Source organism: Quercus suber, unplaced genomic scaffold, assembly GCF_002906115.3.
Source record: "Quercus suber isolate HL8 unplaced genomic scaffold, Cork oak 2.0 scaffold_451, whole genome shotgun sequence".
NCBI classification, from domain to species: Eukaryota; Viridiplantae; Streptophyta; class Magnoliopsida; order Fagales; family Fagaceae; genus Quercus; species Quercus suber.
In genome coordinates this window covers 183,369-255,457 of record NW_027069902.1, presented here as the reverse complement: position 1 = coordinate 255,457, position 72,089 = coordinate 183,369, and the positions used below count along the sequence as shown (strand labels likewise).

At 36.3% G+C, this 72,089-nt stretch overlaps 5 protein-coding genes across 5 annotated transcripts; 3 read left to right on the top strand and 2 right to left on the bottom strand.

The window, feature by feature from the left end:
* Nucleotides 1-12,552: 12,552 nt before the first annotated feature.
* LOC112018943 (sucrose synthase 3) lies at nt 12,553-20,929 on the top strand. The gene is made up of 15 exons (XM_065762298.1): nt 12,553-12,872; nt 12,982-13,114; nt 13,980-14,131; nt 14,259-14,451; nt 14,747-14,865; nt 15,050-15,266; nt 15,435-15,530; nt 15,645-15,818; nt 17,090-17,206; nt 17,308-17,474; nt 18,816-19,040; nt 19,544-19,865; nt 19,944-20,188; nt 20,266-20,404; nt 20,633-20,929. Exons 1-15 carry the CDS (start codon nt 12,769-12,771, stop codon nt 20,675-20,677), a joined length of 2,448 nt encoding a protein of 815 aa, XP_065618370.1. The 5' UTR covers nt 12,553-12,768; the 3' UTR covers nt 20,678-20,929.
* A 2,612-nt stretch (nt 20,930-23,541) lies between these two features.
* Nucleotides 23,542-24,646, top strand: LOC136062770 (sucrose synthase 3-like). Its single transcript, XM_065762299.1, has 4 exons — nt 23,542-23,582; nt 23,661-23,905; nt 23,983-24,121; nt 24,350-24,646. Exons 2-4 carry the CDS (start codon nt 23,703-23,705, stop codon nt 24,392-24,394), a joined length of 387 nt encoding a protein of 128 aa, XP_065618371.1. The 5' UTR covers nt 23,542-23,582; nt 23,661-23,702; the 3' UTR covers nt 24,395-24,646.
* Nucleotides 24,647-29,981: 5,335 nt separating this feature from the next.
* Nucleotides 29,982-33,034, bottom strand: LOC112018942 (endoglucanase 17). The gene is made up of 8 exons (XM_024051478.2): nt 32,432-33,034; nt 32,125-32,331; nt 31,818-32,018; nt 31,639-31,731; nt 31,388-31,549; nt 31,180-31,291; nt 30,919-31,082; nt 29,982-30,678 (listed from the first exon to the last, which is right to left on the bottom strand). Exons 1-8 carry the CDS (start codon nt 32,687-32,689, stop codon nt 30,346-30,348), a joined length of 1,530 nt encoding a protein of 509 aa, XP_023907246.1. The 5' UTR covers nt 32,690-33,034; the 3' UTR covers nt 29,982-30,345.
* A 9,582-nt stretch (nt 33,035-42,616) lies between these two features.
* Nucleotides 42,617-50,114, bottom strand: LOC112018941 (pectinesterase). The gene is given in 4 exon segments (XM_024051476.2): nt 42,617-43,645; nt 48,492-48,652; nt 49,191-49,393; nt 49,396-50,114. Coding segments are annotated over 4 exon segments (1,701 nt in total). The 5' UTR covers nt 50,038-50,114; the 3' UTR covers nt 42,617-42,950.
* Nucleotides 50,115-68,734: 18,620 nt separating this feature from the next.
* LOC112016386 (probable pectinesterase/pectinesterase inhibitor 7) lies at nt 68,735-70,934 on the top strand. The gene is made up of 2 exons (XM_024048952.2): nt 68,735-69,757; nt 70,017-70,934. The coding sequence occupies exons 1-2, from the start codon at nt 68,767-68,769 to the stop codon at nt 70,709-70,711; spliced, it is 1,686 nt and encodes a 561-aa protein (XP_023904720.1). The 5' UTR covers nt 68,735-68,766; the 3' UTR covers nt 70,712-70,934.
* The last annotated feature ends 1,155 nt before the right edge of the window (nt 70,935-72,089 follow it).

Below are 72,089 nucleotides of genomic sequence, written 5' to 3'. Positions count from 1 at the left end.
TAAGCAATACGAGTGTCCTTCTCGACACCATCTGCTTTGAGTTCTTCAACCTCGTCCTTTAACTTTTTCTCACTTGCTAGCAAACGATTGAAGTCATCAGTCAACCTAATCACCTCCCTCTTTTTCAACAAAATTTCATTGCTCAGCTCCTTAGCCTTCTCTTTCGCCGTCTTGGCCTCCTCAACAAGTTCCTTGGCCTGGCATGTCGCTATGTAAAACTTTGACATAGCCTATGCGTGGACGAAGGAAAGTTAGAAATTCTATTTTTGAAAAACTTATTGAAAACACATAAAGACGAATAAAACTCATACCTTGAAGAGATCATGGATGCCAGAATGTTCAAATTCCTTCACTGACATATTATAACATTCGTTAATTTCATTGTTAGTGATGACCCCTTTGAACGTCTTCCATGCATATCCCTCGTCCAGCACCAGGTTCGAAGGACGATCAGATGGTTCAGACAGATGAGGTTTACGAGGAGTCTTGGCTGGAAGGGGAGTAAGGTCAGTCTGGACGGGATGAACTATCTGGACAGGTTCCACATCCACCTGAGGGTCATCCAGATTAACCGTCGAAGCTATGAATTTGGGAACCTTAGGGAGAGAAGTCTTGCCAGGCTTTTGTTTCTTGGAACCTCGACGACTGGGAAGATCGTCCAGATCCATAGCACTGGATATTGATTTAGATTTCCTCTTCCTTGTTTGGACGGAAGGTTTTTGGACGACAGGTGGTACAGTCACATCCTCATCCCCACTAGCTGCAGCTTTTTCCTTGTTCCCCCTCATTGTAATTATTCCTATGACGAGGAAAATCAGTTAATAAAAAAAAATTAAAAAAAAAAAGGGAAGAAGAAGAGGGATAGACGACACTTACTTCGACGAGTGGTTTCCTCGTGACCTAAATTCTCGGCGGTAGGTTCTGGGCCAAGCCCCCACATGGCTAGACGACTAAGAGTGACTAGATTGTGGAAGGTTCTATCAAGGAAGACATGTACTTGGTCAATCTAATCTAAGAAAAATTTGTCCAAACATGGACGAACAACAGCTGCATCAATAAGAAAAGGGGTTAGACGACCAAGAGTTAGAAAATGTATAAAGAAAAATAAAATAAAAATGGAAGGGAACATACCTTTAGGACGAAGACGACCTAGAGGGCCAGTAAAAGGTGGGAAGGGGGCATTACTCATATCATCTGGGTCCCCAGCCCAATTTCCAGAAATAATGAAAAATTATTTTTTCCATAGCCTATCAGACGAGCTACGGCCCTTAATTAAACTATAATATGATCCTCTAGACGAGAACTGGTAAAAACCAGCAGACTTATTTATTTCTGAGGGCTTATAACAGTAAAGGAATTCGTCCACTGTGATAGGACAATTCCCTTCCAATGCCTCACGCCATGGCACTTGCATGGCAACTATCGTCCTCCATCCATTAGGGTTGAGCTGGTTAGGTCCAATACCCAACCTGTGGAGAAGACCTCTACAAAAAGAATTCAGAGGGAACCTAAGGCCAGCTAAAAGATACGAAGTATATACTCCTAAACCAGAAGAAGGAGAGCAACACCACTCCCCTTCCTTGGGTAGACGAGGGTTAAATTCAACAGGGATCTGGTATCTATCTATGAGAGTTTTCAACTTTAGGGCGTCTAGAGTGGACGTTATCTCGAGAGCACAACTGTAGATGACATTCTCTTCTTCATCCTCGTCTTGAGAAACGCTAGGTGGTTCCCTGGACGAGCTAGTCCCGGCCCTAGATGCCATCCTGCGTTGCATTTCTTGGAATTCCTCCAGAGGAATGCCAGGAACCCCAGACGAGTATTGCTCGTCTGAGGAACTACTATAGCTTGTACTACCTTCACCACTCTCATAGCTTCCAGAGTAAGCATCCTGGTACTCATCTATTTCTCTCTCCAAACTACTAGATGAAGACATGCTTGAAATAAAGATTGAGAGACAAAAAAAAACCTAAGGAAGGAAGAAGAAATACTTGAAAACTAGGATGAAGATCTAGACGAGACTCTTGGACGAGATGGCAGAAGGGAGATTATGATAAAGGTAAAGGGCAGGAAAAAGAATGTACCTATTTATATAAGGCCCAGAAGCAAGTCAACGAAGCGACGCCAACCATTCAGAAAAAGACACGTGGCTATCGCTTTGAAAAATGCAATGGGCATGAAGGGTCAACCAATGAAATCATGACACGTGGCTACATAAAGGCACGAATTAAATCACGATATCTTTAGACGACCCTTGGACAAGGGGGCAACTGATGGGATAGCAAAAAATTACCATCTATGGTTCGTCCGGGGGAATCTTCCATGATCACCAGTTAGCCAAATGGCCAGACCATCTTTGATTCTTCTAGACGTGTTGTCCCTAAATATTGATCAATTGAATAAACCTCAGGCAATTAGGTTGGAAGAGTCGTCCATGTGCAAAGTTCATGGATGACCACACAACATCAATCTATATACAAAGAGTCGTCCATGGGCAAAGCACATGGATGGCCATGTAACACTTGAAAAAATTATGGAGTTCTGGAGTGGTTAATCAACCCGTGTTCATCACCAACAATTTCTCCTAAGTATGTAACTTCTATCAGCGGTTACTACTTCTATAGCCGTTGGGGAAGTTATTTCTGTAATTTTGGACTTCCACGAATCTTAGGGAGGTTAATAAACCAATTAACTGCCCCAAGGTTCCCTATATAAGGACCAGTCTGAATCAGGCAAAGGTATGAGAACATTTTTCTAACATGATTCCTCCAAAACAGTTAGAAGCCCACTTTTGTGGGAGAAGATACTAACTTAGTCATCGGAGGGTCTTAGGCCGGTCCACCCCGGTCTCCTTCTTTGATAGTGTGTTCCTTTTTCAGGCCTTCGATACCACATTCAACCCATCAAAGCCAAATTTATCCAGTCTACTGATTCTGTTCACTATTAGAAGCTACAGGTCAAATGGAAACCAAAATCAATTAGAATTAGGAGACAAAAGTTACCACATAAAATAGAAACCTAATTCAATTGGAATTAGCAGAGACAGCTAGGAACCTTGTATAATATAAAATCTATAATAGTGTTCTGTATTATATGTTAATATTGATAGGCCAAAAACGAATCGACCCATTGTGATAAATTAACCAATTAATTTAGCCAAATGAATTAATTAAGTTAATTAACATGCAAACGCGTGGTAGCATAAACAAATCACCAATAAACTAATAATGCAGCGGAAAATAAATAACACGGTGATTTGTTTACGAATGGGGAAAACCTGACGGTAAAAACCCCACCGGGTGATTTTCAGGTCACCACTCTCGAAATTTCACTATTATCATAACAAGCGATTACAAATAAAGAAATCCCAAGTACCTTACCAACCTACAGTTGAATATTTACCCCAATACCCAATTGGACTTGTTCTGTAGTGACAATTTCCTCTTTTAATGCACGGCTCCCAAGTACGTGACTAACCAATTGTGCGAATCTCAATACTCGACTTTAATCACCAACTAGAAAAAGTTGTTGGCTGCAAAGTTCTTCAGTTCATTCTTAATGAAGATCAAGAAGATGCTTGGTCACAAAACCCAAAGGTGCACATACACAGCAACTTCAAAAGAGATGAACTAGGGCAAAATTTTGTTTCCGATCACAAATTGCTTAAAGAGACTTTGCTCAATGCTTGTGCAACTTGTGTACTCTTTTACGGCCCTTAAAACAATCCTTTTATATGTCTAGGGTTAGGAGAAAAGAAGGCCCAAACACATAAACACGGATCCCAAGAAATCAGATAAAAAATTTTGATTTTTGTAAACCTCAACAGATAGAAGCCGTTGAGCAGCTGTCAAGCACACGGGCTTGAGTAGCTTTCTAAACCTTGACACATACTCGCTGTCGAGCTAGTTGTCGAGCTTTAATAAACTTGCACTTTCAGCTTGTTTTCTTGGACAGACTTGAAGGCTTCAACACTTGATCTTGAAATATGGTTTTTTGAAGTATTTCAACACATCCTAAATCTACCCAAATACAAGTAAAGTGCGTTTTGTCAAAGGATTAGCCAATTACATAAAATCATGACATATGTTCTTAACATATGAACCACATATGTCCTAACAAATATATTTATATTTGGTTTTGAAATTTGTATAATTGTTTGGCTATTCATACTTGATTTTTCATACTAAATTTAATATTATTGTTTTAAGTGTGAATAATAAAGGAAAAAATGTCCCAGATTCAAAAGATACGCTTTAACCCTCTATTCCAAATGTTAGTTTTATTACTTTTACAGTTTTACTTAAACTAAGTGATATTTGAATGTCAGTGGAATTTTCATAGTGAGGTTGTATTTGAAATTGTAACTTTTAAATCAGTATGCTGGATTATGATATTTTTTCAGTTACTAGTATTGTTTAGTTCCTTAGCAAAATAGTTAGAACTTAGAAGCTATATGGGCATGGTCATAAGAATATGTTTGTTCTACTCTCTGTTCTGTACAACACTTCAATATATAACATTGGTTACACCATTTTTGATTGAATATTCACTTTAGGATGTTGATTATAATGAGAAGAATTTTGTGTACAGGTCGCTATCTTTGTACTCTACCATTGGGCCCAAATATTGGAAAAAAATGTTCCTTATAGGACCTTTAATCCTTCCTTAACAATTGTAGCTGCTCTTGCCTGTACTAAAATTTCCAACTTTTAAATCAAATTGTTTTCTTCTAAAAGCCCGTGCTATTACCCAATCCATTAAATATCATTATCTATGTCTAAAAGTTTGTGTTTTGGTAAATTTATATCTTTGTGGTGGGGAGTTTAATGAAAAGTTTTTAAAATCTCATATTCAATAGCTTCCTTGTGCATTGCACGGGTTAGTGACTAGTTGTTACATAAAATTGTTTTTTATAAAACCAAATTTATGGGGTCTTGTTTTATATGAGGACCTTAGTCAATTATCTTAATTGACAAAGAGTAAAGTTAGCCCGAGGTCTAATGGATTTTATAATGAAGGATTTGCACTGCTCCTTTGGATGTAGTCACACCATCAAACCACATAAAATTCTCCATGTTTATTTTCTCCCTTTTTTTCTCTTTATTTTTCACTAAATTGCTTAGATAGACAATTTTGAAGAAGATATTTGGCCATTTCCCTCCCCTTTTTCTCAACACTCCACAATTTAAAAAGAAAAATCTCCCATCATTTTTTTCTATCTCAAATTTCATTATTAATGAAACATTTGCTACCATCCTGTAAAATCCAATTAAATAATCTTTACACAATCAAATAGATTCTTGGCTATTAGAAAATCCAATCACTTGAATAAAGGAAAGGACTCGGCAATAAAATTGAAATAGCTCCTAAGGCTTCGTTTGGGAGGAGGGAATTGAATGGAATGGAATGGCATGAAATGAATATTTTTATAATACTCTTCCCTCCCCTTGTTTGGGAGTTTTAATAAAGAGAATGAAAGGTCTATTCTCTTGTTTAGAAGTTTAAGTGGAAGCGAATGGAATGGTTAGGAGGGAACACTCATTTATCCATTCTCCCTCAAAACCTCAAATTTTTTGTTTCCCAAAAATAGGGAGGAACAGGAGGGAATAGGTTTAGGTTTAATGAAATTTTTGTTAAAACCCCTAAAATATTCCTTTAATATCAGCCCTTTTTTTCTCATTTAGCCGTAAATAATATAGCTATCATTCTTGCATGTTATTGCTTGTTCTCTGCAAAGTGAAGCTGCTGCCGCTGGTCTTTCTTTTTCTTTTGTCTATTGCAATTTTCGGTTACCGCTCACAACAAGTACATCTTTCTTTTTCTTTCTTTTTTGGTCTAGTAGTCATCAGGTGTGTCTTTCAAGTCTAATAAATGATAGCTATAGGTCCACAGATAAAACAATTTCATAAAAATCAACTGTTTGTTAGTCATTCGTGTCTTTCAAGTCTTACGAAAATTATTTGCTAGTCATTCTTTTCTTTTTTTTCTTTTTTTTATGAACATTTTTCTAGTCATTCATGAGAGTGATATATAGTGTTTTTTATATTATTTTGTGTGTAGGTTTTTATATTGGCAAAGCAGTTAGTCTGCCATGAGCTTTGTTTGTCTTTTCTTTCTTTGTGTGTAGTATTTTCTTTCTTGCTTTGTCTGCTACCATGATTTGCGGAAGATTGTGTGTTATACTCATTATTATATATACACTTTATGCCATTTTGTTTGCTGAGATTATTCATTGACATTTTATTTCTTTTGTGAAAGTTTCTTGTTTATATATTTAATTATATGTTAAAATATAAAAAAAAAAAATTTAATTTACAGTTTAAAAGAATGCAAAAGCATATTGTGAAGTTTCCAAATTTTATAATGAATAAAACATTTGCCTATAATTTCTTTAACTAGAACTCCAACTAATACCATAACTTTTTTTTTTATTTTATTTTTTTACTTAGATGGATTTGAATGATGAGGTAGTTAAGACGATAATTTTTTTTGGAATATATGCGGAAACTAGCCTTGGTTCATGCTTCATGCCGTTATATGCGCTACATTATTCATTGAAGGCAACGATTGAAAAGACGTGTTCCCTACATTCCTATACAATCAACTATAGAAAGACAATTAGTTCTTGATGAAATAATGCATCGACTTAGATCTAGTGAAAAATGCCATGATGTAATACGCATGGGTCCACAAACTTCTCAAGGTTTGTGTGACATTTTGTGAAGAGACGGTGATCTTCAAGACACACAACGTGCCATGGTTGAAGAGCAAGTTGCTAAGTTTCTTCACACTCTATCACATAATGTGAAGACTCATACAATATCCTTCTTTTTTTATCGTTCCAATGAGACCATTAGTCGTCATTTTTATAATGTGTTAAGATCAATAATTATGTTAGAGGATCAGTTCCTTTGACAACCTAATGGAACCCAAGTTCCAGTTGAAATACTATAGTGTAATAGGCTCAATCCATATTTTAAGGTAAATATATCATGTATATATTATATATTTGATAGTAGTTTAGTATAAGTATATTTTAAGGTAAATGTCTTTGAGAGATATTATGAATTTCAAGATTGTATTGGGGCACTTAATGGAACACATATTCGTGTCAAAGTGTCAAATAAGGATGCACCAAGATATCGGGGTAAGAAGGGTTACCTAACACAAAATGTGTTGGCATGCTCATTTGATTTGAAATTCACATACGTTTACCGGGTTAGGAAGGAACTACTTTAGATTCGAGAATAATAAAGAGTGTTTTAACTAGAAATGATAATTTGAAAATTCCACAAAGTAAATTGAATTCAAATACGTATTAGGATGTATTCTTTATAATTAAAAATTTTTACAGTATATAATTAACAATTGTTATTGTTTATTAGGTAAATTTTATCTCGTTGATGTGGAATACATGAATAGAAATCGTCTGATTGCACCTTATAGGGGAGTGCGTTATCATTTAAAAGTGTACTCTGTTCGTCCTTCTGAAAATGCTAAAGAATTATTTAATTTAGGACATGCATCATTTCACAATGCTATTGAAAAAGTATTTGGTGTACTTAAAAAAAAAAAAATATATATATATATATATATATATTTCCTATCATAGCAAGTACTAGATAGCCTAGTTATTGTGTTGACACAAAATGAAATCATTTTATCATGTTGCATACTTTATAATTATTTAATGGGTGTTGATCCTGATGAAAGTCTTATTGCCGAAGTTGATGAAGAGGTTTTACATTCTCATCGTGAACGTGCAGCCCCTACTCTAAGAGAAGATGATGAGAATGCTAAGCAATTAGATATTATAAGAGATTCTATAGCATTAGCCATGTGGCAAAACTACATCCAAATGTGATAGCTTTTGGGTTTATTGTTGTCATGTTGTTTAAGACTATGTTATGTTTTAATTACATAGACCAAAATGTTATGCAAATTTCTCTTTTCATTTTGATATTGCTCTCTATCTTTTGATAATTAATATTAATATTTACACAATATTTTATCTGTGTTTTTTGTCCTATTAATTATAGCATGGGTAAGATATCAAAGAAGAATGGTGGAGATCCAAGCAAAGAAGTACAATGGAGTAGTATTATGGATGATGCTTTAGTAGATGCTTTTTTGCATCAGGTGATCATAGGTGGTAGAGTTAATGGAACTTTTACCTCTAAGGCATATGATGACATAGTGAAAGAGTTGGTTGAAAAATTTCACATGGAGAATAACAAGGATAAAGGTGAAAATTTGACAAAAGACATTGAAGAAGAATTTTCATAAATGCTATAACATATTTAAAGATGAATTGAGTGGTTTTGGATGGAATGATTCTTTAAATATATGGACAGCTGAACCAAAAGTTTGGGAGCCACTCATAACGGTAAATTACCCTTTTTTTTGTGAGTTTAATTTGTATTACATAATTATATCTGTTGTATAACCATTTTTCTTGGTTTGTAACAATATAAACCTACGGCCAAGAAGTGGTTGACAACACCTATGCCCAACTATTTTAAGATGACACAACTTTGGGCTAAAGATAGAGCAAAAGGTGATCATGCTGAAATTGCAAAGGAGAAACGTAATAAGTATGCTGCATCGAACACTACTGATGAAATTGATAATTTGGTATCTCAAAATGAAGTTTCTTTGGAGAATTTTGAAGTGGAAGATGATCAGAGGTCACTAGAAATTACTGTTGTACATTCTTGAGTGTCATCACAAGATTCAATGTCTTCTAAAAGCAAGAAAAGGCGACTGGCAAAAGATGATGAACTTGGGAATGTAATTTTCAAGTTATTTGATAATATATCAATGGCAATTGATAGGGTGACTAAGATTATGGCAAAATGCTTTTCAAAGTCATATGGAGAAGAAGTGCACGCAGCTTTGGGCGTATTGAACTTGGATCCAATATCAAAACAAAGAGTAAACTTGGGTGCTAAACTGCTAATTTGTTTTTAGTGCAGCTAATAATGCTGTGTATGGCTGAATAGAAATATAAAAATAAAATAAAAAACCATGCAAACTGAGGGCTTTGTTAGAAAAGTATTCTTGCCTTTTAGAGCTTTCAGCAATCCTCACTGTACTAACAAAACAGGCATCTTAATATGCCACAAAAAACCAATTAAGTAATATACAACCAAATAGATTTGGTACTTTTAGAAAAATCAGTTGCTTGAACAAAGAACCCAAAACCCAAAAGAAGAACTGAAACAGTCCCTAAATCCAAACAAAGAGCCCATGCTTTGATACCCTTTGTTGAGATAAAGGAAAACTTTGATGCCCATTCGTTGCAAGTACAGTTAACAATTGTAGGCTTCTGCGAAATAGATTTAGGAGAATAAAATAAACAATAGAAAGTGGGAAACACACAAATTTATGTGGCATAGGCCTATATCCAAGAGTGACATCAAGAAAAAAACTTCACTACGAAAATAAGGAGATTACAAATGTGATTTAGCCCAAGCCTATTTCTTCTAATTAAGTGTCGCTCCTATTTTAGACTTTAGAACTTTAGAACTTTAGAACAAGATGAGATTTTCCTTTGATCTTGGCCAAAAGGTCAAGAAGAAAGTTATTAGATGAGCCTGTCTCAAATTTAGCAAGGGATGATCCCAAATTTTCTTCTTTTAATCTTTTTTATTCTCACAAATTGATGAATTGATTTTTATTTTTATTTTGTTTAAGTCAATTCAGAAATCAGCAGGCGTTTGACGGTTTACAATGGTGGACCCATTTAATTCTTTTTTTTTTTTTTTGGTTGAGAAAGTTGGATCCGTTTAATTCTATTGCAAACAAAGGCATAAATTATTGTCCCGAAGTTTGGTCTAAAATACAACGATAATTACATGACCCAATATTTGTCCGGATTCAATTATAGTATACTAATTATATGACACTGAGTCTCCAAAAAAGAAAAAGAAAAGCATATGACACTTATCTTACAAGTTGAAAGAACCATGGGCTGCGGAAAACAACTCGGGAGTAAAACAAGAGAATCCTAAGTAACTAGTAATTAATAATATATGTTCTTTCATTTGTTTATGAATTATGTTAGTACCACATAATTGGGCACAATTTTGTGCCACAATTCATCATATGGCGAGTTGTAATTGGTAAATGTGTGTTCTCATATGGTCCACCGACATATTTTTGTCAATCACAACTCGCCATGTAGCGAGTTGTAGCACAAAATTGTGTCCAATTATGCGGTACTAGCACAACTCTTTGTTTATTCTTGTTGGTGGTACTGGTAGCTAGGGAATAGAATATTGCTAGAGAACAACAAAAAAGGCAATCTTAAAGGAGAGGTTGGAATATCATAAATTATCTCCAGAGGTTTGGGCAAAGTTTATACAGTCATGCTGGTGTCGGTGAGATTTAAATATGCTAAAACTATTTTATATTACAAATGTTATTGTAACTTAATCAAAATTCAATTTTTCCTAAATGCAATTACAAAGAGATTTTGAGATATATATATATATATATAGGGTTGGGTTCAAGTTGTACTTGGTGTAACTCTAAGAAATGTTACACCATCCAATAACTTGTTATAAAATTCATATTTTGAAAATCTCATCGTTGAATTACATGTTCTATATGTTCTTAACAATTATGCCAAATTTCATGTCAATTAGATGTTATTTACCATTTGATCTATAAACTCATCTTTTAGACATTATTTTAAATAATAAAAACTTGAATTTAAAAAATTGATTGATGACATGGCTATTAATCTTTGATCACCTTGAAATTTTGCGAGCATGAAGAATATATGAAGATAATGTAATCTAATGGTAGATTTGTCAAAATTTGCATCCAATTAAAAAATATTGAGTGGTGTAACATTGTTTAGAGTTATACCAAGTATAACTTGAACCCAACCCATATATATATATATATATATTCAATAGTTACAACAACTAGAGATTGAGGACATGAGTCCTGATTCTCCTATTAAAGGAGATGGGTCTTTATCATTGAACTAATAAGGCTCTTGGCAAAAATAAAATTGTATTATACTCACATATATGAGTTAATCAAATAATTCATGAACAATGAGAAAGTAAACCAAGAACGCAGAGAAAAAAGTAACACAACGATGCCACTAATTGCTTTCAATAACTATGGTTTGTAATTATCATGTAACGTACCGTTCATTATCCATTACCAAATCCAAATCTAATTCCATTTATGTTGTCACCCTTGACAGTCTCTCAAAGTGTGAGTGATAGTATTTTGTTGTTCTCTAGTTTATGTTGATGCATTCCTTTTCTACCAAAATTAAAAGAAGATATAATTAATGGATTCATCCCTCAGATTATAAGATTTAGAGCTCTTAACTAGAATCTCAAAACCACCCCTCAGGTATTCTTATTTGTAACCATTTGGTGTGTGAGAAGTCAAGATTACAAATGTTCATGGAATAGTCAAATGCTCAAACAGTTATGAATGCACACGGTAGAAAATGAATGAATAAAAGTAATACTATAGACAACAAATGAGTTGACGAGTTTTACCAATTCCTATCTGTTTTCCTGTAAACATCGCTTTTCTATTTATTAATAACAATTTGTCATTATTTTGTTGTAATTTTCTTTTTTTAGCTTTGAACAATGCGGGGAAACAAAAATGATGGAGAAGGACATGGACGAAAAAGTAAGAGCATTTATATCAGTTTATATAAAAATTTATGTCTATTTTAGTATAAGAACGTACTTTTTTTCTATTTTACATTCTCATTTTTCAAAACACCCGCAAAAAATTATATATTTAACACTACATTTTATTAAAATATCAATTTTGTTTTAATTTTTAAAATTATTTATTTTTCTTTCTAACAATATCTATCATCTACTCTTTTGCTTTAATTTTACTCAATTTTAACTTCGTGGAAAGTTTTTGAACCAAAATATGTAAATTTGAGGTTAAAAAAAAAAAAAAAAAAAAGTCATCATGTGAGTGCTCACGGTCTCACAATGACCATATTTTGTAATCATCATTTAACGAACCATTCGTTATCCATTTACCAAACCCAATACAGTTCCATTTTGTCACGCTTACCATATAGTCCAAATCCACGTGTCAATACAATATGGCAAAACCGGACAAATAAGACTATCAAAACAACAGCACCACCTCCCCTTGGTTTTCCGCAATAGTAATGTAACGTTGCAAACTACAATTTGATGCACAATTCACCGCATCGCGAGTTCTAATCGATAAAATGTAAACCCATAGAGATCTCCCCTTGGTTTTCCACAATAGTAATGCAAAGTTGTAAACTACAACTTGATGCATAATTTGCCCTGTCTCAAGTTATAATCAGTGAAAATATAAACCCATATGAACCTACAAAATTTTCTCAATTGCTAATAACTCGAAATATAAAAGTTGGGATAAAAATTGTGCAATAAATTGCGGTTTTAGTATTTTTCTTTCCACAAAAAACAAAATTCCCACACTGTCAGTCTGTCACCTGTCTCTCTCTCTCAACTCACCACTCAAGTATTACCACCAGTTTTAGTTTTTGCTTTTCAACTTTCGCTTCAAAACCGCCTCAAAATTCAAACACCGCTTCTCTTCCATCCATTTCACTATCAATACTCTACTATATATAGCACTCAGACCCTGATACACTTTTTCTTCACACACCCTCTGATTCTAAAACCACAACCTTTTCTCTTCACTCTTTACTTTCTCACCACCATCATCATCATCATCACTGTAAACGCAGAAAGGAGAAATTTTGATATCATGTCTAAGTCTAACCCTAAGTTGGCTCGAATTCCCAGCATGAGAGAGAGAGTTGAAGACACTCTCTCTGCTCATCGAAACGAACTCGTTTCCCTTCTCTCCAGGTTTCCTTTTACTACTTTTCTTTCCTTGTCTCTCTGTCTCTGTTTTTTTTTTTTTTTTTTGTGGTTGAAAAGTCCATGATTAATTGAATGATGGGTTTGGTTTGAAAAGGTACGTGTCTCAAGGGAAAGGGATTTTGCAGCCGCACACGTTGATCGACGAGCTTGACAGTGTAATCGGCGATGACCCATCTCGCTTGAAACTCAAGGATGGTCCTTTTGGCGAGATCCTCAAATCTGCGCAGGTCTTTCTCTTTTCTCTATTCTCAGTTCTGTTTGTCTTTAACCTGCTGTGATTATTAGTAGCCGATTCATTTTATTTTTATCTTTGATCTTCATTATGAGATTTAAAGCCTTGGTTTTGATGCTGTGAAAACAGAGTCTTAGGTCTAAGGGTCTGTATAAACTAAAGTCTTTTGTTTTGGGGATTCATTTGTTTATTTATTTTGGGTATTAAAAAAGTGAAGTGAAAATTAAAGATTACAAAGGCGTGCGAGCAATGCTAGAGGCACAATAAATTTCACAATTTATGTTGCCTTTAGTACAACATAGTTTTCACGAGGACCCACTTCGCACATTACCATCAAGCACAACATGCCAACTCAACTGTTGTGTAAACTTTTATTTTTATTTTATTTTGTGTTACAAGACATGTTAGCTGCCAGCGTATTTGCTTGAGGCTGAGACCAGAAAAAAAGAGAGGAGAAGATTTTAGCAATTAAGCTAAAGCCAAATAGATCAAGCTTGTAAGTTGATTGTGTACAATGTTGTAAAATTTTGTGTCACAAGACTTATTGTAAGTTAAGCCATCAAACTTGTAGTGTTCACAAGCTCCAGATTTCATTTTTGTTCCTTGAATTGTAAACTTTTTGCCTCACAATGTGTACGGGTGCGCTGCCCTCTGTAATTGAGAAGGGCCTATATCCATCTCCTCTTTTCCTTCTTGGGTGGTAAATCCTGAAGTTGGAGATGTTTTGGAGCCGTCCCCTGTTTTTCCTTAGTACATTCTTATTCATAAAAATTTTTAAAATAATAATAATAGTGAAAGGTATACAGAACTTTGTATTCTTGGGAATGAAATTGTAACTTTGTAGTTGATTTTGGTGACAGGAAGCCATAATTCTGCCTCCATTTGTGGCTATAGCAATTCGCCCAAGACCTGGTGTTTGGGAATATGTTCGTGTCAATGTCTATGAACTCAGTGTGGAGCAACTGGATGTTTCTGAATATCTTCACTTCAAAGAAACACTTGTAGATGGGCCGTAAGCAATTTTCATGCTTTAGAAATTTAACTTTTACAAAGATGATAGATTATATTTATCTTTGCTTATTATAACCCTATGAATGTGTATTTATAACATACTGTTTTTGGTATTTATCATTTTTTAGGTCTGATGGCCGATATGTCCTTGAGCTCGATTTTGAGCCATTCAATGCAAATTTTCCTCGCCCCAATAGGTCTTCATCCATTGGCAATGGCGTTCAGTTCCTCAATCGTCACCTTTCTTCAAGTATGTTCCATAATAAAGATTCGTTGGCACCATTACTAGATTTCCTCCGAGCACACAAAATTAAAGGACATGTAAGTTTGCTAAGCAAGAGGCTTTCTCCAAATGTGGTTTTCATTTGCAGTGATGTGAGCTAAATTATAACTTTTATTATCTGTTCTATTCTTGGAAGTGTATTACAGTTGCAAGTTTACTGTTGTTTCTTGTTTTGCTTTAGTGTTGTTGCTTAATATTATTTTTTACGTGCTCTGGTTTGATTTTCTTTGGTATTAATACTGTGGAATAGAACATTTAGAAGAATTATTTGAAATCTTTCTTGGTATGAGAACTTTGAAGAGGTAAAATGATTTAATTGAGGATTATGTGCAGGGTTTGATGTTAAATGATCGGATACACAGCATATCACATCTTCAGTCTGCGCTGACTAAAGCTGAGGAATATATTTCTAAGCTTCCATCTGACACACCCTATTCTGACTTTGAACATGCGTAAGTTCTATAATTCTCTCACTTTCTATCTCCAAATGTATGGATGTATGAATGTATTTATAATTTTATATGTTTATCTGTTTGCACATCTTTCTCTCAGCATGTAGATAATTATGGGGAGACACCTCTAGAAAGATTTGATATGGTCCTGATATTTCTGGCTTTACTTGTCACTTGCATGCAGATTACAGGGAATGGGTTTTGAGAGAGGTTGGGGTGATACAGCAGAACGAGTAACGGAGATGATGCATCTTCTTTTGGACATCCTTCATGCTCCTGACCCATCTACATTAGAAACATTCCTTGGGAGAATACCTATGGTGTTTAATGTTGTTATTTTATCTCCACATGGTTACTTTGGGCAAGCAAATGTTTTAGGTTTACCAGACACTGGTGGCCAGGTATTCATAATTTTTTCTTTCTTCTTCCCATTACATAGATGGCAAATACTTTTTTGTATTTGCTGAGTGCATAGATTGGAAACACTTATCATACAATAGTGTTATTATGGTTATTGGCAAAAAATGCTGGAAATGCTTTTTTATATATTTATTTTTTAATGTGTGAAGGTTGTGTACATACTAGATCAAGTTCGTGCACTGGAGAATGAAATGCTTCTTAGAATACGGAGGCAAGGACTAGATATCACCCCTAGAATTCTTATTGTAAGTGTATTTATGCTTAGCTCTGGTCAGTAGACTTATTTTGCAGACCACCCCCCCCCCCCTTTTTTTTCCTGTGATTTAAATGTAATACTTTTTTGATGCTATTTCTCCAAGGTGACTAGGTTAATACCTGATGCAAAAGGAACCACATGCAACCAGCGGCTGGAACGAGTCAGTGGAACAGAACATGCACATATTTTGCGAGTTCCTTTTAGATCGGAGAAAGGAATTCTTCGTAAGTGGATCTCAAGATTTGATGTCTGGCCTTATCTGGAGACCTTTGCAGAGGTAAACTATTTTACATTTAGAGTGATTTACTCTTTTCATTAAGTTTTGTTTTAAATTGATGCTTCAACAACCAAGGTTGGTAATGCATATTTAAGCTACATCTTGGAATCATTTACATACTAGGTTTGTGCTCCATGCGAGAGAGAAAATGGTGTTCATAAATCACACTGAATTACCTTCTATAAAAAGAAGCACAAATTTAGGTAATACTTCTTTTGGGGGGGGGGGGGGGGGGGGTCCCCCCCCCCCCCCCCCCCTTTTTTTCTGTGATTTAAATGTAATACTTTTTTTATGCTATTTCTCCAAGGTGACTAGGTTAATACCTGATGCAAAAGGAACCACATGCAACCAGCGGCTGGAACGAGTCAGTGGAACGGAACATGCACATATTTTGCGAGTTCCTTTTAGATCGGAGAAAGGAATTCTTCGTAAGTGGATCTCAACATTTGATGTCTGGCCTTATCTGGAGACCTTTGCAGAGGTAAACTATTTTACATTTAGAGTGATTCACTCTTTTCATTAAGTTTTGTTTTAAATTGATGCTTCAACAACCAAGGTTGGTAATGCATATTTAAGCTACATCTTGGAATCATTTACATACTAGGTTTGTGCTCCATGTGAGAGAGAAAATGGTGTTCATAAATCACACTGAATTACCTTCTATAAAAAGAAGCACAAATTTAGGTAATACTTCTTTTGGGGGGGAAAGAAGTGAAAGCAAAAATTAGACCAGATAAATTTTTGATCTTGTTTGCCCAATCAGCTTTGCTTACAAACATTAAGTTGAATTAATAAAACCTAATGCACCTATTACCACTTCGCAGTTAGTGATGTCGCCTATTCTGATTCCACCACCCTAGATCAAAACCAACATGACACCACCACTACCGTCATTTCATCAATATGCTTTCAACAAAATTATCTTGACCACTCCATTAACTCCTGCATGTCTTATCATTACTTTGATTTTGATTACCACCCTGTCAATCTGCTGCTGTGATTCCGCTGTTCTCATTGGACCAGCTCTACTCATGTTACTATATTCATAACTATGTGGTGCCACCAAGCCATGCCATGCCACTGTGGCCTGAGTACCATTTCTGCCACCATCACCACCTCCTTTGTTTTGCAATCTGTCAGACACTCATCTATTTGTACAGGCTTATAGAAAGCTGAAATATCTTTTAATTAAATTTTTGCTTATTTTATTGTTTACATGCTTTCTCATAATTTGTTGTGTCATATACATTCCTGCTTATGTATTTGATCAGGATGCAGCTAGCGAACTTGTTGCTGAGTTACAGGGCTTACCAGATTTTATTATAGGAAACTACAGTGATGGGAATCTTGTTTCATCCCTGTTAGCTCATAAAATGGGAGTCACACAGGTTAGTAACGACTTTCTGGTATTCTGATAATGCAAATGGGACGTTCAAATTATTATCTTCTTAGAATGCAATCTAATTGTTATAAGCTTTGATATGTGTAGTGTACAATTGCACATGCATTGGAGAAAACAAAATACCCAGATTCGGATATCTATTGGAAGAAGTTTGAGGGTAAATACCATTTCTCATGTCAATTCACTGCTGATCTAATAGCCATGACCAATGCTGATTTTATCATCACCAGTACATACCAGGAGATTGCAGGAACGTAAGTCTCTTCCTTATGCTGTAGGGTATTGATCTTCATATGTTGGTGTACTATTTAGTTTGAATTTTTATGTTTGAATTCAAAAAATCTAGTTTTATTTTTGCTTGGTTGAAGCTTATGACTAATTGAATCTGTAGATAAAATAAATTGCATAATTACTCATACATGTAACATAGAACAAATGTGCTTGCACATGGCATGTGTCACCCACTTCTTTTTATTTTTAATTGGTGTGTCTCTTGTCTTAGATGTGGCTACACTCTTTTTAGCTGAATGGAAAAACACAAAACAAACAGTGCTTTAGTCCCCAGACAGAATAAAAGAGGGAATAGGCTCAGAGAAGTCATTTACCAATGCCCATCTACAGCGCCTATGAGCTAAAGAACTACATTTCTGGTTTGAGAGGATACTAATACAGGAATCTTTGCAGAGATGCAACTGTATAATATAACCAGTGTTTGAGAGAATACTGATTCGGGAATCTTTCATATATTGGTTTGGGAGGACTGATTGACATCTTTTAAGACATTATTAATCAATAATTATTCCATGTGTGGCATAGTAGGGTTCTTAGTTACATTGGTAAAGCTCAATTTTAAGAGCATATTAAGGAGAATCTATACACTTTAATAGCTCCTCAGGCCATCTAGTTTAGGAGATTCCAAAGTCTTGCTTTGAGGAGCCAAAAAAAATTAGAGAACTGTGCTGGAAGCAGTATGTTTACATGTGGAAAAATAAGGGTGGAGCTTGTGTCCAGTGGCCAATGCCATTGGACACGTTGCGATGCGGACACGTGGAGCCGGACCTGAAAAATAAAATAGAGGGGAGAAAAGAGAAAACAGGGAAGGGGGGGGGGGGGGGTCCTTAGTTAACAGGTAACTTTCTTTCTTTAAGGTAGCTGCTAGATCTTACTCAGTAAAATTTGTGTAAAAATGCACTGATATCGTTATATTGTTATTCAGGATGTTCTTCTGCCCAAAATAGATTTCCTTAATCCAGTTCCAATTATTGGCTCAATGATGATTACTTTATTTTATTAGGCAAATACACACAAATCACAAATGTTCAGGATTGGATGCATGTCCTCACCCTCCATCTCTTGTTTATTGGGGGAGATATGCCATTTGGTCCAACGAATGCTGGCATTTACTTATGTTTATTTCCAGTATCAGACTTGTCAACTAAATTTGCCTGCCTTTGCTATCATAGAAAAGGCTTACTTAAGCATCAACTCTGCATTAAGAAACTGAAAATTTTGTTTATGCAACTGAGTGATGCCTCCTTAATACTTTAGTAATGCTAGTCAAATCAGATGCTTAACTTGTATGCACTTTGTTTCAGAAAAAATACTGTTGGCCAGTATGAGAGCCACACAGCTTTCACTCTTCCAGGGCTGTACCGAGTTGTTCATGGCATTGATGTTTTCGACCCAAAGTTCAATATTGTCTCTCCTGGGGCAGATATGTGCATATATTTCCCATATTCTGAAAAGGAAAAACGACTTACAGCTCTACATGATTCAATTGAAAAGTTGTTATATGATCCTGAGCAAAATGATGAGCACATGTGAGTCTTTTTCATTCTAAACTTTTCTACAGTTTACATAAATTTCTTTTATGGCATAGATAATCAATGAATAATTCACCTGATCAATAGTTCATAAGTATTCTGTATCTAGGATTCACAGTGGTTGCGGATTACAGAAGGAACAGAGCAGGATAATTGTCTCTTTTAAACATAGAATGGAAGAAAAACAGGAAAATGTGTCTATTATTTTCTGTTTTAGTTTTTAGTACTCTTAATCATTTGCACTTCTCAGTTTTTGGTGCCAATACTTCTGCAAATTATGACCAACTAAATTATAAAAGAGGTACAAATGTGTACATGTACTTGTCAAAAGTTCCATGCTTATTTCTACTCATTCTTATCATCCTAGTTAATGAATAGTCAAAAAGGTTAAGGTTAAGTTATGAAGCCTACTATTTTGACTGATGATAGAGTTCTCTTTATAGAACTTCATATTAGAAATGGTGGGTAATAAACAGCTAATCTTTTATTTGTATTGTCAGTGGTACATTGAGTGATCGATCAAAGCCCATAATTTTTACCATGGCAAGGCTGGACCATGTGAAAAACATAACAGGGTTGGTTGAATTGTATGGTAAGAGCACCAAATTGAGGGAACTGGTAAATCTTGTGGTGGTTGGGGGCTATTTTGATGTAAATAGGTCCAAAGACAGAGAAGAAATTGAAGAAATTGAGAAGATGCATCTTCTTATGAAGGAATATAAGTTAGATGGTCAAATTCGATGGATATCAGCCCAAATGAATCGAGCACGTAATGGTGAGCTATATCGCTACATAGCAGATACAAAAGGTGCTTTTGTTCAGGTATATAATGTAGTGTTCTTTCTTGGATTTGCAAGTCCTAAGGCATTAGTCTAAAGTTTCCTTTTTTATGATTTGCAGCCTGCATTTTATGAAGCATTTGGACTTACAGTCGTGGAGGCAATGACTTGTGGCCTTCCCACATTTGCCACTTGCCATGGTGGTCCTGCTGAGATTATTGAGCATGGTATATCAGGGTTTCACATTGATCCGTATCACCCTGACCAAGCTGCTGCACTTATGGCAGATTTCTTTCAAAAATGCAAGGAAGATCCAAGTTATTGGGAAAAAATTTCTGATGGGGGACTCCAAAGAATTTATGAGAGGTTGTCTTTCTTGATGAAATTGGTTATTTACTGCAATGTATTATGTGTGGCTTACTGTGAAAATTATAAAATCATAGGTATACGTGGAAGATTTATTCTGAAAGGCTAATGACGTTAGCTGGAGTTTATGGCTTCTGGAAGTATGTTTCAAAACTAGAGCGGCGTGAGACTCGTCGATACCTTGAGATGTTCTACATTCTTAAGTGCCGTGATTTGGTGAGTGCTTCAAAATTTGCTTCCTACAAATACAATACATGGCTAATATTGTAGAGAAATTTAGGGAAGGCATGTGCTTATCATTATTACTCCAAAAATCTCCATTGACTTGGATAAAGCAGTAACAGCAGTATTCTAATTTTCATTATCATGGATTAGATGTTTATTTATATTTAAGTTCTAAACTCATTAAATGTATAGAATTTCATCATGATTTCTTTGTTTCAGGTGAAAACTGTTCCTCTGGCAAGCGATGCCGATGACCCAAATTAAGCTGTGATTACTCATGCGAATCTGTACTCTGCAAACCCGTACCTTCACAGAGTATTAAGATTATGGACATAAATAAGGTTCTGTCTGTGTGTAGAATGTTATGTGTATTCTTCTCCATTGTCATTGTGCGGATGACTCATGTATCAGAATTGGAGAGATGCTTTTATGTGAAATAATGGCAAGGCTTTATGTTGGAAGAGAAAATGCTTATTAGATCGGTTATGTGGTAATCAATTTGCCAGGTTCTTTTCAGTCTCTTTGTTCCTCGCAATACTGCCAAAGAAACCTATTTTAACAGATAATGAATTTCGTCAAAATAAAGCAGCTTATTTTTTAGTTTACAGCAAACCTTAAAAACACTTGGAAGCCAGACTAAAGAGAAATGGAATGTTAAGAAGCCAATTCAAACCATGATGGAAACAGTTGTCCACAATTTTAATGGCTTAGACTCGTGAATCAGCATCATAGGCAGAAGCATGCTGTGTTGTCAATGAGCTGTGATTTTAATGATATTCTCCTCACAAGAATGGGTAGATAGCGAGGTTGTGGGTGGTATTGTATTCATAATATATGCAGCAGCAGCATGTATGGCTCAAATATGGCATAATACTCAAGTGATAGAGCTCGTCTTCTCTACCTTTTGCTAGGAAATTAACTTTAATTTGTTTGTTTAAACTTTGTATATCAGAGTATCAGACTCAAGTCAGTATTCCAAACACCAGGAATTTCTAGGTGTAAGGTGTGAGTCACTCTTTGATGTAGGACTAGGCAGCCCCATTTGTGTTGAAAGGATCATTTAATGGATTTTAGTTGTAGACTTACAATTCCATTTTTAGTGTTTGTTTAGAAAACTTATTTAGGTTTTTTTTTGGCTAAAAGTACAATAAAATATACTTCTATTTTTTAAAAACTGTATATAAAAAGTAAAAAAATAAAAAGTTAACTTATATAATCTGGTCCATAGCATAATGTAAGGAATTTCCCACCGGAGCCACGGCCAAGTGGTAGTCTCTTCTCTTCTGGAAGACTCGAACTGGGACAGAGGCACTGGTAGGGTCTAAATTGGAATCTTATAGGAAATGTGGTCCTGGAATCAAAATTATCTTGGCGCTTTTAAGACAAAGTGGAGGAAAGGGAATGTCTTTAGGCCCTCAAAAATACCTCTTTCCCACCTTAGTTTTATTAGGGCTCTAGTCTCATTGTATAGCCCAGTTGGAGTCCTGGGGTCCTAATCTTTGTATCACAAAGAGGCAAGGTCCCAATTCTGACACCCTCTGTCACCCCTGCCAATCCAAAGAGAAACAGCTTTTTGACCACATGACCCACAACCCCAAACAACTTCACATGCTCAGCAAAATCTTTTTGCTTGATCCTCATCCCCCTGTCTTACATTCCCCTATTCTCAATGGTCAAAATACTCGAAACCTACAACGTTTTATGTATCCAATTAGAACATTATCCACCGACAATCACTTATATAATACTAATCACTTTTTAGTAGCATTTTTTTCCCGGTTTCTAGGTCAGGCCATTTAATAAAAGGTAGCTTATTTGCAGTAGGTTTCAGTTTGCAGGACTCCGGTTTGGACAGAAATAAAAAATTAAATTTATTTTACTATTTAATTTATTTTTATTATTATTTATGAGTTATATTTTATTTTTTTTACTATTTATAGCTAAAATATACTATTTTAATTATTTTTTATTTTTATTTACAGTATTTTTAATAATAAATTTTTAATTTCAACAAAATATAAATCAGGCCATTTAATAAGAATAACTTATTTGCAGTAGTTTTTTGTCATAGAATAAAATATCTAAAATTAAATTTTTTATTTATTAAAAAAATTAATTAATGTCTTGGTATAATGATAAAATATTATCATCAAGAATAGACGATGTCATTGAGACTATTTCTAAAAAAATAATATAACTTATTAACTTTTAATGACATATAATGGAATCACGACTTGGCTCATTCCTCTTTCTTTTTCTTCCCAAGTCCATCGTATCTTATGTCCTTATTATCTTAATTTCCTGCGTAATTAACGGAAACCCCACACAAAATACAAAGATAGAGACAGTGAAAGAAAGAGGTTTTAAAAGTTAATTACAAGTTAAACAGTAAAGGACAAATTGCAAATTCCCGGAACATTATCCACTGACAATCACTTTTTAGTAGCATTTTTTGTCCGGTTTCTAGGTCAGGCCATTTAATAAGATAGCTCATTTGCAGTAGGTTTCAGTTATTTCAGTTTTTCCCGTTTCTAGGTCAGGCCATTAAATAAGATAGTTTTTTTTTTTTGGTTAAATATAAGATAGTTTATTTGCAGTAGTTTCTTGTTGCATAATAAAATATTTAAAATTTAGGTACGTTTGTTACCTTGTTTGTATTTTTTAAAAATATGTGTGGATAAAAAAATGTGAAAATATGTGTAATATTATTTAAAAATTGAAAATAGTTGTTTAAGTGCATATACCCCTCAACCTTGCCTTTACTACTAACTAGATGTAAATTCACGCGATGCATAAAAATATATGATTACTTTGTAATTGTGGTATGACGTATAATTTGTTCTCTCTAAGAGTCTATTTGAGATTCGTTTATTTTACTAAAACTGAAATTTTTTTGCTAAAAATAATGTAGATAAAGGTAAAAGTTAACTCAAATAGTAAAGTGAGACCCATGAATAGTACCAAAAAGTGCAGTAGGCCCACGAATAGTAACAAAAATAGGCTGAATAATAAAATAAATTGGCTTTTTGATTTGGAGACAAACACACACTAAAAATAAAAATAAAAATTCTAAAATTATTTTTTATCTATCCATCTTTATGTGTGTGTGTATATATATATATATATTCTATATCGCTACATAGCAGATACAAAAGGTGCTTTTGTTCAGGTATATAATGTAGTGTTCTTTCTTGGATTTGCAAGTCCTAAGGCATTAGTCTAAAGTTTCCTTTTTTATGATTTGCAGCCTGCATTTTATGAAGCATTTGGACTTACAGTCGTGGAGGCAATGACTTGTGGCCTTCCCACATTTGCCACTTGCCATGGTGGTCCTGCTGAGATTATTGAGCATGGTATATCAGGGTTTCACATTGATCCGTATCACCCTGACCAAGCTGCTGCACTTATGGCAGATTTCTTTCAAAAATGCAAGGAAGATCCAAGTTATTGGGAAAAAATTTCTGATGGGGGACTCCAAAGAATTTATGAGAGGTTGTCTTTCTTGATGAAATTGGTTATTTACTGCAATGTATTATGTGTGGCTTACTGTGAAAATTATAAAATCATAGGTATACGTGGAAGATTTATTCTGAAAGGCTAATGACGTTAGCTGGAGTTTATGGCTTCTGGAAGTATGTTTCAAAACTAGAGCGGCGTGAGACTCGTCGATACCTTGAGATGTTCTACATTCTTAAGTGCCGTGATTTGGTGAGTGCTTCAAAATTTGCTTCCTACAAATACAATACATGGCTAATATTGTAGAGAAATTTAGGGAAGGCATGTGCTTATCATTATTACTCCAAAAATCTCCATTGACTTGGATAAAGCAGTAACAGCAGTATTCTAATTTTCATTATCATGGATTAGATGTTTATTTATATTTAAGTTCTAAACTCATTAAATGTATAGAATTTCATCATGATTTCTTTGTTTCAGGTGAAAACTGTTCCTCTGGCAAGCGATGCCGATGACCCAAATTAAGCTGTGATTACTCATGCGAATCTGTACTCTGCAAACCCGTACCTTCACAGAGTATTAAGATTATGGACATAAATAAGGTTCTGTCTGTGTGTAGAATGTTATGTGTATTCTTCTCCATTGTCATTGTGCGGATGACTCATGTATCAGAATTGGAGAGATGCTTTTATGTGAAATAATGGCAAGGCTTTATGTTGGAAGAGAAAATGCTTATTAGATCGGTTATGTGGTAATCAATTTGCCAGGTTCTTTTCAGTCTCTTTGTTCCTCGCAATACTGCCAAAGAAACCTATTTTAACAGATAATGAATTTCGTCAAAATAAAGCAGCTTATTTTTTAGTTTACAGCAAACCTTAAAAACACTTGGAAGCCAGACTAAAGAGAAATGGAATGTTAAGAAGCCAATTCAAACCATGATGGAAACAGTTGTCCACAATTTTAATGGCTTAGACTCGTGAATCAGCATCATAGGCAGAAGCATGCTGTGTTGTCAATGAGCTGTGATTTTAATGATATTCTCCTCACAAGAATGGGTAGATAGCGAGGTTGTGGGTGGTATTGTATTCATAATATATGCAGCAGCAGCATGTATGGCTCAAATATGGCATAATACTCAAGTGATAGAGCTCGTCTTCTCTACCTTTTGCTAGGAAATTAACTTTAATTTGTTTGTTTAAACTTTGTATATCAGAGTATCAGACTCAAGTCAGTATTCCAAACACCAGGAATTTCTAGGTGTAAGGTGTGAGTCACTCTTTGATGTAGGACTAGGCAGCCCCATTTGTGTTGAAAGGATCATTTAATGGATTTTAGTTGTAGACTTACAATTCCATTTTTAGTGTTTGTTTAGAAAACTTATTTAGGTTTTTTTTTGGCTAAAAGTACAATAAAATATACTTCTATTTTTTAAAAACTGTATATAAAAAGTAAAAAAATAAAAAGTTAACTTATATAATCTGGTCCATAGCATAATGTAAGGAATTTCCCACCGGAGCCACGGCCAAGTGGTAGTCTCTTCTCTTCTGGAAGACTCGAACTGGGACAGAGGCACTGGTAGGGTCTAAATTGGAATCTTATAGGAAATGTGGTCCTGGAATCAAAATTATCTTGGCGCTTTTAAGACAAAGTGGAGGAAAGGGAATGTCTTTAGGCCCTCAAAAATACCTCTTTCCCACCTTAGTTTTATTAGGGCTCTAGTCTCATTGTATAGCCCAGTTGGAGTCCTGGGGTCCTAATCTTTGTATCACAAAGAGGCAAGGTCCCAATTCTGACACCCTCTGTCACCCCTGCCAATCCAAAGAGAAACAGCTTTTTGACCACATGACCCACAACCCCAAACAACTTCACATGCTCAGCAAAATCTTTTTGCTTGATCCTCATCCCCCTGTCTTACATTCCCCTATTCTCAATGGTCAAAATACTCGAAACCTACAACGTTTTATGTATCCAATTAGAACATTATCCACCGACAATCACTTATATAATACTAATCACTTTTTAGTAGCATTTTTTTCCCGGTTTCTAGGTCAGGCCATTTAATAAAAGGTAGCTTATTTGCAGTAGGTTTCAGTTTGCAGGACTCCGGTTTGGACAGAAATAAAAAATTAAATTTATTTTACTATTTAATTTATTTTTATTATTATTTATGAGTTATATTTTATTTTTTTTACTATTTATAGCTAAAATATACTATTTTAATTATTTTTTATTTTTATTTACAGTATTTTTAATAATAAATTTTTAATTTCAACAAAATATAAATCAGGCCATTTAATAAGAATAACTTATTTGCAGTAGTTTTTTGTCATAGAATAAAATATCTAAAATTAAATTTTTTATTTATTAAAAAAATTAATTAATGTCTTGGTATAATGATAAAATATTATCATCAAGAATAGACGATGTCATTGAGACTATTTCTAAAAAAATAATATAACTTATTAACTTTTAATGACATATAATGGAATCACGACTTGGCTCATTCCTCTTTCTTTTTCTTCCCAAGTCCATCGTATCTTATGTCCTTATTATCTTAATTTCCTGCGTAATTAACGGAAACCCCACACAAAATACAAAGATAGAGACAGTGAAAGAAAGAGGTTTTAAAAGTTAATTACAAGTTAAACAGTAAAGGACAAATTGCAAATTCCCGGAACATTATCCACTGACAATCACTTTTTAGTAGCATTTTTTGTCCGGTTTCTAGGTCAGGCCATTTAATAAGATAGCTCATTTGCAGTAGGTTTCAGTTATTTCAGTTTTTCCCGTTTCTAGGTCAGGCCATTAAATAAGATAGTTTTTTTTTTTTGGTTAAATATAAGATAGTTTATTTGCAGTAGTTTCTTGTTGCATAATAAAATATTTAAAATTTAGGTACGTTTGTTACCTTGTTTGTATTTTTTAAAAATATGTGTGGATAAAAAAATGTGAAAATATGTGTAATATTATTTAAAAATTGAAAATAGTTGTTTAAGTGCATATACCCCTCAACCTTGCCTTTACTACTAACTAGATGTAAATTCACGCGATGCATAAAAATATATGATTACTTTGTAATTGTGGTATGACGTATAATTTGTTCTCTCTAAGAGTCTATTTGAGATTCGTTTATTTTACTAAAACTGAAATTTTTTTGCTAAAAATAATGTAGATAAAGGTAAAAGTTAACTCAAATAGTAAAGTGAGACCCATGAATAGTACCAAAAAGTGCAGTAGGCCCACGAATAGTAACAAAAATAGGCTGAATAATAAAATAAATTGGCTTTTTGATTTGGAGACAAACACACACTAAAAATAAAAATAAAAATTCTAAAATTATTTTTTATCTATCCATCTTTATGTGTGTGTGTATATATATATATATATATATCATTTTAGTATTTGTTGTGTTTGATTGAAATTTTTTTTTTTTGAGGTAGTCTGTATTTTTCTAAACTATATTATGGTACGATGTGTTTTCCCTTTTTTTTTTTTTCTTACAACTAAACTCTTTAAGTTTCAAATATATTATTAAAATTTCTCATTTTTTAAATGAGATATTGTAATAATTAAAACTCATCACAAAATTACACTTGATATTACTTAAGTAGTTGAGAAACACATTCAAATACATAGCAAGATTGTATTTTGATATAAATTCTAATTTTCACCTTCAAAATAACTAAGTATTATGTCAAACAAAAATTAAACAAAAGCTATAAGATAGAGAGAAAAGACTTGTGATGGAGAACTCAAAAACACACAAAATCGTATATTAACCAAAAATAGTGTTATAAAAAAATATGATGATTCATCAACCTAAAGTAAAGATATAAAACATAAAAAGAGAATAACAACCTTTTTTGGAAGAGACCTGAATTAGATAAATTTATAAAAAATAAGATAAGAAGAAGAATAGTCAAAATAAAAGATATAGTCACACCAAATTATCCAAGTCATGTTATGTAATTGAATAATATTATTTTCTTATATATTATCTTTATAATGCAATATGATAGCATTTAACAATCAAAGAAAAGAAAAAAGAAATATAACAACTTAAAGACAAAAAACCAAAAAGTTTGGAGCTTGAAATACAATGTAATCCTATTTATTTTTTGTATTGTATACATCAACCTAAAGTAGAGTTCTAAAGAACACACAATTCATCAACCTAAAAAAAAAAAAAAAAAAGAGAGAGAGAGAGAGAGAGAGAGAGAGAGAGAATAATAGTAGAGTTCTAAAGAATATGGAAATTCATCAATATAAAGTAAAGATACCAAAAAAAAAAACCAAAAGAAAAAGAAGAAAAACATGAGAGAGAGAGAGAGAGAGAGAGAGAGAGTAATAACCTTTTAATGTGATAAAATATGTATAGAGAGAGAGAGAGAGAATAATAAATTTGTAGTAACATGATAGAGATAAGAATAGTCAAAATAGAAAGAAAGATGAAGGGATAAAGAAAGAGTGATTTTAATGTTGATAATAGTGGGGAGATGAAAAGGTAAAAAGGAAGAAAGAATAAATAATCAAGAAAGAGTGTTATAAAAAAATACAATGATTCATCAACTTAAAGTTAAGTTGCAAGAAGGAATAAATAATCGAGAACAAAAATAATTACTTTTTTCAAGAGAGACCTGAATTAGATAAATTTATAGAAAATAAGATGAGAAGAAGAATAGTCAAAATAAAAGATATAGTCACACCAAATTATCCAAGTCATGTTATGTAATTGAATAATATTATATTTCTATATACTATCTTTATAATGCAATATGATATCATTTAACAATCAAAGAAAAAAAAAAAAAAAAGAAGGAAATATCACAACTTAAAAACACAAAACCAAAAAGTTTGGAACGTGAAGTACAATTTAATCCTATTTATTTTTTTGTAGTGGTATGCATCAACCTAAAGTAGAGTTCTAAAGAACAAACAAATTCATCAACCTAAAAAAAAAAAAAAAAAGGAGAGAGAGAGAGAGAGAGAGAGAGAATAATAGTAGAGTCCAAAGAACATGGAAATTCATCAACATAAAGTAAAGATACAAAAAAAAAATGAGAAAGAGAGAGAGAGAGTAATAACCTTTTTATGTGATAAAATATGTATAGAGTGAGAGAAAATAGCAAATTTATTGTAAGAGGATGAGGATAAGAATAGTTAAAATAAAAGGAAAACGAAGGGATAAAAGAAGAGTGATATTAATGTTGATAGTAGTGGGGAGATAAAAAGGTAAAAAGGAAGGGGAAAAGTTGGAGAAAATATAAAAATAAACTACAAAATTAATAAATAAATAAAAAGAGTAAAAAATAAGAGAGAAATGATTGAAAATAAGTAAGTGATATAGCCGTTGACGTAACTCAACTGGAGTGTAGTGATAATAAATCTTACATTTCAACTTTTAGATATATAGAGATATAGATAAGTGTTATGGTATGAGAATAAAAAGGCATCATATATCTCTAAAAAAATATGCTTTAACTGAAAATATCTCTAAAACAATAATATAACTTATTAACTTTTAACAATAATAAGAGCACTAATAGTAGTAGTACTAAATAATTTTTAGCAACAAAACTCAAAATAGCTGTGGAAGGTAAAATATATATATATATATATATATATATATATATATTTTTTTTTTTTTATATTCACACTACTTTTCTTATTTTATATTCTTTCTTTTGCAAATTCATTTTACGTTCACGCCATGTATTTGTGCAGTGATTCATTTTGCGTGTTCACACTACTTTTGCGTTCACGCCATGTATTTGTGCAGTGATTTATGCGGCTTTGACGATGATTGTAATTATGTTGTAGGGGGAGAATGAAATATTATTTTATTATATTATTTATATTATTTTATTGTATTAAAAGTTAAAATACTGAGAAGGTAAAATTTCTAAAAAATTAACTATGGTGCTGACGATGCTCTTAGGAACCACGACATGGCTTATTCTTCTTTCTTTTTCTTCCCAAGTCCAGCGTACCCTATGTCCTTATTATCTTAATTCCTGCGTAATTAACGGAAACCCCACACAAATACAAAGAAAGAGATAGAGAAAAAGAGAGAGGTTTTAAAAGTTAATTACAAGTTAAACAGTAAAGGACAAATTGCAAATTCCCAGAATGGGACTATCTTTCATTCATCCCCTTAAAAAAGCAACACAGTGGACTATATGTTGTGTCCACATCCTTTACATAGTAAAAACGCCGTTGATGGCACGAAATTTGCTCAAATCATCACAATAATAATAATGTATAAATATTAAATACTATCCAGCAGCCAAGACCATCTACCCCATTGACCATTGTGCTTCAAAGGTTTGGGGCTCGAGCCTTTGCTCTCCAACCTATAGGCTATTACGCGTGCACTCGATGAGAAATAAAAAAGACTTCGTCATCTAAACCACAAAAAGAGAGAAGAAGATGGGAGTTACTAGTTACTAGTTACTACTATAGGGTCTAATAAGACACTAGAGCTGGCCGAATGAGTGAGCAAGATAAGCCAATGACCCTACTAGAGGTGCGTTAATGTAAGTGGCTGGCTCTGACTGCTCATAGTCTGGCCTTTGATCTGGGAACCTATCATTCTGGTCGGGTCCACCGATAACTGCACCCACCAATATGTTTGGATTGGGGGATTGGGATTTCATGAAACTGAAGCCTGGAGAGCATTGGATCTTGGCTGGGTGTGATGCAACGGACGGTAGTGATGAGCCCCTGTGGTGTATCCTTTGTGGGTACCTTGGACCATAACCCACCATGTAGGACATCTTCAATGGGTTATCTCCTAGCAAGTAGTCCACCTGATAAAAACAATTTTAGAAATTGAAGTAAAAATCAATTATTGCCAAAATAGTAGGTTCATCTTTAAATTCTAGTTCACTATCACATGCAATTTAAGTTTATATTTGGCCCCAACAAAGGTTTTCGAGTTCTTTTAATGTGTCCAAGACTCCAAGTCCAACAGTGTAATTAGAATAAAACTGTTTTGGGCTCATGATTATGGTTAAGTGAAAGAGGAATGGTATTCTTATAGGCTGTACCTGTCTTTTGGCAAGGGCTCGGAGCCTATTTGGTGTGACAGTGATTCCACCACAGTCAACAAACTTGTGAGCAGTTGTTAAGTACTTGGCATAGGCTAAGAGCAGGAATGAAGTGGAGGTCACATACTGCATGTTGCTATCCCCCATCTTAAACAGAAGCCCACCTGTTTAGCATAGCACCAAAAAACCAAAATTAGCCATTACAAATTGGACAAGTACTCTTTGTGCGTATGTGCGAGTCTGTCAGAGAGAGAAAGAGACCTGGGGTATATTTGGCAGAAGAAAAAGGGGCCCCTGGTATAATAGAGCAAATGAAATTATCTGCATGACCCTTGTAGTCATGGAGTGATTGGACATTCTGGACAAGAAAAGCCTGAAAATACAAAAATTTACTATGGTAAAAACATTTACAAAGTGTTTGGTTAAATGCTTAAGATTAGAATTTTAAAAAAGTGAATAAAGTGGGGACCTTGGAGAGAAGAATTCTTGCCCCAACATGCTTGTTATCCCACCCAAAGAAATTGTCAAACTCTGCAGCTCCAAGGAGCTCTCCATTAACTTGAATGTAGTTGAGGAAAGCTGGATTTCTGGTAGCCTTGTGTAGCCAAGCAGCACCCCACAAAAGCTCATCCTAGCAAAATATTAAGACACCAAACAAAACTTTTAGTTCACTTATAACAGAAGCAACAATAAAGAGTTAAAAAGGGATAAAATGTTTACCTGATAACCAGAGAAAGAGCAATAAAAGGGACACACAACTTTCCTCAAACCATTGCTGTAGGGTGCTCTGTACTTATCAGCAAACTCAAACACCTAGATCCATGAACAAACATCATTAGGAGTGTTTAATTTGATTTTTTTTCAAAAACATTTTTGTTAGTCCAGTTAAAATTTTTTACCCTTATAGCCCGAGTGACCAAAAGATTGGAGTATGTTGGGTCACTTCTTCTGAAGACCAATGAAGCAGATGCAAGAGCAGCAGCAGTTTCAGCTGCTACATCAGAACCAGGAGAGTTCTTGTCTACCTTGAACACACTCCTTGGGGTATCCATGTCTTCAGGTCTCTCCCAACAAGCATGATCCTTGTTAGCATCACCCACCTGCAAATGTGCCCAAATGCAGCCACAAGAACCCAAAATGACATCTTGCTAAGAAACAAAATAGGCAGTAAAAAAAGTGACAATGCAGAACAGAGAGAGAACAAACCTGAACATAAATGGTGTCTGGATGTGCAGTGGCTTTGAGGAGGTAATCAGTGGCCCAACGAATGGCTTCTTTGGCATTCGGTAACTCACTTTTCATCAACCCACCAAACTCAATGACACTCCATGAAAGCATAGTGGTGGTGAAAGCCATAGGGAAACCAAACTTCACATTGTCCCCTGCATCATAGTATCCTCCAACCAAATCAACCTGCATTTCAAGTTTCACATCCCAAAAATGAGCAAAACCCAGTTCACATTATCCACAACAAAATCAAAAAAGAGAAAAGAAACAAGGTTTTGTTAATTACATGCATAGCTGCGCCATCTGAGAGACCAGAGTTCCTCCTCCAAGTGATTCTCTGGTTAGAAGGGAGGCTTCCAGACCTTTGGCCTTCAAAGAAGAGTATTGATTTGGTGAGAGCATCTCTGTAGTTATGACTGGCAAAGTGAGGGTGGTGGTGGTGGTGATAAGGGTAGTTATGGTGGACAGGGTAGGCATTGATAGTGAAGAAATGAAAGAGAAAGAAGAAGCAGAGCAGAGTAAAAGAGTAAAGAGAGAGAGCCATTTTGGGTTTCCCAAACCAATAAAAGAACCAACCAACCAGCAACTAACCTGCAAAACAGCAGTAGAGTAGAACCTGTGGCCTCACTATGCCTTGGTATTTATAAAGCAAAAGCTGCCTCTCTAACTTCCTGTGTGGCTAGTGAGTAGTACAATAATTAAGTCCACATCCTCCAACAGGGTTTGGCTTTAATAAAAAGATTTTACTAATGAGTACCTTCCCTTGGTGTGGGGATTTCTTTTTAGGTTATATTGGTTAACTGTAACTACCCTTTTTCTCTTAAAGATGGGTACTTGGGTTAATTTCATGTAATGTCAATTCAGAGGGCTTGCCTTTGCCCAGAAGGTAGGAACGACATTCAGGGGCATTAATGGCTAAGCAGGAGAGGTCACATGGGAATTTTAATTACATTGGTGCTACAAAGAAAGAAGACTAAAATAAAGATTCCAATTTTGCTATAAAGTCCAATTGGATTGTGAAATTTGTGCCAATGATAGGTCCCTCGCTTGGAGCTTCTCGCAAAGGATGTTATCCAGATTATCAAACACATCAAGCATAGTTCAGCCAAAAAAAAAAAAAAAACACATTCAGCACAGAACCTACTATGCATTAAGCAATGGTTTTAACTTTTAACATAAAAATATGGGCATTGCATTCCTCTCTCTCTCTCTCTCCACCCAAAAAGGTATTTATTACATTCTTTTATTAGTAATCAAAAACACAGACAAAGTTCTGGGTGGTGAATCTGGTGATTCTTCTCCAACAAAAAAATAAAGTTATTCATGATTCGTACACGAATTTGCAGCACTTATTAAGATGGTTGAATGGTAGCAGCATTTAACCTTTAGGATTTATAAACTATTGGATCAACTTAATCATTGGAAAAGTTCATGTGTAACTCTTTTTTTTTTAATAAATTGTTGATACGATAAATAGTTAGCTATTGATAATTAAAAAAGTGAGGTTAGTAATGAATCTAAATGAAAACCAATAAAAAATTTCATATTTATAATTTGTAAAAAATGTTGTAAAACAGGTAGTAGTGATGACATTATTCAACTTTAAATTTTCATATAGCTATATATAAAATAAATAAAATATATATATATATATATATATTTTGGGGGAGGGAGGTTCTGACAAAAAGATATGATGTACATTCATGATTATTTGAGATTACAAAGGGGCAACAGATGCTATAACAGATAAATAATTGCAATCAATGGAGTCAATTTTGTAATAGAGACTGTTTCAATTTGATTAAAAGAACAAAATATTTTAATAACAATTAATATCAATGTATCATTTTAGGGTTACTATAGTCGCCAAATATTGCACTCCCCTAAAAGTATAATGGAACTGTCTCCAACAACTCTAGAATTGAGTCCAACAACTTTGGAATTGAGTTTAAAGGGGAGTTCTTGCCCATAATTTGAGGCAGAGTCAGAGACTAAAAGAATCTTCAAAATTGTTGTCAGTGAAAGGTGATGAACATGGATATGGGTTTGATGCTTATACTCAAATCGGTGTCGGAGAAAGGTGGTGAACATAAGCATGCAGGTGATGTTGAAAATCCTTTAAGTTCTATAAGCGAGTCACTAAGGGGTCAATAAAGGCCCAAGCATATGGATGTAGTACAATGGATATAGCACTTAAATCAAGAGATATAGATAAGCTAAGGCAGATTTGATTTTGATCCCTATTTTACATGATACCATTACCAACACCAGTCACCATCTCTATCCAAAAAAAAAGAGTCACCAGCCCTACCATCCCACAAAATCAAAAAATTGGAGTACCATTACCATTTTTATCGCCAATTACCTTTAAAAAAGAAGATCCTATCATTGTTCTCTTTTATGATTTTTTGAGTGCTTTGGATATAGAAGGATATAAACGGTTCTTGACAATTGTGCTAAAAATTTGATGTGCAATTTAATGGTAGTAAAGAATATTCCATTGAAAATTATATATTGATATCCTTCATATTATTCACAGCTATGTGGTGTGACATAATATATTAATATGTATGACAAGAAACTGAGGTAATCAGAAAGGGAAGCAATATATCATTTGTACTTAATTAGACAAACTTTGATGCAGCTATTGTCGAAGAAAAAACTTGCACTGCCAACAATTGGTAGGAACCAAGGTTGCTTACCTAGCAGTTGAAAAGGTAGGAGAATCGGGTATCAGACATGTAATTTATGAAGGAGACCCTGTAAACATTGTCCAACCCTTCCAAAGTCTCTCATTGGTCTATTGTAAATGTTATTACGAAGGTTAAAACTATCTCGAATTCCTTTGTTGATTGGACTATAGTTTATACTTTTACGGAAGCCAACTTTGTTGCACACAATATTGCTAGACCCTATTAAGGTAATAATGTGGGAAAGATCCCCATCTCCCCAATCCTTGATTTTTGGTTGGGGTATTAGGAGAGAGATGGTCTTAGTTCCTCCATCGTAAAAATATAAAAAAAGAGGGAAGAATGTTTGACGATGCACCCATTTACTTTACAAAATTCTTGCTAAGATTGTACCCCTATTTTGGAAAATTAATAGAACCGAAGTAGATTTCATGCGTAAAGTACAATTAATTTGCAAAGTATATGTAGTATGTAATATTTTAATTTGATTCTCGATGTTTTTCTAAATTTTGATTTAAGTCCCTAAAGTTTGATATTATTTTGAATGTCATATTTTGTCAATTTTCATGAGCAATGTAGTCCTTAAATATCACATAAACTTAAAATGATGTAGTTATATACATACTTAATTCCCTACTGTTGATGCCCACTTTTGACAGAAGGCTCAATGGCAGAAGAAGTCCAACAATAAGGGAAATGAGAGGAAGCTGAAGGGCAAAATGTTAAAAAAAATGAGGTAACAAGCCTAGTGGGGAATGATGGCTAGCGAGTTCATGAAAGTAGCAAGAGGTAAAAAAAAAAAAAAAGGATGTAGATGGGACAAGGAAACCCAAGGAATAAAGTGGTAATCTCAATGAGCTGACATGGTAAGAATGATGGCCAATAAGCCCATAAGAGTAATAAGAGGTGAAGATGTAGTAAATGGGCCGAGAAAGCCTAAAGAATAAGGCAATAAACCCATGAGAGCAATAAAAGGTAAAGAAGAAGTAAATGAGCCAAGGAAGCCCAAAGGAGAGAGGTAATAGGCCAATAAGTTGACACGGTAGGAACACCAGCTAGTAGGCACATGAAGGTAATAAGAAGTAAAAGCAAAGCAAGGCAGTCAGCGAGGCCCAAACAGAGAGGTAGCAAATACAATGAAGCAGTATGACAGGATTAATGGTTAAAAGGCTCACGGCCATGAAGAAGAAAGACAAAAACACAGGCCTAGCGAGCTATAAAGGCAAAGGCCATTGGCTGGACAATGCCTAGCCTAGGAAAGGATAAAAGGAAGAAAACACAAGCCCAAAAGCCCACGCATCCTTCACGCCACAAAAGATAAGCACAAACTAGTACACATAGCAAAACCAAACAATGCAAGAGTAGTAGATATGGCGTGAAGAGCAGAAGGAGACAAACACAAATGGAGTGGAACTTGCACAAAGGACCAGGGCACCACTTACTTGTATCCAGCCAATACATGGGAGGTGCACCATGGGTCAAGGTATTCAAAGGATGGAGTTTGGCGGTGGGGATAATGGGGAGTCTATTTTGGGGTTCCTGTCTAAGCTTCTTTGGGGGAATGTCTTGCTGGGATGTCATATCACCAAAAAAAGGTAAATATGGGTTAGGACCACTTGATGCATGCCATAGGAGTAGGTGTAGAGAAAGTCTCCAATCCTTATCCATTGAGGTAAAATAGAAAAGAAAAGAGGTAAGAAAAAACACAAGTAATTTTGTTTAGGAATGAAGAGTGCTGCAACCAACACACTCTGGGCAGAGGTAACGACTGGACAACCAGCAGGTTAGTAGGCATTCCTAGAGAGTTACCCACAAGAAGCCAAAAATGTTTGATGGACAAAAGGGGTAAATCCCATAATGGTAGACGGTATAAAAGGGGGTAGTCATGAACAGTAGAGGTAGCAAGGAGGAGAGGGAGGAAAGAATAGAGAGGAGAAAACACGGAGAGAAAAAGAAAAGATAAAAAGGCTAAGTGGTAGAAAGAAAACCAAAGAGAAAATAATATGGTAGAAATAGAGGCATGCATCAATAGACCACACTTTCTCTCCCTTTCGACATTCCCACCCTTTGAAGGTTGTAAATCGAACCTTAAACCATTTAGGTCATTTCTCCAAAATGAGTAACTTCTATAGTAGAAGCCTTTGTTGAGGTTACTCGCGTTGGAGATTGGTTCCCTCATTGGTTTCGTTTCTACTGAACAGCTTAACCCATAATCCAGAAAATGAGTTATTTTCATTATACTTATTGGGACGATTTCTTATTGTTTAATTAGAAGATATCAAGTTGTTACTTTTTCCTACTGTAGTGTTATTTTTGCTTGTTGCATTACTTTGCTGTAACTCTGTTAATTTAGTTTACGGTGTTAACTTTATTTAGCACGTTTTATTATTATTAGTCATCCTACTATAGTATATTCCTGTTGTAATATCTGTGACAGTTACTTCTGCTATGACCATACCTTGTGTTCAGCCCATAACACTCACATCAGGACGTGTCTACATCGGGTAAGCCTAACTTGTGCACAAGCTAGCCTAAAATGCAATCCTAGCAAGGCCAATCCTAACTCTTTTATTCCAGATTAACGGGTCACAGTGCAACAAAAGGGGTTAAGGCCCAACAATACCAAAAGGCCCCCACACCTACATTTTTTTCCCCCTTCAGTTGCACTGCAGATTGACATTACCAAACTTCCTTCAACCACCTAGGTAACCCTCACCTAATCAGAAGCTCTCTCTCTCTCTCTCTCTCTCTCTCTCTAAAAATAAATGAAATGGATAAAATATAAAAGAATGGAAAGAAATCTAAATGAAGGAATTTTTTTTTTTTTTTTTTATCTCCCTCTTGTTTGGATGTTTGAAAAGAAATGAATAGAACAGAAAATAATATTGTTTGAGAATTGAATGGAAACTAAGATACATGAGTACGGAAACAGTCTTATCGGTAAGGGTATGATACAAGTACAAGTACTAAGATATAGCATTTCTTGAAAAACTTGAGGTATGATATGTCGGGAATACGTGTATTAATTACTTATTTGATATTTTTATTTATATATTGTTAAACATTTCTTTTTAGACATTGTAACTATTGTTAAGCATATATCAATTTAAAAGCAATAGTGGATGATAAAATAAATCCATGACCATTAAATGATGTTTAGAATAAAAACCAAGATCTAGAAGAGTAAATAAAATATAACTAGTTAAGTGTTCAAAATTGAAACCAATATATAAAACATATAAATAAAAATTCTTACAAGTTTGAACTATCTCTCATTATCGGGGGTTGGGTTATAATGGTATCAAAGTCGTATCATGGTTCACAGGTGTATCCTAGATGTAGTGGCACTAAAAAAGAGAGGGACTATGTATGTATCTTAGAAGTATCCGATATGATACCAATACGATACGAATCGAATACATGCATGTGAGCAAAAATAGAGTATCTGTGTATCCAAGAAAATGCATCTTTTAATAACAATATTATAATGCCCTTTCGTTAATAAAACAAGGATATTATGGGTACTTGAGATAAAATTTCATTAAAACAAATTAAATTCCCTAATTCGATTCCTTCCAGGTGGTCAAAAAAGCGTTGTTTTAATATATATTCTGTGTAGCTTTTCCGTGGGAAATATTTTGTGTTCTTGTCTCCACCTTTAAGCCACACTCAACCTGTAATTTATATTTAGTCTATTGTATAACTTTGGATACTGTTGTTTGGAGCGCACATTTCCAAATTATATAATCGCTATGTCTAAACTCTCAGCACCATTGCCCAATTTGAATCATTTGGGATTTAGCCAATGAAACAGAACTGTTATTTACAAGATTGTAGTTATTGTTGCAATGGCAGCAGGTGAATTTTCATGTCTGAGAATTGAGAAGTGTGAACTTCAAAGTTCAAAATATTTGGTAACAATATTTCTCCAAAGACAAACAAAAGATAAAAACAGGTGAAATATTGTTAAAACCTCGCAATCAAAAACTGTGTTTTTTTTTTTTTTCATGTGGGGAAGGGTATCTTCTCTCTATAATTTTCTTTCAAATGATTGGGCTGTTTTGCATTGATTATGCGGTACAGCATTATTTCTTTGGGCACTTTACACTTTTTCCTTAATTTCCTGCCCAATTTGAGAGGGAGAAATTTTCATTTATTCAGAGAACACAAATTTTCACAACTATTGAAATCTGTTATCATAACTATATATAATAAAAATGGTATTAATTGTAGGACGACATGACAATAATGTTATCTTTATTATAACTAATCATTTTAGTCACCGTTACCTATACAAGTTATGAAAAATATTGTGGAAAAAAAAAATCGAACATTGTTCTTTCACTCCAATTATCTGCTCAATAAAGAGTCGCCTCCGGACCAAAGCATGTTGGCAGAAGAGAAAGTTCAGTCAATTATACACTGAAGGGGCCAAAGAATTTTTTTTGGATTGAATACAAGCACGAAAAAGAAAGTCATGGAGACGTATTCATTATTGAATAGAAAGAATGTATAAAACAAATGATAATTTGGATGACAGGAATTAAAAAATTGAAAAGGAATTTCATAGATTGAACTTTTTTGTTCAAGAAACGATGGCCCCAGATTTGACCCAATAATATATTTTATGAGGGCCTTGTTCATATCATCATGTGCTCCTCTGGTACACTCCCACATGCTGCAGCATGCATTCATGTTCATTGCTATACACAACACCTCCCTGTACAGCAAAAAGCTGACAAACACATTTCTCATTGGGTGAGGACTTGGAAATTAAAAATCTTCATGACATATGGGCATTGGATTCAACTTGACTAAAATGAAGCTCGAGAGAGTTTTTTTGGTTTTTTATGGTCTGTTTTCAAAACTTTTAACTAGAGACTAATCATTGTTCGCTACAGGTGAGCTCATAGCGGGGTAAATCGCTGGCTTAGGGAGTTTTTTTATAGTGTTGGTCCCCAGACTTGAACTAGGAAGCTCCTAGTCAAATCCAAGACAAACACATTGACACCAAGTGCCTAACTATTTGCAACGGCGGCTCTAGAAATTTTGTTCAGGGGAGGTCATTAAGAAACTTGAACCAAACAAAATTTAATAAAAAAAAAGATTTTGAATATATTGAGTTATCGTAAAAAAAAAAAAAAAAAAAAAAAAAAAAAAAGCAAATATATGAAAGTTTACAATTTTTTTCTAAGTTTTTATATTTTAAAATCATTACAATATAATTTATTATTAATTGTCATTATTTATTGTTAATGTTGGTAAGTGTGACCATTTTATTTTATTAAGTTTGTATAACATTTTTAATTATTATAAAGTTGTCATTATCTATTTGTCATTACTTTTATAAAAAAAATATTTCAAATTAAATAACAAAACTCAACCCATTGTCACTATATTAAATTGGTCCACGTAGCCACATTCATTCATACATAAACAATACACTGAGTATCTACATAACTAATAAAATGTTTGAACAATTACTAATTTTACTATTTTGGTTCTTGAATCACTAGCTTTATAACAAAAAGTTATTATAACATGATAATAATATACACACATATAACAAATCCTCCGTATTTTCTAATTATTAAATTATATAAAGTTATATTATATTTGTAGTACACAACACACATTCACGTACACCATATTTCACACCAATAACATAATAAAAAATAACACACACAATCAGTATTAGACACACATTTACACACATATAATATAAATTTATAATAAAAAGAGACACCTATGACTTACAAACATTCTTTTTTTACTCTTAGAGAGACCTATGATCTATGTTGTTTTTTGATTTTGGGTTGAGCTGATATATGGTTAAGGTGTGCAAGATTTAAGCCAAAGTGTACAAGCATATCTTTAGGAGTAAATTATACTAATAAAAAAAAATTATATATAAATTAAAAAAAAAAAAAATTCAAGTCAAGGGGTTCAATTGAACCCCCTGAGCATAAAGTAACGCCGCCCATGACCACTTGGCCAACCCACTGGATTAACCTCGAGGGAGTTTACAGTTTCCAAATGAATCTTTTGAATGATTATGCTAGTCTATTAGACGACAACAAAATGCCTCTGGCTATTCTTCACCTAATTTGTTAGAGAATCTCAGCTAGTATGACTTGTGAAAATAATTAAGTCCTTGACTTTGTACGTTGTCTATAATGCCATCACTTTCTACCTCCATTTGTAAAAAAAATGCACCACCATGTATATTGATCTATTTGATGGTTCTAGCACTATTAAGTTTATCGATTTAGCACCCCCCACCACCCCAAAAAAGAATAAAGAAAAAGCTATTAAGCTTATTGTGTTAAGGTCTAGAGGGTTAACATGCAGCGGATTAGTGGACCACCTCAATATTTGCTATCATTTTTCTATGAATCTATGTCAAAGAATAATAATTAATTAAGATTGGTAGATTTCATTTTAAGATGTATTGTATGTCCTTATGCTTTGCTGATAACATATCTTTGCAGTTCCAAATGATACTGGGAAGACTTTTTTTTTTTCTTTTTTTCCCTCTAACAAGGAGTCCAAAATTAGTTAAATACTTGATTATTTTTCGAGTCTTGTAGGCACCATGAGGTTACTTATCACTCATTTTGTTGAGATATAGGTGATGAGATTTGGAAATGAAAACTTAGCCAAACGTACTTTTTAAGTATGTAATACACCAAAAGTGAGTAATTGGCGATAAAAACAGAGTAATAGGTGATGAAAATTAATCAAACCAAAAAAGCTCCAAACCAACCTCTTAGGATAAACGCTAGTTCAAAAACTCAATTCTTTGTTGTATTGATATGCCTTTTAAACTCCATCAAAATCAATTTAATTAAAAACATATATGAGTATGCTGGCATGGCATGTTTTCTTGTTCTTATTCTTATTATTACTAGTATTATTAAAATTAAAATAAAATTTTCACAATCAAGCCAAGGCCCCAACAGCACCTTCATGACTGTAGTACAAAAAACCAGAAAAGTATCCCAAAGTTACGCATGGGTAGCAGTCTCATCATTACAGCCTCTTTCAGAGTTTCGTATTAGTAATTAGCTTTTCATCATTTTCCCTTTACGTCCCGTGATTTGTGGTTTGTTGCAGCAAATTTGCGGACTTTTTGTGCTTTGAGCGCGCATTGAGAGCATCCTATGTGGGCATCCTATACGAACCACGTGATATTACTCTCTCTAGTCTCTACTCTTTCTTAACTTATCTCAAACCTGGCCCACCTAGAGTTAAATTATTAAAAAAAAGAAAAAAAGAAAAAAAAGAAAAAAAAAGGGTAGCATGGGTTTGGGGGACCACATTGGGCCTATCCTTTTGGGAGTGCTTCCATAGGCTTAGGGTTTGGATGACCACAATGGGCTTTGAATTTTGAAAGGCCCAAGCTGCACTGAGAGATTACTTGAAATTTTGAGGCGCTTCTTTGGGTTGGCCTGGTGCAATATGTCCTGTCCATCAAAAATAGGTAAAAGCCTAAAGGCTCGAAATATGTGGTCTTGGGTTTCTTCCAAAGATAAGTTGGGCCTATGTAGAGCTCCAAATGTTGCAAATATTGGCACTGTTTTATAAGTTTTATCAACTTAGGTAATCAAGTCCCGGATCCGGATCAGGTGCAATTGTGGGAGGAAGAAGTTGAGATGGTAAAAAAGTTAAAAGTTTTGATTTAAACGTTGAGATTAAAAGTAAGTTTTTTATCTTTTAATCTTAGCCATCAAAAATGCTATTGCATGATGCAAGATCTCAATGCATCGAGCACCAATGTCCCAGTCCAAGCAAACAAAAACTGTACAATTTATCCAAACTTCCATTCTAGTACAAATACATTTCATATTGGAATCTTTCTCAAAGAAGAGGTTTTAGACAAGGGAAATTCTTCTTTTACATTGTACAGTACAATGTAAATTTACATTATAAACACACACAAAAAGTGAAAAATGTTGTAGACAATGTAAATTTACATTGCAAGTACAATATAAACATATAAAATTCATTTAGACAGAGCCATATGAATGCTCGTTATTCAATCATAGAGCTTCTTAAACGTTAACATTTAAACAGAGGAAAAGGCATTAATTACTTTATAACCATCCTCAGTCCTCAACTCAAGTTGACAAAGTATGGAATGCTAGAAGAATTTAGCCAGTCAGTTCCTTGTATAAATTCCCCTACAGTAAACTGTCTTGCAACTGTTGAGTTTTTGATGACTCTATAACCGGGCCAAGTAACTCTAGCACTTGTGTTAGACCCTGGCCCTTGGTTCATATACTCACCATAATACAAGGTACTCAATGCAAACGTGCCATTCCATTCCAACCATCCAGCTGGGTCTACCAAATCATCAATATAAGATCTGAGAAAAACAGTCCTCGAATACTCCTTCCATGGACGCCCTAGATAGGTCTTAAAGGATGATTTTACTGGGATTAAATCTGCAGCAGCTGTAACTTTGCAATTTAAGATTGATATCCCTGTGTTTTGGTTAGGGTCCTCTCTACCTTGTGCAGTGAAAATGTTTTTTTGCTTCTCACCTGGTTTACGGGCATATATATTGCAATTTTGGAGAACCACAGCTGCGTTACCAAAGATGAAGTCAACTGTCCCATATATGTCACATTCGCGATAAAATTGTCGAAGGGAATGGACATAAAGGGTGTCTTGGTAGCCAACAAAGCTGCATTTGTAGAATGCTGAGAAATCTGAACCGCTCCTTAATGCCACTGCTTGGTGTTTACTTGGCCCTGCTGAGTTCTCAATGGTTATACCCTTGGCTATGAATCCATCCCCCACCACGGCTGAAAAATAATCACAATATATATGTACAAAAAGTGTTAGATGAAGGATCATGGGATTATATGTAGAGCATAGATTCCAAAAACCATACAAATTGGAAGCTATTACCATTCAGGGTAAGCAAAATTTGTTTCTTTTGTGTTTTTCAACCCTATAAGCCACCAGAAGTTGAGCTATAAAAGACTTAAAACTAACATCTCAAACTTGATTTGCTAAATTCAACACCACCATCGACCATCTTGGTTACTCTACTGGTTCATATGACACAGTATTATTATTCAGATGACCTTGTCAACTTCATTCACCTACTTTATGTTGATGATATGATAATTACTAGAAACGACTTATAAGGCATTCAAGAGCTTAAATAGTTCGTCAATAAGCAGTTAGAAGTGTGTTTGTGTCCGTTCAATGTATCCTAGTTTTTGAATTTTAACTTCCAGAGTAGGAAAGATCATCTTCATTTTGAAACTTTTAGAATGTATTTTCAATTGTATCTGTGATTCGGTGAAAGACTAAGGCCCTGTTTGGGTTGTCATTTCAAACAACATTTTTTAGTTTTTAAACAGCATTTCACGCATTTCAACACACTTTTTCACCCACACGTATTTCAAAAAACTATAAACAACAATTTCCAAACTACTCTACCAAACAAATAATAAATTTCTTATTTTCTTACTGGTAAAAGTATTACAAATGAGTTGTTGTTTTTTGTTTTTAACTTACCAATTAAGAAGAGAAGTTTGGGATATATATGGATATACAACTAAAGTCTTTACCCGTAAAGTGAAATGACACATTAAGCAACTTTCAAGCATCAAATCATGATCATTATTTCTCTAGTCACAATTTAGTGATTTACTTTTCTGGATGACATTATTATAAATGACTTTTGAGCAGCCTAAAATTCAATCTCCAAAGGCATGAGTTTTAGATTTCTATGTAAATAGAAAGTACAAGTAATTTATAACTTGTAATTTTTAACTACTTTCGGAGTACAAAAAATAATATTTCATCTTATATTTATAATAGAGTTTATTCATTAAATTTATGATAAGGTTCATTATAAATATGAGAGAAAAAAGTGTCATTTCTTCAAAATACCTAAAAATTTTCTATCCATAACATAAAGGCATTTGAAAGTGAAATGAATGGGAAGTAATCATCCCAAATTTTAAAAGGTTTAAAGACACCTACATAAAAAGACAAACTAAACGATTGATGATAACATGTGCACTTGGATTTCCTTTAAAAGTAGCTTATTGATTTATGTAACAAATATGTCTAATCGGATCATTTACAAGTTACAAGTAGTCTATTAAGAAACAAATGCCTTTAGCCGACAAAATAAGTAAAACTCACGCTTTTCAAGAATCCACGTAAGTCTATCTTCTTAGCTCAAAAAAATAAAAATAAAAAAATAAAAAAGAATCCACTAAGGACCACGAGCATCAACTCGACTCGATCAGGAGACGCCTCTCCTTATCCTAGGGCCTAAGTGCTAAGTCACCGACACCAACACACTTTTTTTCGTTGAAAAATGCTACTAGAGCAGTAATTTACACAAATTTTATCCCAATTCACCATGCGTAAAATTGCGAGTGATAAAAAAAAATAAAAATAAATAATTGGTCCATTATTTTACTGCTCCCAACCATGATGAATAGCAAAAGAAAAGTTGTAAAAATTTGTCGTTTAGCATTTATTGTTTTTCTATACTCACGAAAAAAGTTGTTGATGTTTAAATCTCTTCAATGCAGTTACAATTCATGTCAGGGTCTCGGCTTTATAAATTTGGGTCCAGATTAGAACTGGGACCAAAACAATAATCCTTATCCGTTGTAAATCTATTTAAGTTCACTGCTGGGATGCAAAAGAGAAAACAAAAAAGTGAAAAAAAAACAAAAGAAAATTGAGGCAGCTTTGTCTTATGATTATGCTTTTACTGAGCTGTCAATAATCGAAACAAATTATGATTTTTTTTTTGAGAGCAAACAAATTATGATTAGAAAAAGATAAAATGTAGGAACTTTAGACAGATTTGTCAAATATGCTTTCTACTGAGCTGTTGCCAATAGCCGAAGTAAATGACAGATTTGCATGATATGCTATTTTATATATTTGACAGATTAAGAATTACATACTGATTTGCATGAATAAGGTGGTTAGTATATATATGTATTTTTTATACTTGTGTATAAATAGACTTTATATTTTAAAATAAATTAAAATAATATTAATTTCTGTCCTTATTTCTTTCGATATTTGTTAAGTTTTTAACTAAAGCCTGCAAGAATATACAAGGAGAAACCATCTGTAATGCATTTTCTTCTCCAAAAAAAAAAAAAACCTATAATTTTTTTTTTATCAGGTACTTCATCGAATCTTAATTATCCACTTTTTATGTTTTGTAAATAATACCTCTAAATTCATTAATGGTACTAAAGCCTTTTGACTTTTAGTTGATTTATTTATTATCATGTATAGCATCAACTTTTTTAAAGAATTATTTTACGTATTATTATTTTAATACATATATATATATATTATTGAGTGTTTTTTTAGTTTTATTTATTATCATGTATAGCATCAACTTTTTTAAAGAATTATTTTACGTATTATTATTTTAATACATATATATATATATTATTGAGTGTTTTTTTAGGAACATATTGAGTTTAAATTTTATTCTATATTTAAACCCTTATTAGAATCCTAATACTTCACATTTTCTTTATATAATAGATATGCTTCCATATACTAACATAATCATAATAAATATCTAATACTAAAATATTAATGTCATCTACAAACAAATAAATAATAAGTAAGTTCTTATTAATATCTATCATACTTGTCATATTTGGACAAAAAAAGAAAAAAGAAAAAAGAAACTCATTATACTAATCGTTCCGGAACATTGTAGGGTTACTAATTAGTATTGAATTAAATCAAATCAATATATCAAATTATGCATCTTTAATAAGAAAGATTGAAATTAAAATGCAATGGGTTTTAAAGATTAATCAACAATAAGTAATAAAAAGTAATCTAAAATTAAAATAATGATGGCATGTCAGATCCTTTTGGAGTGCATGCATAAAATATGGCCTTGGTTCTACTCAATAATTTGCCATATACACCCGTGAATGTGCTTTTGAAGTTTTGATTCTAGAATTAGAATAAGACAAAAAGAAAGGGCTTTTTTGTTTCAAACCCTTTTAGAGTATTACTCTAATCTCTACGATTTGGCTCTTATATGACAGCCAGGTACCATTGAAGTCAAAGTAAACAGAGATTTATAAAAACAGATGATAATTTCCTATTACCAACTTGGATCACCCATCATATCAAGCTTTCTAATGAGACTTTATGTTCATCTTCTAATTACATTGCCTAGAATCCCATAAATCACAATTCGGCTCTCTACTACTGTTCTAAAAACAGGTTTGTATGGTATGATATCAAATGGTATAAAAGACTTTAAGGTGTATTTGATAGGGAGGGATGAGAGGACAAAAAAAAAATAGTAGCGTTCGAGAGTTTTCTCTTTGACTTACCAAAATTTAATCACCCCAAATTGGATCACCCCAAATTGGAGTGAAAATACCTGGCAATATTTTGGACAAAATTGCCCAGGCTAACATTCCTTCTTCTTCTTATTCTCTCTCTCTCTCTCTTCTTCTTCTTCCTTCTTTCTCTCTTTTTTTTTTTTTTTTTTTTTTTACTTTTCGGTCATTTTATTCTCTGCTTCTTTTGTCTTTTTATTGATAGGATTCTTTTGCTGTTCATTCCGTTTCCTCTTCTTCTTTCTCTCTCTTTTTTTTTTTTTTTTTTTGGGTACGGAACAACTGATGCTGTTCAGTTTTTTTTTTCTTTCTTTTCTTTTATTATGAGCTTATCCTTTCTTTTCTCAAATAGTTAGTTGCTTTTTTTTTAATATATATTTTTATAATTTTGGGTTCTTAAACTTCTTTTTTTTTTTTAATGTATAAATAATTTATTATTCATACAAAAAATTTTAATAAAAAAATGTGTTGTTTTTAGTTTATTTAATAAGAACATAATAGTAAATTTATACCAACTTTTTTTTATCATCTTATTTTTTTCTCAACTAAATAAATAAGTTTTTCGTTTTTTATTTTTTTTATCCTCCTAACTAAACACATATAAGAAAAAATTAAATCATTTTTACCCTCCTACTTTTTTACAATTTTTTCATTTTATATCCTCCAAATTTTTTACCCTTCCCACCAAACCGACTTTTAGTCACCTCTTTACCATCAATTGGCTTTAAGGCGAGGTAGTACATTACATATTTCATGTGCAGACTTTCTTGCAAGACTAGGTTCCTCCTAGATGTAGAATTTACTGTTTTTTCTAGTCCGCCTGTGGACATGCTTAACATTTGGGAGGCTGATGCCCGCGGCTTGTGCTGCACCAGGATGTGTCCTGCCCCCTCTTTTGTTTCTTAGTGTTTTATTTTAATTCCTTTTCTACCCAAAAAAAAAAAATCTATACTGAAGTGGATGCAACATGATTACGTACGTGAGTTGCAATATCCCACTCGTGAATGGGCCGACAACTCGTGTCCCACATCTCTTGCCATTACATTATCACATAACATGTACATTGTGCAATAATAGACGCGGCCAAGATCATCATCCGTCACATAACATGTACATTGTGCAATAATAGACGCGGCCAAAATCATCATCCGTATCAAACACCAAGACATATTTCTACTTAAAATTGTAAAAGGGTGTGCAACAAATCAAATTAAAATTCAAAAATTTCAACTATAGAGGCATATAATTTAGGAGAAAGTTCAAGTTTTTAATCTCTCACCTACGGTTGCTGACTTGAATGTAGTCGACCCGTCTACCACATTCCTACTCGCTTTCACAATAGTCTTTCCAATCCCGTCACCTATGAACATCAAATTGGGCTTCTTCCTCTCTACCTCCACATTCTCAAAATATGCCCCGGCCTTTATGTATATCACAAACCTACGTACAAAAGTTCAATTACTAACAATTCTCTAATACATAATTAATTCATAATAGACCAACATTATGAAAATGAAGATTATTATACAAGTACGTAGAGTTAGCGAGCACTAATTGAGTACTAATATGTCAAATTATTAGATTAATAAATTTAAGGACATTTTTTCCCTAACCGTTGAAGTAAATGAGAAAGGATAGGGCACGCCCTTTCACACAACTTTAATCACAACTTGCTCACACAACTTTGGTCATAACTTACCACGTGTTATTGAGTTGTGAATGATAGATGTGTAGTGATAGGTCCATGTGAGACCATTCTTCTACCGCTTACAATTCACTCTTGACGAGTTATGGCCAAAATGGTGTAAAATAGTATGGTCCATTGCTATGAAGTAAATTAATGTATATATTACTGAAACAAAAGTGACATTACTTTAATAGGAGCACCTACTTTAATAATTTATGAAAAGTATTGTAAAAATGGTGTCTCTAACATTGCTCTAGAATTATTTAGAAGGCCAAATAATGTATGACAAACCTGGTTGTGCTTGAGTTTGGAGCTGCAGCCACTGCCTCGCCAATGGTGGTGAAGTTCCCAGTGCCATCCTTAGCCACCAGTAAGTCATATTTGATCGTATTCACTGTTGTTTGTAACAATTTTCGATCTTTCCGGGAAACCCACGATGGGAATCCATTTTTCATATCTCCAAACTCATGGAACTCCTGGGATTTACTTGTGTTAAACCCGGGATTTTCTTGAGAATGGCCAGAGAGTTACTCACAAGCTGAGAGATATTATACAAGTTGTTCTTGATTTCCTCTCTCACGTCTGCTTTGCTATAAGCAAACCCGTCAAGACACGTGTACTGGTTAGTCATTGCGGCACTTAACAAGGTTTGTAAGTCATTGTGATGGTTGGAGGCTAATTTCTTAGAAGAGAGGTCAGAGATAGTGGTTTTAAGCTGAGCCATTGTGTCATCAAAGAGCTCAAGGCAATCGTCCAAGGCTCTCTTTTGAAGAGGGTCCAGATTCTTGAGCTTCTTGCGGATGCTGTTGCAGTTTGAGGAGGAGACTCTGACTTTGGAAAGTGTGTGGTTTACAGTGGCTGAGATGATCTGTGGGAGTGACTTGGTAGCGAGATCAGGAAAGGAAGAGAGTGTTGAGACACATAGCTCTGGGTATAGTGTTCCTTGGCATGTGGAATGGGCTACTTGGATGTGTTTGTGGTTGTGGATGTGTAGGTGGAGGATATCTACCATATCTGTGGTGCTATTCTTGGGGATCTTTTTCAATGGGGTTGTTGAGTAGAGCAGCAAAACTAAGGCAATGGCTGAGATGGGCAAGAAAGTAAGCAAGAGTCTAGTTCTTTCTCTGAGATTATACATTGTAGATGATTTGAGAGAGAGAGAAGTGAACAATGAGTGGTGCTACATATGGGGGTTGATGCTAGTTAAATAGAGTATAAAATTAATGGGGTTGTCTGTCACAGGAACAGCTTGAAAAGGAGCTATCAGCTAGGGTGAAAAGAAAAATGATTGAATATTGTGAAAATATTATAAATGTCTTAAATGAACGGTATGTCTTATTATAATTAATTTAATTAATTATAGATCTTATTATTAATTTAATTAACAAAACTCAATTTAATGAAACCTACAGTTATATAAGAAGAAAAAATACGCAGTATTTCCCTGTTGAAAATAGGTGTAAAGCAAGGGGATGCGGACTAAACACTGCTTAGTTGTGACATTTGTGTTCGGAAAGTTGTGAGTGTCCCTATCCTATCTATTCATAAATGATGTCAGGTCCTTTGGGCTTTGGAGTTCGTATTTTTCGTTTCCATGTCGTTAATTTACTGATTAGTGTCTCTTGGCTCTTGGACAGCCAGGCTCGGCTTCTGCCCTTTGTTGAGTAATTCTAGAATTACGCTTTTTTCTTTTTTTCTTTTTAACAATTATTATTATTATATATTACATTTATTGTGATTGGTTTTCATAAAATTAAAAAAAAAAATTACAACCACAAAGTTTTTCACAATCATTCACAATTTTTCTTTTCTCTTAATTATAGTTTGTCATATCATAATTATGGTAAAGTTGTGATATAAGAGATTGCAGTCCTAAATTTGTTCATTTTTATTATTGTTAGGAGTGTCAATTCGAGTTAGTGTATTAAGTTTGTATTATATCAAGGTAGAGGTATTCAACTAAATGATTCAACTCGAATCCGACCCATTTGATAATTGTGTTATGATATTTTAATTATAACCCGACCTGTTAATAAGGCAGATTAACCTAACCCGACTCACTTGACACGCTTAATAAACGGGTTGTGTTAGGTTGACACGAATGTAACACAACCTTTTTCAACCTGCTTAATATTAGATATAACATCTATTTAATTTTTTTTAATCCCAAAAGTAGTGCATACACTTCAAGTATTCAACCTATTTCAATTTTTATTTATATCCTTTGTAAGTTTTTATAATTACACACTTTTCTTTTTTAAATTTAAAATATAGGTTGGATATAAAAGTTATTTGACAAAACTAAAATAAAATGAATATTTATTTGTTATATGAGTTAAAAATGTTGTGTTAAATGTGTCATTTCGAGTTAATATGAATACATTAGCATGTTAAATGTGTCTATTACGAATCACGTAGGTTAACCTGCTTATGACACGTTTCTTATCGTGTTGCATTCGAGTTGACCCGTTTATGACCTAAAGCCGCTAAGGTCCATGTCTTGTCACTACACCAAAATAAGTCTATTACATCAAGTGTTAATACAACAAAACTAGTATAGTGGTATTAGACATAATATCACATCTAAAAATTAAAAGTCGTTGCAATAGTAACTTAAAAATAGTAAATTATTACATTAATAATAATTAGTTGTATTAATTTATAATTTTCAGTTGCAATAGAGATTTTAGTACTAAATTGAATTTAGAAATTTTTTTGCAATAACTTAAATTGAAGAAATCAATTTTTTTTATTAAATTAAATTGAAGAAACCATTGTAATAACTTGATACCAATTATATATTTTGCAATATATTATAATAGAAATTTCAAAGAGACGGCTTATTGCAACAAATTTAACATTGTAATAACTAAAATATCAATTATTTTACAATCTATTGTGTGGGGCCAGAAAATCGATTAGCCAAGGCCCACTTCGACCCAAGCCCAAATGGCCCACGCCGAGGATGCACGATGGGTCCGAGGGTGACCCTATCCTCGGTCGTCCGAGACCTCGGTATGGAGAAGGGCAAGCTCTGGGCGAACCGTCACCTCGGCATTGAATATGTTCACCTAACCCCTCTGGCCGCATTAATGGGGATGTAACCCCTTGCCAGGGCGACATCGATCAGGGTAAACCACTTGAGCACGGATATGACCTTTGATGGGATATGCCGTCAGGAGGAAGGCCAATAGATGATCAACAGGAGGAAGAAGATGGTGATATATAAGAAATGTGAGCAAAATGTAAATGGGGCTTGGAGGTCTTCTTTTAGGGGGTGGAGCGGGAGAAAAGTCTCCTCGGCCATAGGCCGAGGAGCATCCCCAGTTGTAAACTGTTCTAAGTATTTTTTCAATAAAAGAGAAAGGAGTTCATGCTTCGTGAACGCCGGCCAGCGCCTAAACCTTCAATCCACTCTCTACAAATTCATTGTTTTGAGTTCGTTGGGCCTTTGACCCATATCCTTTGGGCTAGGGCTACAAAAACAGACCCTACAATTGGCGCCGTCTGTGGGGAGGATTAGCGCGCCGGCCGGCGCAACAGGCGACGATTCTAAGTAATCGTTCTATGAAAGATTGGTGGTGATGCAAAAAAAAAAAAAAAAAAAAAACACACTGCAGAAAGATAAAAGTTCGAGACGGAAGATTCAACAGAAATGAAAGAAAGCTTGATATTATTTCATAAAAAGCAAAGTTACAGATTACAATCAGAGGCTCAGGCAGGCGTGCTTTAGAACTATTCCTACCAGCTAGTTCTACAATCAGAGTCCCAGGTGGACCCGTCCTAAAACTAGCTAGAGGGAAGTGTCAACCCGTGCTTTTATTGGCATCAAGAGAATGGGAGAACTTGACAATAAAAGTAGGGAAGGGGGAGGGCCAGCTTGTTTCAAGGCCACCAACAACTCCTTTCTCGGTGCGGCGGAGCTTGATCAAAGCGAGGAGCAGATGCAGGGGCACCGGAACGCCTTCCCTCGTGATGTTCCCTTGATTCTCTACACTCCTCACGAGCGTTGGCCGTCGGAGACGGCAACACTCGGGTACCAGCCATGACATGAGTTCGCATGTCTCCTCCGTCGGGGGTGCGCTCCGAGGAGAGACATTAGGTACTTCAACGACATCCCTCCGGGCCACCGTGCATGGCGCCATTGGTGTTACGCCTAAACTCTGCCGCACCGGAAGCCCAGTGGGGCTGCGGCCACAACAGCTCTTGGCACGGATGTCCTCACACCCGCCCAAAGCCGCCCCATATCTACTAACTCCGGTCACAATTCCGGCGGGGTTATTAAAGGGGCTGGGGAGCTGAAGGGGTATGTTTTTTCTGTTTGCGTTGGAAAGTTCATGGAGTATGGAGAAACCATCCCCCTGGAAAGCCTTATATAGAGGATGGAGGTTGGTGAGAATTAATCCACGCAGAATTCGAAAAGAGAGTTACCAGCAGGGCTAATAATGAGGCACACCAAATTCCAAGGGACCGTAGACCGTTGGATTTGTGCTAATTCACGAGGACATTAATGAAGGCGCGCCTCGCGCACCGAAATGCCAAGCGCGGAACACGAACGGCCAAGGGACGCTTCGTAAATAAAAAAGATGGGGGCTCGAGCTGGAGGCGAGATCAACGCCACGTGTAAGATCCTAATCCGACCGAAGGCTCCTCTCCAGTGCATCTGCCACGCGCGTCCCTTCGCCCTCGTTGAAATCCCTGAGGGAGGCGTTGTCCCTCAAGGGCTCCCCACGGAGCATCGGGGCTGGGAGCCAGGCCTGGACCTCGGAGGAGGTGGTATCGACAACCCGCCTTTCCTGGCTCTGGTCGCCTATCTTAAGCTTCTTGGACGTCCGCAGAGCAGTGTCCTCCTCTTGTGAGGACACCGTCCTATCCTCCACGATCCTTTTACCCTTATCCTTCTTCTTCTTAGGGCAGCAGGCACGGTCCCAGAGGGCGAGCGCGTCTGAGAAGGAGAAGGAGGGAGGCTCGGCCGAGCAGAAGTCGACTTAGCCTTCGGAGGAGGAGTAGGAGTTTTCTGTTGGGACTCCCCCGGCTAGCCCTCAAGCAGGTCCAGCAAGTTGGTGGTGGGCTTCCTCTTGTAACCCATTGACGGCCGAGGAGTGGCTTCTGAAGCAAGGAGGTTTGCTTCGGTCAGATTGGGATCACCTAAGTCTCCGGGAGGGTCCTCGGACTGATCAGGCTGGACGAAAACATCAAACGCGTCCCCTTCCCCTGCTGGATCTTCCTCGGCTGCCTCAGTGAAAGGGTGGGAAGAGGAGGGGACGGCTATTGTGACAGCTTCCTGGTCGGAGGGCTCCACGGGGAACGAAAATCCGTCCTCGGTCACGGTAATCCTCTAAAGCCGAGGATCGCCGGCGAGGATGACGTGCTTCGGAACCGGGAACGATTTCTGGGTAGGTTTATAACCCAAAATTATGTGGGCGGCCCTAACCTGGTTGTCGTCCTCGTTTATATACACCGGCGTCCTCAGCACCTTTTACAAATCTTCCCGGTTGACCAGATGGAAGTGACGCTAAAAAGCGTGTGGGTCTGTAAACGGAAAGCACCACTGCGTCAGTAAAAAGGAAAGAAAAAAGACGAGAGCTTGAAACCCTATCTGTCTCCTACTGCCCCACCTGGTGTTCCCTCTGTTGTTGGGCAGTGAAGGTCATCGTGCCACTCCCCCAACACGATGAGAAAATCCTCATAGAACCCCTTGTTGGACTCAAGGAGGCACTGAATCAGCCGCACCCTGTCGTCTCTCGTCTTCAGGTAATACGACTTGCCCTTTAGAAGCTAAAGGTTGTAACACCAGTTCACGTCGTGGTGGGTCAACCTCAGCCCATCTTCTCGTTCAGGGCGTCTACACAGCCCAAAATCCTAAAGACGTTTATCCCACACTGGGTAGGGGCCAACCGGAAGTGCATGAGGTAATCCCTCATCACCGGCCCCATGAGGATCGTCATCCCCCCTTCAAGGAAGGCGACTATGGGAATTACCACCTCGCCCTCCTGCCTGTATATGCGCCACTCCCCGTCCTCACAATGTCTCAGACCTACATTGCTAGGGATTTTGTAGTCGGTGATGAATTTCTCCATCGCCTCCTCAGTATCGACGTATTTCTTAAACCTACCCATCCCAGTATACGCCTAAAAGAACTAAGAAAGAACAGGCGAAGCAGAAAAAATGGGCAAAGAGAAAGAGAGGCCAAAAAGAGACAGAGCGACTTACAGGAAAGAGGAAAGGGCTCCTCGGACAGGCTTTTGTGCTGGAGGTGCTAGTAAGAGTGTGGCTAAACTCAGGAGGGGTGCACGAATGTTCTCGATTACAAATGAGGAACTGGAAGAAGCGGTTCGTACAGGTATTTATACCCCAAATCGAGGAACCATGCGGGTTTTCCCGCTCATAAATGCAAGACGAATCGCCACCGTTAGATGGGTAACGCCTCATTGGACGTGGAGAGCACAGAGCAGCCTGAATTTAATGATGGACACGTTACGTGCTCCGAAACGTCAGCGACGTGCCCTTGGCAGGTGAATGGACCCAGCACTGACGAAGGGTGGGGGGGTGAGGTCGAGGATGTCAAAATCCTTTTCCCCGCTCGAGGATGCGTGCAGCAAGATTTTGAGGGGCTATTGTGGGGCCAGAAAATCAATTAGCCGAGGCCCACTTCGACCCAAGCCCAAATGGCCCACGCCGAGGACGCACGATGGGTCCGAGGGTGACCCTATCCTCGGTCGTCCGAGACCTCGGTACGGAGAAGGGCAAGCTCTGGGCGAACCGTCACCTCGGCATTGAATACATTCACCTAACCCCTCTGGGCGCATTAATGGGGATGTAACCCCTTGCCAGGGCGACATCGATCAGGGTGAACCACTTGAGCACAGATATGACCTTTGATGGGATAGGCCGTTAGGAGGAAGGCCAATAGATGATCAACCGGAGGAAGAAGATGGTGATATATAAGAAATGTGATCAAAATGTAAATGGGGGCCTGGAGGTCTTCTTTTGGGGGGTGGAGTGGGAGAAAAGTCTCCTCGGCCATGGGCCGAGGAGCATCCCCCAGTTGTAAACTGTTCTAAGTATTTTTTCAATAAAAGAAAGGAGTTCATGCTTCGTGAACGTCGGCCAGCGCCTAAACCTTCGATCTACTCTCTACAAATTCATTGTTCTGGGTTCATTGGGCCTTTGACCCATATCCTTTGGGCTAGGGCTACAAAAACAGACCCTACATATTGCAATGACAAACATGAAGTTACAATGAATATATTATTACAATGATCTAATTCCAATTATTTTACAATATATTGTAAGAAACAAATATGAAAAAAATAACTATTACAATAAATATACCGTTGCAATAATTTGAACCCAAATTATTTTTGTCAATTCTTTACAATCTATTGTTATAAAATTCATGAAATAATAACCTATTGCTACAAGATATTCGAAGTAATAAATTGTTCATTACAATAGTAAATATATTTGTGGGGCCAGAAAATCGGGTGGCCTCGGCCCACTTCAACCCAGGCCCAAATGGCCCATGCCGAGGACGCATGATGGGTCCGAGGATGACCCTATCCTCGGTCGTCCGAGACCTCAGTACGAAGAAGGGGCAAGCCCTGGGCGAACTGTCACCTTGGCATTGAATACGCTCACCTAATCCTTCTGGCCGCATTAATGAGGATATAACCCCTTGGCAGGGCAACATCGATCAGGGTGAACCACTTGAGCACGGATGTGACCTTTGATGGGATAGACGGTCAGGTGGAAGGCCAATAGATGACTAACAAGAGGAGGAAGAGGGGGATATATAAGAGGGGTGAGCAAAATGTATGGGGAGGGTTTTTTGGAAAGGGTTTTTGAAAGGAGCAGAAAAGGGAAGGAAATACCTCCTCGGCCAAGAGCTGAGGAGCATCTCCCAGTTGTAAATTGTTCTAAGTATTTTTCAGTAAAAGGAAAGAGTTCATGCTACGTGAACGCCGGCCAGCGCCTAAACCTTCGATCCACTCTCTACAAATTCATTGTTTTGGGTTTGTTGGGCCTTTGACCCATATTCTTTGGGCTTGGGCAACAAAAACAGACCCTACAATTGGCGCCGTCTGTGGGGAGGATTAGTGCGCCGGCCGGCGCAACAGGCGATTGATCTAAATAATCATCCTACGGAAGATCGGTGATGATAAAAAAAAAAAAAAAAGATTCAATAGCAAAGAAAGAAAGCTTGATATTATTTCATAAAAAGAAAAGTTACAAATTACAATCAGAGGCTCAGACAGGCGTGTTTTAAAACTATTCCTACCAGCTAGTTCAACAATCAGAGGCCCAGGTGGACCCGTCCTAAAACTAGCTAGAGGGAAGTGTCAATCCGTGCTTTTATTGGCATCAAGAGAATGGGAGAACTTGACAATAAAAGCAGGGAAGGGGGGGCTGGCTTGTTTCAAGGCCACCAACAACTCCTTTCTCGGTGCGGCGGAGCTTGAACAAAGCGAGGAGCAGATGCAGGGGCACCGGGACGCCTTCTCTCGTGATGTTCCCTTGATTCTCTCCACTCCTCACGAGCGTTGGCCATTGGAGACGGCAACACTCGGGCACCAGCCATGACATAGGTTCGCGCGTCTCCTCAGTCGGGGGTGCGCTCCGGGGAGAGATGTTAGATACTTCAGCGACGTCCCTCTTGGCCACCGCGTACGGCACTGTCAGTGTTACGCTCAGACTCTGCAGCGCCGGAAGCCTAGTGGGGGCTGCGGTTACAGCGGCTCTTGGCACGGATGTCCTCGCACCTGCCCAAAGCCGCCCCATATCTACCAACTCCGGTCACAATTCTGACGGGGTTATTAAAGGGGCTTGGGGAGCTGAAAGGGTGTGTTTTTCTGTTTGCGTTGGGAAGTTCATGGAGTATAGAGAAACCATCCCCCCGGAAAGCCTTATATAAAGGATGAAGGTTGGTGAGAATTAATCCACGCAGAATTCGAAAAGAGAGTTACCAACAAGGCTAATAATGAGGCCACCAAATTCCAAGGGGACCGTAGACCGTTGAATTTATGCTAATTCACGAGGACATTAATGAAGGCGCGTCTTGCGCACTGAAACGTCATGCGCGGAACACGAACGGCCAAGGGACGCTTTGTAAGTGAAGAAGATGGGGGCTCGAGCTGGAAGCGAGATCAACCCCACGTGTAAGATCATAATCTGACCCAAGGAGGAATTATTTCCAACAGAGCGGTCCGAGGACAAACCCCTCCTTACAGAGAAATGAAAGCGTTAGACAGAACCAAGGCACTGCATGGTCCTCAGACTCAGGCCTATGGGGAAACTACTCGCTCCTCTATACCTGGGTACTAGACAGAACCAAGGTATTGCATGGTCCTCGGACTCAAACCTATGGGGAAACTAGATACTTACAGAGAAATGAAAGCGCTAGACAGAACCAAGGCACTGCATGGTCCTCGAACTCAGGCCTATGGGGAAACTACTCGCTCCTCTATGCCTGGGTACTAGACAGAACCAAGGTATTGCATGGTCCTCGGGCTCAAACCTATGGGGAAACTAGATACTTACAGAGAAATGAAAGCGCTGGACAGAACCAAGGCACTGCATGGTCCTCGGACTCAGGCCTACGGGGAAACTAACCGCTCAATCAGACCAGTGTGCCGAATAGAACAGGGGCATCGCATGGCCCTCGGACTCAGGCATATAGGGAGGCTAACTACAGAATATCCCAGGTTAGGAAAGGACCAAGCCCCACCTAGCCCTTGAGATGCAAGAGAGCTGCCCATGCATGCGTTCTCTCTCCTTATCATCGTTACTGGCGCGATTGGCCGACATACAATTCAAACTAAAATCGTACAGATCTAAGGAAAAGAGGTAAAGCAGGCAGTGCGTACACAAATAAGCAATTCAAATAAAGGGAGATTAAATTCGCATTACAACAATGAATTCATAAAAATTGCATGGCAAGTGCCGCAGTACATAAAGGAAAAGCACAACAAAATAAAATGACAACGTGAAAGTAGGACGAGCCGCGACACCGGGGAGTCTACTCCTTTTGCTCAGACTGAACAGGGGCAACCCCTGACCCCTCCGAGCCCTGGCCTGATGGGATGGCCTGCGGGGGTACGACGAGAGCAGCCGCTTCCTCAGTAGTGGGGGTTGGATCATCGGAAGAGATCTCCACTACCTCTTGGGGCACCTCCTCGCTCGAATGCTCGCCCAGATCAGCTGCCCGCACCTCTTCAACAATCTCCCCAACCTTAGGGTCCTCAAGGGCGGCCTCGTGGATAGCGGGGGGGTAATACACGTTCTCTGCCTTCCACAGGTCGGACGTGGCCTCCACCCCAGCTTGTTTGAGAGCCTCAGCCCAGACCTGGGAACAATATCGCCTACACACCCCCGGGACTTGAGCCTTGTAGGCGGCCTCTACCGCAGCCATCCCATCAGCATAAGTTGTGGTCTCAGCCTCCTCCTTGGCGCGCTCGGCCATCTCCCTGCCATGGTCAGCCTCGTCTTTAGCTCGCTGAGCCTGGTCTCTGGCCCATTCTGCCCCCCTCTAGGTCCCCTCGGCCTTTGTCACCTTAATCTGCAGATCAACGACCAGATCCCTTGCGATCTGCAATTGGTCCTGCGCCTCGCCCAGGCGCCTCGTCTGCTCATTGGCCTGGTTCTGGGCACCCTAAAGACCGGACAGGGCATTGTCCCGCTCCCTGGTCACCGCCTTCAAATCCTCTCGGGCCTTGGCAAGGTCAACCTCGGAATTCTTCAGAGTCCAAGTAGCTTGAAAGCGCCAGTCACGCTCCCATTTGAGGGTCTCCTTTTGGTCGTTTGCAGCCCCCTCCAACATAAAGATATCTTGGACAGCCTGCCAGAATAACCAATGTGCTATAAGCCCAATAAAAGAAAAAGAGCGGGAGAAGGGTCGAGGTTACAGCGCTTACCATCCCCACATATCGCTTAAGGCTGAGGAAGACTTGCTTGCTCGTCAAAGTGTTAAGCTCAGCCATGTCCGCCGGGAGCAGCAAGCTCCTCTCCAGCGCATCAGCCATGCGCGCACCCTCACCCTCATTGAAGTCCTTGAGGGAGGCGTTATCCCTCAAGGGCTCCCCGCGGAGCATCGGGGATGTGAGCCAGGCCTGGACCTCGGAAGAGGTGGTGTTGACAACCTGCCTCTCCTGGCTCTGATCGCCTATCTTAAGCTGCTTGGACGGCCGCAGAGTAGTGTCCTCCTCCTGCGAGGACACCGTCCTATCCTCCACGATCCTTTTACCCTTATCCTTCTTCTTCTTGGGACCAGCAGGCACAGACACAGAGGGCGAGCGCGTCTGAGAAGGAGAAAGAGGGAGCTTCTGCCGAGCGGAAGTCGACCTAGCCTTCGGAGGTGGAGTAGGAGTTTTCTGTTGGGACTCCCCCAGCTGGCTCTCAATCAGGTCCAGCAAGTTGGTGGTGGGCTTCCTCTTGTAACCCATTGACGACCGAGGAGTGGCTTCCGAAGCAAGGAGGTCTGCTTCGGTCAGATTGGGATCACCCAAGTTTCCGGGAGGGTCCTCGGACTGATCAAGCTGGGCGAAAATGTCAAACGCGTCCCCTTCCCCCACTGGAGCTTCCTCGGCTGCCTTAGCGAACGGTTGGGAAGAGGAGGGGACGGCTATCGTGACAGCTTCCTGGTCGGAGGGCTCCTCAGGGAACGAAAATCCGTCCTCGGTCACGGTAATCCTCTGAAGCCGAGGATCGCCGGCAAGGATGACGTGTTTCGGAACCGGGAACGATTTCTGGGTAGGTTTATAACCCAAAATTATGTGGGCGGCCCTAACCTGGTTGTCGTCCTCGTTTATATACACCGGCGCCCTCAGCACCTTTTGCAAATCTTCCCGGTTGACCAGATGGAAGTGACGCTGAAAGGCGTGCGGGTCTGCAAACGGAAAGCACCACCGCGTTAGTAAAAAGGAAAGAAAAAAGACGAGAACTTGAAATCCTATCTGTCTCCCACTGCCCCACCTGGTATTCCCTCTGTTGTTGGGCAGTGAAGTCCATCGTGCCACTCCCCTGACACGATGAGGAAATCCTCGTAGAACCCCTTGTTGGACTTGGGGAGGCACTGAATGAGCCGCACCCTATCGTCTCTCGTCTTCAGGTAATACGACTTGCCCTTAAGAAGCTGAAGGTTGTAACACCAGTTCACGTCGTGGTGGATCAACCTCAGCCCCATCTTCTCGTTCAGGGCGTCCACACAGCCCAGAATCCTAAAGACGTTTATCTCACACTGGGTGGGGGCCAACCGGAAGTGCATGAGGTAATCCCTCATCACCGGCCCCATGGGGATCGTCATCCTCCCTTCAAGGAAGGCGACTATGGGAATCACCACCTCGCCCTCCTGCCTGTGTATGCGCCACTCCCTGTCCTCACAATATTTCAGGCCTACATTGCCGGGAATTCTGCGGTAGGTGATGAATTTCTCCATCGCCTCCGCAGTATCTACGTATTTCTTAAACCTACCCATCCCAGTTGACGCCTAAAACAACTAAGAAAGAACAGGCGAAGCAGAAAAAAGGGTAAAGAGAAGGAGAGGTCAAAGAGAGACAGACCGACTTACTGAAAAGAGGAGGGGCTCCTCGGACAGGCTTTTGTACTGGAGGTGCTAGTGAGGGTGTGGCTGAACTCAAGAGGGGCGCACGAATATTCTTGACTACAAATGAGGAACAGGGAGAAGCGGTTCGTACGGGTATTTATACCCCAATTCGAGGAACCATGCGGGTTTTCCTGCCCATAAATGCAAGACGAATCTCCACCGTTGGATGGGTAACGCCTTATTAGACGTGGTAAACACAGAGCGGCCTGAATTTAATGATGGGCGCGTTACGTGCTCCGAAACGTCAGCGACGTGTCTTTGGCAGGTGAATGGACCCCAGCACTGACGAGGGGTGGGGGGGGATAAGGCCGAGGATGTCAAAATCCTTCTCCCCGCCCGAGGATGTGTGCAGCAAGATTTTGAGGGGTTATTGTGGGGCCAGAAAATCGGGTGGCCTTGGCCCACTTCAACCCAGGCCCAAATGGCCCATGCTGAGGATGCATGATGGGTCCGAGGATGACCCTATTCTCGGTCGTCCGAGACCTCAGTACGAAGAAGGGGCAAGCCCTGGGCGAACTGTCACCTCGGCATTGAATACGCTCACCTAATCCTTCTGGCCGCATTAATGAGGATGTAACCCCTTGGCAGGGTAACATCGATCAGGGTGAATCACTTGAGCACGGATGTGACCTTTGATGGGATAGACGATCAGGTGGAAGGCCAATAGATGACCAACAAGAGGAGGAAGAGGGGGATATATAAGAGGGGTGAGCAAAATGTATGGGGAGGGTTTTTTGGAAAGGGTTTTTGAGAGGAGCAGAAAAGGGAAGGAAAAACCTCCTCGGCCAGGAGCCGAGGAGCATCTCCCAGTTGTAAATTGTTCTAAGTATTTTTCAGTAAAAGGAAAGAGTTCATGCTACGTGAACGCCGGCCAGCGCCTAAACCTTCGATCCACTCTCTATAAATTTATTGTTCTGAGTTCGTTGGGCCTTTGACCCATATTCTTTGGGCTTGGGTAACAAAAACAGACCCTACAATATTATTATATCAAAATTTTCATTAAAATATTTAAGGTTTATTGTAACAAAATTTTTTTTTAGCACAAACTTATTACCTCAAATTTTATTGTAACACTTTACATAAACTATTACAATGACTTCGATGTTATTACAATAATTTTTTTATTGTAATAAATATTTTTTATTGTAGTGTGTCCGTGGGTTGGTGGAACATTGACACCCCTAATTATTGTCAATGGAATATTAGTGACTTTTCACAAGAGCTTTCATCATGTTGAAATTGACTCCTAGTTGTTTCTAGACTACATATATTTTAGAGGAATTTCTTTAGAGTCAGTAGGTAGGGCTGTGAACAAGAAGAATTTTGTCTTGGTTTGAGCTTGTACCTAGCCTACAATTAATATTTGAACTCAGACTTGTTAAAAAGTCTGAAGACTTAAGTTCATCGTGGCACGACTTGAGCCATTATTTAAAATGACCTCAAGCTAGGCATCTAACTTTTAAGTTCAAGATCTAATAAAAGTACATTATCAAGTCTAAATTAAACATGTTATCGAGATAGAATCCAGTATTGTGAAAATAGGATACTAATATATAGTGAGAAACATCCGTGACAATAATCTCTCAATAAATGGCTTAAATGTAATATATATAATTATATATGAGTTCAAATTTTCTATTCCATTTTTCCTACTTCACTCTATACTCTACTAATGAATACTTGTCACATGTTCATCTAATCAATAATAGTAGTATTTAATTAATTAGGTGAATACGTGACAAATATTTGTTGGTGGAGTATAGAGTGGAGCAGAAAAAGTGGAATAGAGGATTTGGACTCGTTATATACTCACTCAACTTAAACTAATAGACATCATATAATGGGAACTATCTTGGACGCAGATTAAAAAAAAAAAAAAAAAACTCACCTGTTTCTCAAATGTCAATATATGAACATGGTATGGTTTGGTTTGAACTATAAGGATTAGACATGGAAGGTATCCAGTCTAGGTGTTTTCACGGAAAGACCTAATTAAGCTTTATGTAGACCCTCACAACTCACAAGACTGGGTACAGTAAACATGGATGTAACTTGGGTGGAAGGGAAAGCGAGGGCTTTGCAATAATAGCTAGGGACCACAACTGTTTCAGCCTCAAAGCTTTAGTCCAGAAGAGCTTAATAGAATCTGCTACGCAGTAAAGTTTGCAGCAATAATCAAGGAACCATTGTGAAAGTTTTCAAAAGGGTGAGCTGGGAGATAATTAGGCAGACGGTTGAAAAAATGAAAGCTTAATTTACAAGGCTCATACTGTCCCATCCTTCCATCTAGTTCAGCTTATATTGGGTCAACAAAGATAGAATTAGGGTGGCCCATCTGCTAAGCCAAATGCGCCTCCTGTAATAAAGTAAGTGACTTTATTATTTAGTTCATTTTCGTTCCTCAAGGGATGATTGAATTTGGAGGCATATGAGGACAACTACCAGGCTAACTTTTGTTTCTTACATATTGATATATTTCCATTTAGAAAGAAAGAAACAAAAAAAACATAACATAGACAACGAAATTAGACATCATTCTTATTTGCTGTTGTTAAATTAATGATTGGCTCAAAAATTTAAATTATTAAGATATAATAAATTTAATCATTTTAACCATATACTTCTAACACTCTCCTCATGTGTGGGCTGAAAGTCTCTTTTAATGAGAGATGCCTAACACGTGAGAACTTTAATGGGAGGTAGAGTGAAAGAGATATGGATTGAACTCAAAACTTCTTATTTTGATACCATATTAAATTACTGATTATCCCAAAAGTTTAAAATATTGGAATATAATAAATTTAATCATTTTAACCGCATATTTCTAACATCTGCCACAATTTCAGTTCAAGATATAGACAAAAAATAAGCAAAAAGGGTGAAAGACTTTGTCTAAAAAAAAAAAGAATATTATGTTCAAACCAGGTATACCTCACTCATTTTTTGAGGGCGATACTCTAATGTTCTAGGCAATTGATTTTAAATTATTATAATCTCAATTCTTCCCCGTACATAACTATTTGTGAAGAGTGAAGACAAAATAGATTATTTAAATGGATATTTAAGATTTGTTTTCTCAATAATTTGATAGTTACAGTAGAAGATTGGTGAACCATATAAAACATCTTGGACTAGAGCAGAGATGTGCATTCCATGTACTCTACACTCTACCCTTTTGTTTTATATTATTTTGTGAATTTCCTTAAGAACTTGGTTGTTAGAGTTCTCTAACCAATTCTATTGAGTTGGTCTCTAGCCTAGCGAGTAGGTCATTTTCTTCCTGCAAACCTTAGCTGGTGAGTCCTTGACCAACATAAGCTTGTCTCTGACATCAAACTCAAATAAAATGATATGTTCTTGAGTATAGGACATTGGGCCAAGGCCCCTCTTTCTCCAAACATAGGTTCAACCTTTTAAATCTCTTTTGGACTTATTAAATTTTAAGGATACAAACTTTAAATAAATATATATATATATATATATATGGGGGCAAATTTCAATTTACCTACCTATATTTTGATTAAAATTTAAGTCGCTGATATGTGGTTTGAAATTTGATATTTTACCCACTTGAGATTAGTTCAGTTAGAATTATGTAACTTACCTTTGTTAAAAATATGGCTAAATATATAATTTTGCTCAACTTTTATGTCTCTCTCCTCCAAAAATACATAAAAATACAATATCAAATAAAATCAAATAGACTTAGTGAAACACTTGTATCATGAGATTTCAAATATAGGTAAGCAACTTAAATTTATGTCAAATTTCAATTACATGTAAACAACTTAAATTTCAATCAAATCACAGATAAGTAAGTTGTAATTTACCCATATATATATATATATATTATTAATATATACTTTTAAAACATTCTAAGGTCACATTGGGGGTTAAGGTTGGCCTCTCATGTATTACAAAGTTTATATGTCTATTTTTTTTTTTTCCAACAAAGCTATAAACACATTAAACTCCACAATTATTATCAAAATATTTGAGATAATAGATTGTGATCAGTATAACATTGACACAAATATAGTAGCACTACTGATTACTTTTATTGTACCTAGCTAATCACAACCCTTGACATTAGTAATTGTGAAAAAAATTGTGAAAGTTATTCTGTATATGGACTTACTGATTTCTTTATTATAATTCCTCACCCAACCAAAATAATCTCTGCAGACTGAAATTTTGATAAACCATTGATAATTTGATACAGTTATATATGGTACTTGGATGCACTCTTCTATCGTGCAAGATCAAAATCTCAAGTACCTGTACTTGAGCTCAAATGCTCAAGGATCTTGGCCTCTTGGGTTTCGATCCTTACGACCTATTCCTTGTGGAAAGTTTCCGATATGCGCTGGACGCATGACAAGAACGACAAACAGCATAGTAGGTTAATAATTAATGCCACTTGAGTTTTATTTTTTTTTATCAAGTGGTTTCTTTGATCTATGACTACGTAATTGTTATGCAAAAAGGAGTTAAGCTTCATTGAAATGTATGGTTTTCGTTTCAGGTTGTATATGGGGATCCATGTGCACGGTCAAATTGAACTTCCGTAGGAAAAGCACTGTACTATGAAGCATTGTCATTAGTGAGACATATGAACAAGTAAGGAATTATAAAAAGTTTATAGACCAAAAAAAAAAAAAACTATATCTTTTGATGCAACACTAAATAGTTAGTGGTAGATAAAAATGTAATGTTGATAATGAGCCTAAATGATAACTAGTAAAAATGTGCCAACTCAACCGTTATAAAAAGAAAAAATTTGTGAAATTTTGTGTATATAGCATTACTCAAGGAATTATGATCTCGAATGTAATAAGACATTGTCAACCTATTCATAGCCACTTGAGGAAGTTTATAGAGACAGAAAAAAATAAAAACAAAATTAGAACTTGTGATGTCATGTGATAGATTGTTAATGATATATAAAAATGTGATGTTAGACTTGTCAGTACATGGTAAGTCTAAATAAGAACTAGTAATAATTTACCAACTCAATTTTTGTTGAAAATGTAGTGATTTTTTTTTTTTTTTGTCGGTGGCATTGCTGGAGCCGCTTATATATAGCAACTTGATTAGTATATTTGCCTAGCTGATAGATTATACGCATTTGTTTTCAAACTATGAGTCTTTGACTTTGTCTTGCAAATTTAAATTACTTGTAACAGCGCGCATCTCGATTATATTATAACAAATACTCTCTCTGAAGTCAAACTCAATGGTTTTAACTAGAAGTAACATGTTCAAGTTATCTGACTTACGCAAACCTTTGTGTATGGCTAGGAAGCTCTGGAAATTCAAAGTATCCAAATCTAGCGTCTCTATATAATGCCAGTCTCAGACAGGCCAAACTTAAAGGTCTACTATATCCCTTATTTATTTTTTTATATAGCAAGTAGTGACAATTTTTCTAGATATTACCTATGTGATGTGAAAAAGGTTGGTATTTAAAGAGCAAATATTTACTCATTAATTAACGTGTGCATGCATATTCATGCGTCTCTGAATTTTCTTGCTGATGCACTAGCCAAGTACAATTCCTCCATTTTGTTTTCTTTATTTATTTTAGTGATTCTGAAACATCAGACACAATCATTAATTAAGTAGTATTTCCCTTCCATAATCATTAATCCACATGTAACGTGGCTCTCACAACCATATGGGTATTTTTTTTCCTCTCTCGCTTGACACAACCATCTGGTAGCTCTCAGAAGTCAGAACAATGAAAATCTAAATTAAATCCACCCTCACCAGATGAACTCGAACCATTTTTTTTCTATTCGCTTGGTCTTATTTAATTTCCTGCCGACTCGATAAAGTCATATAGTAGACAAGTCATACTTTTGTAGCCAAAAATCCACTCAAACTCAACATTCGCCAAAGCTTTTTGTCTTACTTGTTTTGGTATATACGGTCGCACTAATCTTAATAGAGGTGAGAGTTTGCTTCTTCCATTTGATATTTCATGAAATTGGTTGGCTTCAACTTGAGTGGTCTTGACCAAATGTTGCTTAGAATTTATGTGTATATAGTTGGTTTGTAAATTAACCAACCTTATGCCAAGTTATTAATTAGTCCTATTATGTTTAAGGTCTTAGTTAATATCTATAACCTATATATATATTGTGCACAAATAAAATAACAACGGAGATAAATAACGCACAATATTATAACACATGAAAAACTATCCAAAAAAAAACAAACCCACTAGCCTCAAGGAAAATAAATCAACTAATAAATTAAAGTTTACAATATTAAAAAAACCCTGTTCTAAATCAACAATCCAGTAGTACTTGCTAATAATACTTAACGTAATTCTAACTCTCCAGACTCTGTTGAACGTGATCCAAGAATTATTTGGATGCTAAAAAAATATTTCTCTTGAATAGTACAGTAAGTAGCATTTTAGGGGAAAATATACAAGCACACAAAACGATGACGTACGTATTCATTCATCCGGCTTTATGTATTTATTAGGCTTCTTATTCACGAGTAAACCATTTTCTAAGATTTATAACAGGCAATTTACATGAATGTATTTTTCGTATCTAGATAAGCGCAAAGTAACTTCGCAGAAAAGATATGCCCAAAAAAGCTAATCCAATGTATGTAGATTATTCTCACTCCTAATTAACACCTCCTAAGATTGTATATTGCAAAGATTTGAATAATAATAATTGAAAAAAAATGTTATATTCATAATCTTTTTACAATACTTTCACAACAAATTCAAAGTAAAAAATTATTTTTAGTTATAATTTGAATCCACTACTTAAATTTTTTTTTTCTTACCAGTAATATCCTACAACTTAAGATTTGTTGTGAAAATATTGTAAAAATATTATATACATAGAATTTTTATTAAAAAAAAAAAAATATCGGCATTGATACAATTAAAAGTTTTGAAACCCTAATTTGAAGCTATTTTAGACCAACCTCCATTTTTTTAGAATCAGATCAACCTCCTCCATTACTTACATCAACGCCAAGCTTCATGCATCCACGAGCTGAGTACAAGATAATGCCTAGCTAGACCCAAAAAAAAAAAAGGGAGACCAAGTCCTACACATACAGGTTGACTTCCACAAATACAATCCCCACGTCACATATTCCCTTTCCTACCAACTACGTACCAAATTATTAAGCTTATTCTATCATTTCTATGGTCTCCTTTCCCTTCTATAAATTAAACCCAATAACACATTCCACCGATACATACTCTTCAAACTCTCCCTTTGTCCAATACCAATGGCTTCCAAGCTTTTCTCTCCCATAACATTTTCAATTTTCATTCTCCTTTTCTTCATTGTTAGTCTCTCTTTTGCAGATAGGTCTGACCTGACTAGTCCCGACTCACCAGAACACATTTGCAACTCCACCCAAGACCCTTCTTATTGCAAATCAGTGCTCCCTTACCATAATGCCAATGTATACGACTCTGGTCGATTTGTGGTTCAAAAGTCATTATCACAAGCACGTAAATTTTCAAACACTGTGGACTCATATCTTCAACGTAGCTCCACTTTGTCTGAAACCACGATACGTGCCCTACTAGATTGCCAATTACTTGCTGGCTTAAACGTGGAGTACCTTCAAACCTCCTATGAAACTGTCAATATAGCTAATGTTTCTCTATCTAGCGTGGTAGTTGATGACATCCAAACCTTGCTTAGTGCCGTATTAACTAACCAAGAAACTTGTTTTGAGGGACTAGTAACCACGGCTTCTGATGCTAGTGTAAAGAATGGTCTTTCAGGGCCACTTGATGATGACACCAAGCTCCATGGTGTCTCTCTAGCTTTGTTCAACAAGGGTTGGTTACCTGTGAAGAGGAATGACTCGCCGCCTAAGAGGAACCATCCTAATATCAGAAATGGACGCTTTCCCTTTAAAATGTCCGGTCACACACGTACAATTTTCGAGTCAGCAAGCCGGAGAAAGCTGCTTCAGACAGCTCAGTTCGAAGCAGTTACCGTTTATGACATTGTGACAGTGAGCCAGGATGGAAGCGGAAACTTCACCACCATCAATGCTGCCATTGCTGCTGCTCCCAACAACACTAATACTTCCGCCGGGTACTTCTTGATCTATATCACCGCTGGTGTTTACCAAGAGTATGTGTCTATTGCGAAGAACAAGAACAACTTGCTGTTGATTGGAGATGGTATCAATCAGACTATTATCACAGGCAACAGGAGCGTCGCTGATGGGTGGACAACGTTCAATTCCGCAACATTTGGTAAGAAATACTGTCTCATTATAAATTATCATTTATTACAAAAGCTTAAACTAATATGTAAGTTGGCTAGTTTATTTAAAAAAAAAGTGCCTTATAAATCTTAAAGGTGAGACAAATAAAGTCACATCTCTAACATTTTTGGTGAAGTGTTAAAATATAACATTTTAATCTTTTAAGAATAAACACAAATAATTTAACATGCAAGGTTGATCCACATGCTCACCATTTAACATTTTTCTTTCACATCAAAATATTGCAGCTGTGGTTGCACCAGGGTTCGTAGCCGTGAACATTACTTTCCGTAACACAGCTGGGGCAATTAAGAGCCAGGCGGTTGCAGTTCGAACTGGGGCAGATTTGTCCACATTCTATAGCTGCAGCTTTGAGGGGTACCAGGACACCTTATACACACATTCTCTTAGGCAGTTCTATCGAGAGTGTGACATTTATGGCACAGTTGACTTCATATTTGGAAACGCTGCTGTTGTTTTTCAGAACTGCAATATATATCCTCGCTTGCCAATAACTGGCCAATTCAATACCATTACTGCTCAAGGTAGAACGGACCCAAATCAAAACACAGGTACTTCAATTCAAAATTCTACCATTAGAGCAGCTTCTGATTTAGCTGCAAGCAATGGTACCACTCAAACATACCTAGGCCGGCCATGGAAGGAGTACTGTCTGACGGTTTTCATGCAATCTTTCATGGATAGCTTCATAAATCCTGCTGGTTGGCATGACTGGAATGGAACTTTCGGATTAAGCACATTGTACTATGCGGAGTATAATAATAGAGGAGCCGGATCAAACACTACAAATAGAGTGACATGGCCTGGTTATCACGTGATTACTAATGCTACTACTGCTGCTAATTTTACAGTGTCTAAATTCATACTGGGGGATTATTGGCTACCTCAAACAGGAGTGCCTTACACCGGTGGGTTAATATGAGTTACTCTTTTTTTAACAAGCATGAGTAATTTCTTGAATATGGCTGTATAATTTGTCATTTTCTATTTTTTTAAGCTAAATAAATAATCATGCGATGCCATAAGTTGGGTCATGTACAGCTTGATATTGTATCATTGATTCAAATTTATTTCAGTGTTTTCCCAATAAAGTTGAAAAGTTAATTCGAATTTGGCAATGTAAAATATAGGAAATCAAACTAGTCCTAGCCTTAATGCTTGAGCTTCAATTTGCAAAAATGTATGTTTGTCCAATCTTGAAGAAGAAAAAGAAAACTAGAAAAGGGGAAAACACTGAGATCAATAACAAGGCGAATTTGCCCCGCAACTTACAGGGTGTTAGAACTTAGAAGATGTGTCAAGCTAGCTGACCTCGAACAATTGATTTGGTGATTGATGGTCCAAAATTCCAAATCTGTTTCGTTTATATCCTAACTATTTCAAGCAAGTAGGTGTATTTATTATAGTAAGTCACATGGCTTAGTGAAGACCTCAAAACCAGCAAAGCATTTTCATCACAACTAGCTTACCTCTTTGTTCCAACCCACACCAAAATATTATCTATATTATTATTTAAGAACTTCCCCTATTTGGATTTCTCATTTTGTAGTTTAAAAATGTCTCTATAGTCCTATATTTACATAGAGACAAAATTAAAGGACAATTTAGTAAAAATACTACTCTAATTCTCACTAAAATATTGCTTAAAAAATAAGACTACTCTCTTATTAAATTTCAAATTGATTTATTCACCTATAAATTAGATTTTTTTAAATAAAAATTATATATGTATAGATAATCCAGTAAAAATGCAACTCTAATTTCCACTAAAATATTGCCAAAAAAATACAACCACTCTCATATTAATTTTTAAACTGATTTATTCATTTATAAATTAGATTTTTAAAATAAAAATTATATATATAAAATAATTAAATACAATTTTTTTTTACAAAATAGGACCACTAAAAAAAAAAAAACCCCTCATTGCACGCGCGAAGCGCATGTGATGAATCTAGTTCTAAGACTAAGAATGTTTGAAGCTCACAATTCTTGACAATGACTGGTTCTCAATAGAGAAGAAAATCAAACGTGTTGTCCGAGAGCTAGTAGAGCTTTGGATGACAAAAAAACCAGCAGGCTGAACAAAGAATCTGTTTCATATACGGTTAAGGTTTTAAGTTTTAGATCCAAGTGTCCCATCATTTAATGTTCGAATTTGTGTAATAATCTTTAGCCCTGGGAACAATATTTATTTATACACGAGAATTTCAACGGAAGGTTCTGAGTTCTGTATATCTTATCCTTTTGCAAAACTTATATTTGAATAATATTTATACACGAGAGTTTCAACGGAAGGT

What these genes read in the sequence shown, in the direction of transcription:
- LOC112018943 (XM_065762298.1), top strand. Translation starts at nt 12,769, where the DNA reads ATGTCTAAGTCTAACCCTAAGTTGGCTCGAATTCCCAGCATGAGAGAG. An exon ending in GAAACACTTGTAGATGGGCC is followed by an intron (nt 14,132 to 14,258) that starts GTAAGCAATTTT and finishes ATCATTTTTTAG; the next exon opens with GTCTGATGGCCGATATGTCC. An exon ending in TATTCTGACTTTGAACATGC is followed by an intron (nt 14,866 to 15,049) that starts GTAAGTTCTATA and finishes ACTTGCATGCAG; the next exon opens with ATTACAGGGAATGGGTTTTG.
- LOC136062770 (XM_065762299.1), top strand. Translation starts at nt 23,703, where the DNA reads ATGACTTGTGGCCTTCCCACATTTGCCACTTGCCATGGTGGTCCTGCT. An exon ending in CTCCAAAGAATTTATGAGAG is followed by an intron (nt 23,906 to 23,982) that starts GTTGTCTTTCTT and finishes ATAAAATCATAG; the next exon opens with GTATACGTGGAAGATTTATT. An exon ending in TTCTTAAGTGCCGTGATTTG is followed by an intron (nt 24,122 to 24,349) that starts GTGAGTGCTTCA and finishes TCTTTGTTTCAG; the next exon opens with GTGAAAACTGTTCCTCTGGC.
- LOC112018942 (XM_024051478.2), bottom strand. Translation starts at nt 32,689, where the DNA reads ATGGCTCTCTCTCTTTACTCTTTTACTCTGCTCTGCTTCTTCTTTCTC. An exon ending in GCTCTTTCTCTGGTTATCAG is followed by an intron (nt 31,550 to 31,638) that starts GTAAACATTTTA and finishes ATATTTTGCTAG; the next exon opens with GATGAGCTTTTGTGGGGTGC. An exon ending in TTCTGCCAAATATACCCCAG is followed by an intron (nt 31,083 to 31,179) that starts GTCTCTTTCTCT and finishes TATGCTAAACAG; the next exon opens with GTGGGCTTCTGTTTAAGATG.
- LOC112016386 (XM_024048952.2), top strand. Translation starts at nt 68,767, where the DNA reads ATGGCTTCCAAGCTTTTCTCTCCCATAACATTTTCAATTTTCATTCTC. An exon ending in GTTCAATTCCGCAACATTTG is followed by an intron (nt 69,758 to 70,016) that starts GTAAGAAATACT and finishes AAAATATTGCAG; the next exon opens with CTGTGGTTGCACCAGGGTTC.